General features: G+C 42.6%; 1 protein-coding gene across 1 annotated transcript; it reads right to left on the reverse strand.

The window, feature by feature from the left end:
• Window positions 1-7,969: 7,969 nt before the first annotated feature.
• Window positions 7,970-60,495, reverse strand: LOC120055364 (metal transporter CNNM4-like). Its single transcript, XM_039003235.1, has 7 exons — window positions 59,214-60,495; window positions 43,034-43,177; window positions 42,548-42,688; window positions 41,572-41,741; window positions 11,697-11,793; window positions 8,485-8,669; window positions 7,970-8,224 (listed from the first exon to the last, which is right to left on the reverse strand). The coding sequence occupies exons 1-7, from the start codon at window positions 60,487-60,489 to the stop codon at window positions 7,970-7,972; spliced, it is 2,268 nt and encodes a 755-aa protein (XP_038859163.1). The 5' UTR covers window positions 60,490-60,495.
• Between the last annotated feature and the right edge of the window lie 11,594 nt (window positions 60,496-72,089).

The following is a 72,089-nucleotide window of genomic DNA, read 5'->3' on the forward strand; positions in this document are numbered from 1 at the left end:
GATATTTGTTTGTGAAATCTGATCTTGTCTGATTCCCATGCTCCACTTCTTGATGCAAAATAACCTGTTATGTTTAGCTTAGTCTTGAGAACCTCCCATTGTGTATAAAAAAGGGGGCGTAGTACACATTTTTGGGAAAGGGGAGCCCTTTTGTGATAGTTAATTCATCAGGGAACCCCTTATAATTAGAAAACAACTTGATTGAGATTAAAAATTGCATACAAGGACATTTACTAGGACTTCGGCAGTGCATCGCCGGACGAACCATGTCTCGGCCCCTGAGAAGGAACATTTTAAAGGCCCGCCTCTTGGCATTGGAGAGAATTTTTCAGTATGAGTTCAATTCCTGCAATTCTACACATTTTGTCATGTGGCAGAGAACTTTGTTACAGTGCATTTGTTCCCAGAAATATTTTTGGGGATTACGAAAAGGAGTACTTTGGATACCATTATCCCTGTGAGGCTCCAAGGCCCATGTTGCCCAGGGTTAAGAACATATATTGTACATTAATAATATTACATTGTATTGTATTACACCCTCGAAAATTATTCCATGGATCCCTTGGCCAAAATTAGATTAATCTGTTAGTAATATTCATATTTTGGGGGGAAATTGCCATGCTGGAGAAGACGGTTAGGGGTTGGGGGCTAGCTGACGATGTCCCTCACTACCAGCCACAGGTGTAGAAGCACGGTGGCTAGGAAAAACTCCCTAGAAAGGCCAAAACCTAGGAAGAAACCTAGAGAGGAACTAGGCTATGAGGGGTGGCCAGTCCTCTTCTGGCTGTGCCGGGTGGAGATTATAACATAACATGGTCAAGATGTTCAAATGTTCATAAATGACCAGCATCAAATAATAATAATCACAGTAGTTGTCGAGGGTGCAGCAAGTCAGCACCTCAGGAGTAAATGTCAGTTGGCTTTTCATAGCCGATCATTAAGAGTATCTCTTAATGATAGCACGTCCGGTGAACAGGTCAGGGTTCCATAGCCGCAGGCAGAACAGTTGAAACTGGAGCAGCAGCACGGCCATGTGGACTGGGGACAGCATGGAGTCATCATGCCAGGTAGTCCTGAGGCATGGTCCTAAGGCTCAGGTCCTCCGAGAGAGAGAAAGAAAGAGAGAAAGAGAGAATTAGAGAGAGCATACTTAAATTCACACAGGACACCGGATAAGACAGCAGAAGTACTCCAGATATAACAAACTGACCCTATTCCCCTGACACATAAACTACTGCAGCATAAATACTGGAGGCTGAGACAGGAGGGGTCAGGAGACACTGTGGCCCCATCCGATGATACCCCCAGACAGGGCCAAATAGGAAGGATATAACCCCACCCACTTTGCCAAAGCACAGCCCCCACACCACTAGAGGGATATCTTCAACCAACAACTTACCATCCTGAGACAAGGCCGAGTATAGCCCACAAAGATCTCTGCCACGGCACAACCCAAGGGGGGGCGCCAACCCAGACAGGAAGATCACGTCAGTGACTCAACCCACTCAAGTGACGCACCCCTCCTAGGGACGGCATGAAAGAGCACCAGTAAGCCAGTGACTCAGCCCCTGTAATAGGGTTAGAGGCAGAGAATCCCAGTGGAGAGAGGGGAACCGGCCAGGCAGAGACAGCAAGGGCGGTTCGTTGCTCCAGAGCCTTTCCGTTCACCTTCACACTCCTGGGCCAGACTATATAGATTACTGCACCTGTACATAGCCCATCTATAATTCAGCCCAAACAACTACCTCTTTACCTACTGTATTTATTTATTTATTTTGCTCCTTTGCACCCCATTATTTCTATCTCTACTTTGCACTTTCTTCCACTGCAAACCAACCATTCCAGTGTTTTTTACTTGCTATATTGTATTTACTTCGCCACCATGGCCTTTTTTATATTTTTATTTATTTATATATATATTTTGTTTGCCTTCACCTCCCTTATCTCACCTCACTTGCTCACATTGTATATAGACTTATTTTTCACTGTATTATTGACTGTATGTTTGTTTTACTCCATGTGTAACTATGTGTTGTTGTATGTGTCGAACTGCTTTGCTTTATCTTGGCCAGGTCGCAATTGTAAATGAGAACGTGTTCTCAATTTGCCTACCTGGTTAAATAAAGGTGAAATAAAAATAAATAAATAAACACTCAATCATATGACCCACTGAAGAGATGAGTCTTCAGTAAAGACTTAAAAGTTGAGACATGGGTAGGCAGACCATTCCATAAAAATGGAGCTCTGCGTCTTGTGACCGTAGCGTACTTGTAGGTATGTACGGCAGGACCAAATCGTAAAGATAGGTAGGAGCAAGCCCATGTAATGCTTTGTAGGTTACCAGTAAAACCTTGAAATCAGCCCTTGCCTTAACAGGAAGCCAGTGTAGGGACTTGACATGGATTGTGTATGCATGCCATTCAGAGGGTGAATGGGTAAGACAAAAGATTGAAGTACCTTTCAACATGGGCTAGCATCTTTGTGGAACAGTTTAAAAAAAATTGTATGGTTGAGAGGGATGAGGCTAAAGGTATGGCAAATAAGTCTGGCAGCCCAACTGATTGGCAAATGTACTACAAATTAAGAAATCACTTGATTAAGCTAAATAAAAATAAACTACTACTATGAAAAAGATAAATTATATAAATAATGATAGTAAAAAGCTTTGGAGCACCTTAAATTACATTTTGGGGGGAAAAGCCAACTCAGCTCAATCATTCATTGAATCAGATAGCTCATTTATCACAAAACCCACTGATATTGCCAACTACTTTGACTTTTTCATTGGCAAGACAAACAAACTTAGGGATGATATGCCAGCAACAAACACTGACACTACACATCCAAGTATATCTGACCAAATTATGAAAGACAAGAATTGTACTTTTGAATTCTGTAAAGTCAGTGTGGAAGAGGAGAAAAAAATATTGTTGTCTATCAACAATGACAAGCCACTGGCGTCTGACAATCTGGATGGAAAATTACTGAGGATAATATCGGACGATATGTGACTCACCACCTGGATTTGGCTTTATGTTGCGAAATTGTGTTTTTTACATTGGATAAAAGTACAGACTCAGGGCTACAAAATTGTATATCATACACTGCATTTGAGGAATAATGGGAAAGTAATTCTGCTTTTGAGAAAATCGCCTTTGAATGTTTTGGTATCTAGTGAAGAGCTCTTATTTGTCAACACCCGTTCAGCATCGTTCAGCTTTACTTAAGCTTTAGCCCCACCCATCTCGTTTCGCTCTCAGAGCGCAGACTTCACGATCTGGCCGATGATTTGTTTACCTCTGGATAACATTAAAAACAGCCTAACCAGCTCTGCTGGCAACAATTTCATTACACTTTTTTGCAGACGTTTACTGACACCGGACATATTCAACGGGGGATGTACACACGTCACGTAATGTTAGCTAACGAGCCAGCCAGCTAATGTTAGCTTGTTAAACAACAATGAACAAAGTGCCAACACTGCCTAACATTAGGCTCTAACTAGAAAAGCAAACAGCTCTGGGAAATGAATAATAACGTCCGCTAGGGAGCCAGCCAGCTAACAGTATACTTTAGCTTAAGACATATAGCTAGCTATCTAGGTAAACAATGAACCTAGCTAGGTAAACAACGTTTAAGATCACACATGTCACATAGCGTTAGCTAATGAGCCAGCCAGCTAACGTTATGTAGCGACCCTCACAGACAGCGGTGTGTTATGTGGTAGGCTATTAGTGGGTTGTGTTGAACTTACCAGTGTTCGCGGGGTCCGACATGTCAATCAACCTGCTATCTGCCAATCACAGGGATGCCTGGAATGTTCTGATGCCGGGCATCCTGGTGTTTGGCGGAGTGGCGTGGAGGGGGGTTGGGCAGGGGGATGGAGCATTGGAAGTTAAGACCAGGTTTAGCCATTGTTCTCTCTCTTACGTCTGGGCTTCACAAGAGAAGGTCACGGTTGGCTTGTTTATTTTGTTTATTTGGCGTGGGCTACGGCCAAACAGTAGCCTGTGTAAAGATGGGTTAATAAACCATCAATTCGTAAACTCAACCCTCTGTCTGGACAATTGTTCCTTTATGATCTTGTCAGGTCATTACAGTTAGCTAGCTAAACAACAATAAGCAAAGTGGCAACATTGCCTCAGTAGGCTGGACACATGACATTCTGTTGTCATCAAAGGCCACTAAATACCTTCTGCCCTTGGAATGCTGAGCTCCCCCCATTGTTTGCCTATAGAGAAGCACGCTGGTATATTTTGCCAAATATCTCGCAATGTGTATATTTAGATTTTTTCAAGTCGGACACGTATTCCGTTGCCATCAAACACTAGAACAGAAATAGTCAGAAGTTGCCATTTTTTTCCTACTTTCTCATTATGCAGACATAAGCACACTTGGCATCATCGAGGTTCGGATGTTTACTTTCTACACAATTTATTTTTCAGTTTCGTCCTAAGAACAGATTGTAGTGGTCAAATAAAAAGGGCTACATTTTTTTGGTGCCATTTAGGCGAAATGTAATTCTAAGCGTCACTCCAGTCAAAACAGGCTCTGTGAATGTTCGATTCCATTAATTTTCTATGGGCTTGCACTAGTGTTCCAGCTTAACCAACGTTCTTTTGCCATTTTTCAGCCTTGGGTGAATTTTGACTCGTTCTATTGTTCAGCCTAGACACAGTGCTGGGAACTAACCAACCAGGTCCAATGTTAGCTAGCTAACATTAGACTAACTAGAAAAGCAAACGCTCTGGGAAACAAATAATGACCTCAGCTAGGGAGCCAGCCAGCTAACGTCAGCTAGCTAGCTAACAGTACACTTTAGCTTGAATTAAAACCACTTTCTGTCAAAATTAGAAATGTATAATATATGAAAATATGACGCTAAACTATCTTATTTTTACATTCAAACGGCTTTCCAATGAAGTCGTGACTTGCGACATATGCCTAGTTTCCTGTATCGGGTCAAGTATTGCCACTCCTATTTTCCACATCTTCAATTTAAGCCTACAAGAAAGTGTGTGCCCTCAGGCCTGGAGGGAAGCTAAAGTCATTCTGCTACCCAAGAATAGCAAAGCCCCCTTTACTGGCTTAAGTAGCCGACCAATCAGTCTCTTACCAACCCTTAGTAAACTTCTGGAAAAAATAGTGTTTGATCAGATACAATGCTATTTTACAGTAAACAAATTGACAACATACTTTTAGCATGCAAATAGGGAAGGACACTCAACAAGCACGGCACTTACACAAATGACTGATGATTGGCTGAAAGAAATTGATGATTGTGGGGGCTGTCTTGTTAGACTTCAGTGCAGCTTTTGACATTATCGATGATAGTCTGATGCTGGGCAAACTTGTGTTAGGGCTTTACACACCCTGCTAAAATGTGGATAAAGAGTTACTTGTCTAATAGAACACACAGGGTGTTCTTTAATGGAAGCCTCTCAAACATAATCCAGGTAAAAGCAGGAATTCCCCAGGGTAGCTGTTTAGGCCCCTTGCTTTTTTCAATCTTTACTAACGATATGCCACTGGCTTTGAGTAAGGCCAGTGTGTCTATGTATGCGGATGACTCAACACTATATACGTCAGATACTACAGCAACTGAAAAGACTGAAACACTTAACAAAAAGCTGCAGTTATTTTCGGCATGGCTAGCAGGGAATAAATCAGTCCTAAATATTTCTTAAACTAAAAGCATTCTATTTGGGACAAATCATTCACTAAACACTTAACCTCAACTACATCTCGTAATGAATAATGTGGAAATTGAGCAAGTTCAGGCGACTAAACTGCTTGGAGTTACCCTGTATTGTAAACTGTCATGGTCAAAACATATTGATACAACAGTAGCTAAAATGGGGAGAAGTCTGTCCATCATAAAGCACTGCTCTACCTTCTCAACAACACTATCAACAAGGCAGGTCCTACAGGCCCTGGTTTTGTCACACCTGGACTACTGTTCAGTCGTGTGGTCAGGTGCCACAAAGAGGGATTTCAGTTGGCTCAGAACAGGGCAGCACGGCTGGCCCTTAAAAGTGTACGGAGAGCTAACATTAATGACATGCATGTCAATCTCTCACAGCTTAAAGTGGAAGAGAGATTGACTTCCTCATTACTTGTTTTTGTAGGAGGTGTTGACAAGCTGAAGGTACCGAGCTATCTGTTTAAAATACTAGCACACAGCTCGGACACACATGCATACCCCACAAGACATGCCACCAGAGGTCTCTTCATAGTCCCCAAGTCCAGAACAGACTATGGGAGGCGCACAGTACTACATGGAACTCTATTCCACATAAGGTAACTGATGCAAGCAGTAGAATCAGATTTAAAAAGCAGGTAAAAATACACATTATGGAACAGCGGGGACTGTGAAGTAACACGAACATAGGCACAGATACATGCATACAAACACATGATAACATACGCACTATACAAACACGTACACATGGATTTTGCATTGTAGATATATGACAGTGGAGTATGGGCCTGAGGGCACACACTGAGTGTGTTGTGAATTCTATAATGAATGTATTTTTATACAAAATTGTATAACTGCCTTAATTTTGCCTTGGCAGCAGCTAATGGGGATCCATAATAAATACAAATACAAACACCTTGTAGAGTCCATGCCCTGACAAATTGAGGCTTTTCTGAGGTCAAAAGGGGGTGCAACTCAATATTAGGAAGGTGTTCCTAATGTTTGTACACTCAGTGTACATTATTACTTTGTGCATGGTCATTTATAGAGTGATTATGCAACATATCCTCACCTTTTGGTTCACGGCATGCCGATCGTTCTGCTATGCCACCATGTCTGTATCAATTATCAGTTAATCCAACTATACTTTTAACAGATCTGATATTTACTTTGAAGTGCAAAGTGTAGCAATACAGCTGAAATCAGTCATTGACACAGACATGGTGGTGCAGCAGGAAGCTCAGTATGCCTTGAACCAAGAGGTTGTGAGGACATGTTGAATAATAATTACTGTATAAATGATCATGTACTATGTGTACGTTGAAATTATTGAAATTATTGAATTATCATGTACTATGTGTACATGTACGTTGAAATTATTGAATGTCAAAAGCACTGTCTGTGTGTAACTAGTTCCACAACATTTTAAGTTGACTGAAAGTTCTCAAGTTGAAGCCAAGTTTGGTTCAACTAAAAATTGTAAGTTCAGGTAACACTTTGATCGAATAGTTGAGTAAACAAAAAAAGTGTGGAACCAGTTTCTTAATTATAATTAGTTGAAACAACTAAATTTTTTTCCAGTTAGGGTGTGTATATGTCTGTGTGTTTTTGCATATGTACATAAACGTAACTGCCAAAGTAAAGGAAACCCTAACAAAGTGGCTTAATAGGACGTTTGGTCACCACGAGCCAGAACCACTTAGAGTCTACATGTGTCTGGAACTCTGTTGGTGGGATGCGAGACCATTCTTCTACAAGAAATCCCATCAATTAGCATTGATGGTAGTGGAAAACGCAGTCTCAGGCATCGCTTCAGAATTTCCCAAAAGTGTTCAATTGGGTTAAGATCTGGTGACTGAGACGGCCATGGCATATGGTTTACATCGTTTTCATGCTAAGCAAATAATTCAGTGACAACTCGTGCCCTGTGGATGGGGGATTGTCATCTACCATAGCCATGGTAGACAAAATAATGGCCTGCCCAGCATTTTTATACATGACCCTAAGCTTGATGGGATTTTAATTGCTTATTTAACTCAGGATCTACACCTATATCTCCCATTTACTCAAGTGTTTCCATTACTGTTTCAGTTACCTGTACAGAATGTGTGTGGCCTGCTCTGTCTCTCTGGACCCTGCTGTTCAACATCAGGGTGTGTGTGTGCGTATGGATGTTCTCGCCCACACTCAGTCTCCTCAGTCCTTGGTTGTGTGTATACGCACATATATAGGTATGTGTACTGTTGTGTGTGTGTGTGTGTGTGTGTGTCATATGCTGCTCTCTGACAGGTTGTGGGGCAGACAGTCCTCTTCGTTGAGGAGTGAGGTGGTCTTGTCGGCCAAAAGGGAGGTGGTCTCCGGGGTGGGAGTTGGGTTGGGAGTGCAGGAGGATAGTTTGCCGGGAGTGGTGGTCAAAACGGGGTACGTGGTACCCTCCAGTCGAGTCTGGCCGAAGTCAGCTGACTGGGGGATGGAGTCCAGACGAGACGACATCACACCGTTCTGGTACTGGGCCTGCGAGATCTGAGAGGAAGGGAGGGAGAGATGGAGGGAGAAGGAAGGAGAAAGGGATGGAGAGAGAGAGAGAGAGAGAGAAAGAGAGAAAAGAGGAAGAGGAACAATGATCATTGTAGGTTATGGCTGGGAATGCTTTCAAATGTATTGTATTTCTAAAGCTTGGTGTTTGCTTTGATATAATTATGTAGAGAGATCAGTCTTAACTTTCTGCACCTTAGCTACCTTGTTGTGTTAGATTTCTCCAATGGACGGATGGTCCTCCTTACCTTGACAAATTGCAGGTCTGTGAGAGCTCGTACGTAAAAGTCGGGGGTGTATGTTGGTAAGGGGATAGTGAACTGAGTATTGAGCTGGCTATTGCTGCCGCTGACAGACAGAGACTCTGTACTATCTTCTGCGCTCAGAGATGCTGTCCTGTTCAAACCACTGATGTGTGACGGACAGCGGAACTCTGAAACACACACACATAAAGTGTAGTGTTAGAGTCAGCAAAAAAACACACACACTCACATGTGCAGACGCATGCACACAAGGATATGGCGATGGCACACAAAAAATGCATACACGCTCTAACACAGGTAAAATTGCAATGAACTGGTAGGCTAAATGTGAATAATGTGAATGCCACTGTCAAACCAGGCGAATGTGCATTCTAGAGACATAAAATACAGTTAATGCACGAGACATTACTTCTCAAAGCAAACACACACACATACAAACAAACACACACCCACTTTATGTTAAAAGTCAGAAGTGTTACACACACGCACACACACACACACACACACACACACACACACACACACACACACACACACACACACACACACACACACACACACACACACACACACACACACACACACACACACACACACACACCACACACACACACACACGTCACAAACTAGACATCTGTTAATTTCACACTGATACCACCAGATGTCGCAATTCGCAATGTTAGGCTACCATCGAATAACATACGATGCCAGTGCCTCTGAAGCGGAGCCACATGGATTTATAAAACATCTTAGCTGTCTGAACAGCCAGAAAGCACATGGAATCTGATATTTCAAGACACTCTAACTTGCTGTTTGGACAGTCAGAATTACGAAACTGATGTGTGAACAGCGTGTGCGTGTGAACAGTTTATGTCATGAACAGTGCTTGTGCCTATAGATATAGACGTGGTGTGTGCGCGCAGGGATGTTTCCCAATGCTGGAAGGGGGGCCTGGGTGAAAAAGTTTGGGAACCCCTGGAGTACAGTAGAGTATTTTATTTCAATGGAGTAGAGTATGGTACAGTAGAGTTTAATTCCGTAGAGTACAGTAGAGTTTGAGTCAGTAGAGAACAGTAGAGTGCATTAGAGTTGAATTCAGTAGAGTAGAGTACAGTTGAAATCAGTAGAGTAGAGTACATTAGAGTACAGTACAAAACAGTACACTATACTTTACTTTTCTTTGCTTTACCTGTACTCTAATGTGCTCTACTGTATTGTACATTACTATAATTTTCTTTACTGTATTGTACTGTAATGTACTGTACTCTGCTGTGCTTTGCTGTGCTATACTGTACTGTTCTTTCCAAACTTGTGAAAGATAGATTTGCATTTGCCAAGGCAGCAGCTTCTCTGCCTGGGGTCCAAACACATCAAGGCACTTACATTGCATATAAAACAAAAGATAAAATATAGATGTTGTTGGATGTCCAGACTGCACCAAAAAAGACTGTCGGTCCGGATAGGACCAAAAAAAGACGTCCTTAAGACGTTGCCTGACTATAAATGCTTAGTGGGATGCCTCTGTTGACTGGAAACGTTATTTTGCTGAAACCGAATTGTTTAGATTTGGTTTATCAAGGGCGCCAGGCTACGGAAGCTTCGGCAATGAGCCATCTGTCCGTAAACAACGGCTCGTGCGGGACGAAGTAAAATATAATTTGCTGAAGGAGCAATCACAAAGCACTCCTAACCAATAAATTGGAAAACTGTATGTGAGCCCTCCATGACAGTGCCATAATAATAACAAGTCCTAAACCAGGAGTTCACAAACTTTTGGCCTGTGACCCCATTTTGAGATCAAATTCTTTTCACGATCCGGCCAATGTTTACTTTGTAATTGACACTATGACAAAAATGTGTCAAAAATACTGTCAGACTGATTTGTAAGTATGGTTTGAAGTGAATGAAATGCATCAGAAAGGTATTGGGAAGTTTAGGAAAACATCAAGGAAGCTCATTCAGCAATAATTGTGTAAACGTGCTTATTTATATAATGAATATGAGTTTGGGGGGATAAAATAATTCAATATTACAGAATTAAACCTCTCACTAAAAGCATCAGTCATACGAAAGTTATACTTAAACCTCAACTGGAGAACCATTTCAGGTTTAAGTATAACTTTCATATGACTGATGCTTTTAGTGAGAGGTTTAGTTCTGTAATATTGAATTATTTTATCCCCCCAACCTCATCACTTGTTCAAAAATTGAATTTTTCCCTTTATCCAGATTACAACCTCTCACTTTCAGTTAATTGAAAATTGAACCTTTTTCAAAATATCTCCCTTTCAAAACACAAGCCATACACAAAGCTGGTTGCAATTCCAGTTCCATCCTCCAGAATAGACAGAATAAATAGTACGACAAAATATACAAATTGATTTAAAAAATATATTATGAAAAAAAAGGAATTCTCTTTGTTAATGATATTATGAATAGGAAAGGTGGAGTTATGGAACTATATATGGAAATGTTTGCTCTATCCTTTATGACATTCAACTGATTGCAGCATTACCACAAAAAATGGAGGAGGCAAGTGGAAGGGGTAGATGGTAGGAAAAGTGTTTGTTGGCCCTTTATTAAAGACCAAAATTGGTAACAACAAAAAATGTCATAAATAAAAACATATCAGTTTTACTATAGGACCAATTTGATCTTGTCCCATGTTTTCCTCAGATTACACAGACCCACATAGAATTTGAAAACAAATCCAATTTTGATAAACTCTCATATCTATTGGTTGAAATACCAGTGTGCTATCACAGCAGCAAGATTTGTGACCTGTTGCCACAAGAAAAGGGCAACAAGTGAAGAACAAACACCATTGTAAATACAACCCACATTTATGTTGATTTATTTCCCTTTTGTACTTATCTATTTGCACATCGTTACAACACTGTATATAGCCATAATATGCCATTTGAAATGTCTCTATTCCTTTGGAACCTTTGTGAGTGTAATGTTTACACATGATTGTTTATTTCACTTTTGTTTATTATCTAGTTCACTTGCTTTGGCAATGTAAACATATGTTTCCCATGACAATAAAGCCCCTTGAATTTAATTGAATTGAGAGGAGAGAGAGAAAGATCGAGAGAGAGAGAGAGAGGAAGCAGAGAGAAAAAGGTGTGCTTTGAGAGAGAGAGAGGGGAGAGAGAAACAGACAGAGCATATAATGGAAGAGAGAGAGGACTCGCCTAACGTGGGAGCACTGAGGGCCATGACACCGTAGAAGGAGAATGGTCCTGTCTCAAACTTCATGTTTTCGTTCCCGGCCTCCACTTCCACTCGCCCCTGAGAGACACAGAGAAACACAGACAATGGCTCAGGGAAAAGCAACAACAGAGATTGTCACTGTAATATTAAAATCTTGGGCGTTCCTGAGATGACAGAAAACAAAGACATGATACAGTCCCTATAGAGGAAATCCCCAATAAACTGGAATGCCAGTTTGAGAGGCCACTTGAGATACAGGCCCAACCAGAAGAGAGCAGAAAGAGGGAGGCCGGCCGCGGCCCATCAAATAAAATTTTATTGGTCACATACACATATTTAGCAGATGTTATTGCGGGTGTAGCAAAATGCTTGTGTTCGTAGCTCGAACAGTGCAGTAGTATCTAACAATTCACAACAATACATACATCTAAAAGTTAAATAATGGAATTAAGAAATTTATAAATATTAGGACGAGCAATGTCGTAGTGGCATTGACTAAAATACAGTAGAATAGCATACAGTATATACATATGAGATAAGAAAAGCAGTATGTAAACATTATTAAAGTGGCCAGTGATTCCATGTCTATGTATATAGGGCATCAGCCTCTAGGGTGTAGGGTTGAGTAGCCAGGTGGTAGCCGGCTAGTGATGGCTATTTAACAGTCTGATGGCCTTGAGATCTTTTTCAGTCTCTCGGTCTCAGCGTTGATGCACCTGTACTGACCTCGCCTTCTGGATGATAGCGGGGTGAACAGGCTGTGGCTTGGGTGGTTGATGTCCTTTGTGATCTTTTTGGCCTTCCTATGAAATCGGGTGCTGTAGGTGTCCTGGAGGGCAGGCAGAGTGCCCCCCGGTGATGCGTTGGGCAGACCGTACCACCCTCTGGAGAGCTCTGCGGTTGTGGGCAGTGCAGTTGCCGTACCAGGCGTTGATACAGACCGACAGGATGCTCTCAATTGTGCATCTGTAAAAGTTTCTGAGGGTCTTAGGGGCCAAGCCAAATTTCTTTGTTATTTCTACATTATCAGGTGAAGGAGGATATTCTCAGAGCAGCGAGAGAGAAGAGACAGGTGACATGGCAGGGATCTACAATTATGTTCTTCCCAGACTATTCTAAATGAGTTAACGACCGGAGGATGGCATTCAAACAGGTAAAAACTGAGATCAAACTCAATGAAGCAAAGCACAATTTTGACTCACCAGACGAAGCCTCAGCCTCATCCAGAGAAGATCTGCCAGAGAGGACCATTGAACCCAGAATTCTATTGGATGCAGGACTATCAAGATCTGTCTGATAAATGCCTTAGAAATTGCATTAATATAAATACACTCAGCCCTAGGGCTGGATTTGCCTGGACTGTTTCCTACCAGTAGGCTATTTTTATTTAATGTTTTTCTCAACAACAAAGAAATCTATATATTTTTAAGGGCCTTCAGATTAGCTCTATTTAAAGATTAAGTGTGAATTCAATGCAAAGCTATGATTTTCCAGTAAGTGGTGACAAAGAACTATAGCCACAGATATAACAATGAGACAGACATTTCACAGGATGTATAAAGGTGAAGCAATCGCTTCGCGTTTCCAGTCACTACCAAATACAGTGCATTCGGAAAGTATTCAGACCCCATGACCTTGATGAAGACCTGCTCCAGAGCACTCAGGACCTCAGACTGGGGCGAATGTTCACCTTCCAACAGGACAATGACCCTAAGTACACCGCCAAGACAACGCAGGAGTGGCTTCGGGACAAGTCTCTGAATGACCTTGAGTGGCCCAGCCAGAGCCCGGACTTGAACCCGATCGAACATGAAAATAGCTGTGCAGCGACGCTCCCCATCCAATCTGACAGAGCTTGAGAGGATCTGCAGAGAAGAATGGGAGATATTTGCCAAATACAGGTGTGCCAAGCTTGTAGCGTCATACCCAAGAAGACTCAAGGCTGTAATCGTTGCCAAAGGTGCTTTAACAAAGTACTGAGGAAAGGGTCTGAATACTTATGTAAATGTATATATTTCAGTATTTTTTTATATATATTTGAAAAATATATATATATATTTTTGCTTTGTCATTATTAGGTATTGTGTGTAAATTTATGAGGAAAATAATAAGGCTGTAACATAACTAAATGTGGAAGAACTGTACATACGCTTATTATGACTTCTTTATAACTCAATGACCAATATAGCTGAATTAAAATTTGCCAGCTGGAACCTTAAATGGATTAACCATATAATCAAGAAAAAGAAAACGTTAGCATATCTCACGTCTTCTAAGGTGGATGTAGCTTTTGTCCAGGAGACACATTTGAATAAAAAGGAATCAGAAAAACGAAAATGCTCTTGGGTGGGAAAGGCTTTCTCTGGCCCGGGTACAGGCAAATGCAGGGGAGTATCTATTCTCATACATAAGGAAGGCCGTGAACTTAACTGAAACTAAAGTGCTAATTGATTCAGATGGTCGTTATATAATAGTTTGCAGGCTCTGGATGGGAACTTCAGGTGTTCTTTGCAATATACTGAATATGCACCTAATGCAGACAGACACAATGTTTTTCATGTCTTATCTCAAACTCTCTTAGAACTGGGTGACATCCAAATATTGTTGGCGGGTGATTTTAACCAGATTCTCTACAAGGATCTTGACAGGTCTCAGCATAGAAACAGGGTGGAGAGTAAATCAGCAGCAGCAATAAGACTTCTAGCTAGGGATTTAGGTTTACTTTAGGATTGATTACTTCCTCATTTCACAGTTGCTATTTGATATATCTATCAGTGCTATTATAGGTAATACAGTAATTTCAGACCATGCTCCTGTGTTCATATGCCTTTCCAAGTTTTCACAGACTCCTAGGAGCCGCAGATTGTACTTGAACACGTCTCTGTTAAAATATAGTATATTCATCAAAATGATTAGTGATGAGATATCTATTTTTTTTAGCAAACTAGCAAGAGACAGAAAAGTACTCTGACGGTTTGGTGAGATACTCTTAAAGCATATTTGAGGAGGAGGATTATATTTTATGCTTCATTCAAGAAAATGACAGCCAATCTACTCTCCACCGAACTAGAATGTTAGCTTAAGGCACTTGACACCTTATACTCCCAAAACAGAGACAGAACTATGTTAAACAAGATAATCTCTACTATTGCTAATTATGAGTTTAATAAATAGATATCATAAAAAAGCTGAGTATGCACTGTTCCACCTTAACCAATCTTACTGGGAGATGGGTGAAAAACCTGCCCGCTTGCTGACATACAGACTAAAGCTGCAAAACAGTAGGAACCATATAGCTGGCATACGGTTGCAAGATTGTGCAATTTCTACCTCTTCAAAGCAGATAAATGAGGAGTTTAGAGGCTTCTACAACACCCTTTATACATCACAGGGTGTACTGGACAAACAAAAGTTGGATAGCTTTGTTGCACACCTGAATTTACCACAGCTCTCAGATAAGAATAGAGATTACTTAGATGCACCACTTAGGGTTGAAGAGATCTCTTAGGTTATCAAGAATATGCCTTCTAACAAGCCTCCCTTCTGACTTCTATAAAAAGTTTGGGACAATTATTACTCCAGTTTTGCTAGAGGTAAATAATGATGCATATAAAGTTGGATCTTTTCCCTCTTCCATGCATACAGCAATTATCTCTCTTATCCACTAAAAAGGGAAAGATCCACTTGATCCGATAGGATATCGGCCTATTTCTCTTATTAATAATGATGAAAAGATCTTAGCAAAAGTGCTTTCAAACAGATCGTCCTTCATTGGTAGCGTGATCAACCTGGATCAGACTGGCTTTATCCCCCACTTACACGATTTGGCATTTAAAACGTTGTATGACACTCCTTATGCCTGTGTTTTAACGAATGGTCTCATATCCAACCCTTTCCAGTTAAATAGAAATACAAGACAAGGATGGCCTTTAAGCTCCGGTCTATTTGTGCTAGCTTTGGAACCCCTGGCCCAGAAACTGAGAGGTCACCCGCTTATTCATGGAGTTATAGCGGGCAATATTCAGCATAAGCTTATGCTTTATGCAGAGGGCATGTTACTCTTCTTGTCTCAACATGAGATATCTGTCCCTACTTACTACAAACTGTTGACGGATTTACATTATTATCTGTTTATCATATTACCTGGCATAAATATGAGGCTCTTCCTTTATCTTTATCCACTCTCTTTAACATCGTTAGCATACTGGTTATTGTTCGGAATTTCGTATGACTCAGGTGCCCAAAGTAAACTGCATGTTACTCAGGCCCAGAAGCTAGGATATGCATATAATTGGTAGCATTGGATAGAAAACACTATCCAATGCTACAAATTGTGTCTGTGGGTATAACATAACTGATATGACAGGCATAAACCCGAGAAAAATCCACCTGGAATTTTCTTTTTTTGAGGTCACACGCCATTTCAATGTTAGCCTATGGGATATAAAAATAGATAGGACCCAGATTGCAGTTCCACTAGATGTCAACAATCTTTAGAAATGGGTTTCAGGCTTGTTTTTGAAAAATGAGCAAGTAGTTGTAGTTTTTCCAAGGTGTCTCTCATTAGAAAATTTGTCTTGTTGGCATGTGAATGAAGTGCGCGCTCTTCGTTATTTATCTTCCATATTGAACATACTATTCTCCATCTTAAATATTATCGTTTGAGATATTAGAGTACCTGAGGATTAATTAGAAACATTGTTTGACTTGTTTGGACGAACTTTACTGTTAACTTTTTGGATTCGTTTGTATGCATGTTGAACAAGTGGATCACTGAGATCATTGGCGCCAACTAAACTGCCTTTTTTGGATATAAAGAAGGACTTTATCGAACAAAACGACTATTCATTGTGTAGCTGGGACCCTTGGGATTGCAAACAGAGGAAGATCTTCAAAGGTAAGTGATTTATCTAATCGCTATTTGTGATTTTGTGACGCCTGTGCAGGTTGAAAAAGTATTTTGATGTGGGGCGCTGTTAAAAGATTTTATCAAGGTTTAAGATAAATGATTAAATAATTCTACCTGGAAACTTAACCATTAGGGATTAGAGGTTATGTAGCATGGACAAGGATTTATTAAAGCTGATAAACATAAGTCCAAGTCCAAAACAAAGAGGAGCCTTAACCTATGTTTTAACCGACCCGGCTATAACTCTGGGGAGATAAGATAGGATGGGGAGAGACCCTCCAGGTTTCCCTTATCTGGGGGGGACTGGAACTGTCAGCTGGGTAGTGATCAACTGTGGTGAGAATTGTAGAGACCAAGAAAGCTCTCCTAATGTTAGTGTGTATGTATGTGCGTATGTTAAGAGAATGTTATAAAGGGAACATCATTGTATATGCACAGGAGAGCTCTCGCAAATAAACTTGGATTTGATCAATTGTGAGCTAGGAATTCTGTCTGTTTCATTTAAAACCAGAACTTTACAACCTCTGGGTTGCAGACAGATTAAGATAATTGAAATTTATGAACATTGATTACAAAATTCTATAACAGGCGCTGCCCTCAGATAATTGCATGGTATGCTTTTGCCGTAAAGCCTTTTTGAAATCTGACAGCGCGTTTGGTTTAACAAGAAGTTAAGCTTTTAAATGATGTATGACACTTGTATTTTCATGAAAGTTTAATATTACGTTTTTGTATTTTGAATTTCGCGCTCTGCAGTTTCACCGGATGTTGTCGTAGGTGTCCCGCTAGCGGTTCATGCGCCCAAACATTAACCGATGGACATGGAGATGGTCCCGTAAGGGTATCAAATACCTTGGCATTCTAATACCACCCAGCCACAGGGATATTGTTGGAGAGAATATGAAACCCTTACTTCTAAAAAAGAACAAATAATTTTGCTAGAAGGTCAAAAATATATATTTCATTATGGGGTATAATGATGCTGGCACCTGTAATATATGATCTTTATATCCAGGAATCTTACTTTAAAGATATTTACAGGCTGTCACGATCGTCTTGAGGATAATGAGTGGACCAAGGAGCAGCGTGTGAAAAATACATCTTCTTTTATTTAGAGAAGACGAAACACGAAAAACGAACACTTTTACAAAACAAAACAACAAACGACCGTGAAGCTACAAACGTAAGTGCATACACAAGCTACAAACGTTAAACATAGCCAATCACCCACAAACGCATAATGCCTATGGCTGCCTTAAATATGTCTCCCAATCAGAGACAAATGAAAGACAGCTGTCTCTGATTGAGAACCACTCAGGCAACCATAGACATACCTAGACACATTTACTAAACCCAACACCCCCTTTACCATATAACCACCCAAGACAAGACAAAAACACAAACATTCCCCATGTCACACCCTGACCTAACTAAAATAATAAAGAAAACAAAGAATACTAAGGCCAGGGCGTGACACAGGCATGTCCTAGATTTTCTTTGGGGTAACTCTCAGCACCTTTTAGGTATAAAAAAAACTTCCATCTCCCCCCCCAAAAAGGTGGATTTGGTTTCCCTAGCTTCAGGTGTTACTACTGGGCTATCAATGTCAAACATACCAGTATTCGGTTGCCATGTTGGAAGGGAGGGTCTAAACCAGGCTGGTTCCAGATAGAGTCTGAGGCCTGTGGGGGAGTTTCGCCCTGGCTTGGAATGTTTGGCACAGTGAGACCACAACTGAAGGATCACCCCACTGTTACAAACACCAGAACCTTGTAGAGTAAGATACATAGAGCTGGACGCTCTGACCTTTATAAATCGCTTCACACCCCTCTGTGGCACAATAAGCGTATCCTAATTGGAGGTAAACAATGTTTTGGGTACAGTGGCAAAAAGTAGGAATCAATTATCTGTTGGATCTATTTGATGAGCAATCATTTTGCCCAAATTACCGAGAAGTATAAGCTGCCACAGAATCAATATTGGAGACACCTCGAGCTACGAAGTTCTTTGTCAAAATGATTGGGAAGCCCCTGTACCTGTCCCATAGCCAGCCCGATTAAATAAATACTATCCAAGCCATTAACCCATACAGGAGTGGCTCCAATAATTTATAATCTGCTATAGGAGCAATTGTCTGATCCTTTAAATTAGGTTAAAGAATAATGGGCAAAATAATTTCCTCGAGATATATCCCATGAGGAGTGGAAATCTTGCCTAATTTGAATACCATGTACAGTATAAAGAAATGGGAAATTAATTTATTCAGTTGAAAATAAAATATAGATGGCACTGGACTCCACAAAGGTTATATAAGCTTAAGTTCATACCAGACGACAGATGTTGGAGATGTAAAGGTGATGATGCTTCTATTACACATATACTCTGTTCATGTCCAGTGCTAAGAGATTGGTGGAATAATATCCAACAAGTTGTATTTGAGGTTATTGTAAAACTGTAAATGTTGGGCTCAACAACTGAACATGAGGACTAGGTTTACACTTCCTTTGAAAAGAGATGGCTTACATGCTTACCACACCGCTCTCGTCGTGTGCGTGAGCGCGAGCGTTGCAAAATAAATGTACATATGAATGTTATTCAATCACGGCACCCACACTGCCTCTCCCATCTCCTCATTTGTTTTTAGGAGCATATACCCACGTGGGTGATTGAAAGATGAACTGGGGTCCACACTCCAGTCCAGTTGGTAGTGGTAATGCACATTAAAGTTGGTTGTCAACTGCTACTGGTGTAAAGTACATAAGTAAAAATACTTGTAAGTACTATTTCTTTTTATTTAAACTTTATTTAACTAGGCAAGTCAGTTAAGAACAAATTCTTATTTACAATGACAGCCCAGGAACAGTGGGTTAACTGCCGTGTTCAGGGGCAGAATGACAGATTTATTTTTACTTTGTCAGCACAGGGATTCGATCTAGCAACCTTTTGGTTACTGGCCCAACACTCTAACCACTAGGCTACCTGCTGCTACTTAAGTAGTTTTTTGGGGTATCTGTACTTTACTCTACTATTAATATTTTTTACAACTTTTACTCCACTATATTCCTAAAGAAAATAATGTACTTTCTACTCCTTATATTTTCTCTGACACCCAAATGTACTCATTACATTTTGTATGCTTAGCAGGACAGGAAAATGGTCTAATTCACACACTTATCAAGAGAACATCCCTGGTCATCCCTGCTGCCTCTGATCTGGCAGACTCACTAAACACAAATGCTTCGTTTGTGAATTTTATATGAGTGTTGAACTGTGGCTCTGGCTATCCGTAAATTAAACAAAAACAAGAAAATCGTGTTGTCTGGTTTGCTTAATATAAGACATTTTAAATGATTTATACTTTTGATACTTAAGTACATCTAAAACCAAATACTTAAGATTTTTACTCAAGTAGTATTTTACTGGGTGACTCACTTTTACTTGAAACATTTTCTTTTAAGGTATTTTTACTATTACTCAAGTATAAAAATTGGGTACTTTTTCCACCACTGCCAACAGCCATATAAAGTCCAAAGAAGAAGAAGAAGCATGAAGGAGGAGAGATTACTAGAAACAAACTCGTTTTACCCTTTTATATGTGGATTCATTGTTGGAGTAGAGGACCTTGTGCATTTCAGGTAAAATAACAACCCAATGTTTGTTTCCCAGGACGAATTTGATAGCAACAGCAAGCTAGCTAGCTAGCCAAATTGCCATAAATGTTTAATGCTTTTCGACCTGTCTCCAAATTCATATAGTTGGTTCAGTGCTCGTTTTGATATTTCAACATGCGTGTGTCCTGATCGCGTCTGGTGTAGGTAGATGAAATCGACATGCGCGCGAAGGCACACGCAGATGTACGTGTACGAGCGGTCTCGTGTTTTCCTTGATGGCCAAAAAGCTAAATTTGTCTCATCTGACCAGAGTACCTTCTTCCATATGTTTGGGGAGTCTCCCACATGCCTTTTGGCGAACACCAAACGTGTTTGCTTATTTCTTACTTTAAGCAATGGCTTTTTTTCTGACTACTCTTCCGTAAAGTCCAGCTCTGTGGAGTGTACGGCTTAAAGTGGTCCTATGGACAGATACTCCAATCTCCGCTGTGGGTTATCTTCAGGGTTATCTTTGGTCTCTTTGTTGCCTCTCTGATTAATTCCCTCCTTGCCTGGTCCATGAGTTTTGGTGGGCGGCCCTCTCTTGGCAGGTTTGTTGTGATGCCATATTCTTTAAAATTTTTAATAATGGATTTAATGGTGCTCTGTGGGGTGTTCAAAGTTTCTGATATTTTTTTATAACCCAACCCTGATCTGTACTTCTCCACAACTTTGTCCCTGACCTGTTTGGAGAGCTCCTTGATCTTCATGGTGACGCTTGCTTGGTGGTGACGCTTGCTTAGTAGTATTGCAGACTCTGGGGCCTTTCAGAACAGGTGTATATATACTGAGATCATGTGACACTTAAATTGCACACAGGTGGACTTTATTTAACTACTTATGTCACTTCTGAAGGTAATTGGTTGCACCAGATCTTATTTAGAGGATTCATAGCAAAGGGGGTGAATACATATGCACGCACCAATTTTCAGTGAAAAAAAGAAAAAAAAAAACATTTCAACAAGTAATTTTTTTCATTTCACTTCACCAGTTTGGACTATTTTGTGTATGTCCATTACATGAAATCCAAATAAAAATCAATTTAAATTATAGGTTGTAATGCAACAAAATAGGAAAAATGGGGGAAGAATAGTAGGTGGATGGACAGACAGACAGACAGACAGACAGACAGACAGACAGACAGACAGACAGACAGACAGACAGACAGACAGACAGACAGACAGACAGACAGACAGACAGACAGACAGACAGACAGACAGACAGACAGACAGACAGACAGCGATAGATGGACAGACAGACAGACAGACAAAGATATAGTTAGGTGGACAGACAGACAGAGAGATAGATAGTGTCTTCAGAAAGTATTCACATCCCTTGACCTTTTACACATTTTGTTATGTTACAGCCTGTATTTAAAATTGATTCAATTGAGATGTTGTGTCACTGGCCTACACACAGTACTCCATAATGTCAAAGTGGAATTATGTTTGTAGAAATTTGTACAAATTAATAAAAAATGATAAGTGACATGTCTTGAGTCAATGGCAAGCCAAAACAAGTCACATAATAACTTGCATGGACTCACTCTGTATGCAATAATAGTGTTTAGTATGATTTTTGAATGACTACCTCATCTCTGTGCAGTACCTCACACTTACCATTATCTGTAAGGTCCCTCAGTCAAGCAGTGAATTTCAAACACAGATTCAACCAAAAGACCAGGGAGGTTTTTCAATGCCTCGTAAAGAAGGGCACCCATTGGTAGATGGGTAAAAAAAAAGACAGACATCGAATGTCCCTTTGAGCATGGTGAAGTTATTAATTAAACTTTGGTTGGTATATCAATACACCCAGTCACTACAAAAGATACAGGCGTTCTTCCTAACTCAGTTGATGGAAAGGAAGGAAACCGCTCAGGGACTTCACCATGAGGCCAATGGTGACTTTAAAACAGTTACACAGTTTAATGGCTGTGATAGGAGAAAACTGAGGATGGATCAACAACATTGTAGTTACTCCACAATACTAACCTAAATGACTGAGTGAAAAGAAGGAAGCCTGTACAGAATACACATATTCCAAAACATGCATTCTGTTTGCAGTAAGGCACTAAAGTAAAACTGCAAAACAAGAGGCAAAGAAATGGACTTTATGTCCTGAATACAAAGTTAAGTTTGAGGCAAATCCAACAAGACATCACTGAGTATCACTCTTCATATTTTCAAGCATGGTGGTGGCTGCATTATGTTATGGGTATGCGTGTCATTGGCAAGGACTAGGGAGTTTTTTAGGATAAAAATAAATGGAATATAGCTAAGCACAGGCAAAATTTAAAAAAAACTGCTTCCAACTGACACTGGGAGACAAATTTACCTTTCAGCAGGACAACAACCTAAAACACAAGGCCAACTATACACTGGACTTGCTTACCAAGATGACATTGAATGTTCCTGAGTGGCCTAGTTATAGTTTAGACTTAAATAGGTTTGGAAATCTATGGCAAGACTTGAAAATGGCTGTCTAGCAATGATCAACAACCAACTTGACAGAGTTTGGATTGTACAATGTGCAAATATTGTACAATCCAGGTGTGAATAGATCTTAGAGACTTACATATAAATGCCTGGATTATTTATATTTTGGTGAAAATATTAAACTGTCAAGAGGAGTAAAACAAGGTTGCCCACTATCAGCATATCTATTTATTATGGCCATCGAAATGTTAGCTATTCAAATCAGATCCAACAATAATATCAAGTGGCTAGAAACTCAGGGCTTAACTTCACTAGGGTAGGGGGCAGCAGTCTTTAGAAATAGTTTCAGGCTTGTATTCTGAAAAATGAGGGAATAAGAGCATTCGGAATGACTGGACGCTAAAGTGTCGCAGAGCTTTTTCATGTGCTCGACAGAGAGAGAGCAATTCTTGTTTACCTTTTAAATTGACAACGTTATTGTCCGGTTGAAATATTATCGATTATTTAGGCTAAAAACAACCTGAGGATTGAATATAAACATCGTTTGACATGTTTTTATGAACTTTACGGATACAATTTGGATTTTTTGGTCTTCCTGTTTTGACTGCGTTTGAGCCTGTGGATTACTGAAGAAAACGTGCGAACAAAACAGAGGTTTTTGTATATAAAGAGACTTTATCGAACAAAATAAACATTTATTGAGTAAATGAATGTCTGCTGAGTGCAACCATATGAATATCATCAAAGGTAAGGGATTCATTTTATCTCTATTTTTGACTCTGACTCTGTTCTACTTGGCTGGTTACTGTTTGTAATGAATTGTCTAGTGGGCTATGTTCTCAAATAATCGTAAGGTATGCTTTCGCCGTAAAGCATTTTTGAAATCTGACACCGTGGTTGGATTCACAAGACGTTCATCTTCATTTTGTTTTCTGAATTTTTATAATGAGTATTTCTGTATTTGAATTTGGCGCCCAGCAGTTTCACAGACTGTTGAAGAGGTGGGACGCTAACGTCCCACATACCCAAGAGAGGTTAAACAACCAAGGTGTCATTGTAAGCTGATGATACATGTTGTTTTCTTTTAAATCCACAATCTGGATACCTCCACAGCCTCATAGAGGATCTAGATAATTGTTCTAATATCTCTGGATTACAACTAAATTAGGATAAGTGTACTATATTACATTTTGGATCACAAAAAAATAAAACTTTTATATTACCGTGTAGTTTACCAATAAAATGTTCTGGCGGTGAAGTGGACATACTCAGTATTCATATCCCTCCCCCCAAAAAATTATCTCACTACAACGCATTTTAATAGAAAGTTAGCAGAAGTAGTTAAGAACTTGCTACCATGGAAAGGAAAATGTAAAAATCACCCTGATTAACTCTTTAGTCATATCCCAGTTTACCTGTTTTACTCAAAATTACAACTCTCTAATTGCAGCATTACTGCAAAAATGGAAGAGGCAAGTTGAAGGGGAAGAAAGTAAGGAACTCGTCTGTTGGCCCTGCATTAAAGACCAAAATCGATTAAAGAAAATAGTGATAAATTACAAATGATACCAGTTTAATTTAAGGACCAAAAAATTGACATTTACATGGAGCTAACTCCATAAATAGCACTGCTGGGTGATTTAAACAGTCATAGTCAATCGATCAATAATATAATAATACTCTTAGCAAAAAATGTTATCTTTAATTTACAATCGTTAGAAACTATGAGAATAGAAACTGTTTCCTGAAACATCACAGTACAGTTGAAAAATATATGGCAGATACAAATCAAAACTGGATGGTCTTCAGAGATAGATGGGAGGGGTTGAGGGTAGCTGAAGGATGGGACTAAAAATAAACAGAAGTAACAAACAAAAGTAACACAGTAAATCATACTGTGTCTGTAACATTTGTATAAACTCTGCAAAAAAAGAAACGTCCTCTCCCTGTCAACTGCGTTTATTTTCAGCAAACTTAACATGTATAAATATTTGCATGAACATAACAAGATTCAACAACTGAGACATAAACTGAACAAATTCCACAGACATGTGACTAACAGAAATGGAATAATGTGTCCCTGAACAAAGGGGGGGTCAAAATCAAAAGTAACAGTCAGTACCTGGTGTGGCCACCAGCTGCATTAAGTACTGCAGTGCAGTCTCCTCATGGACTGCACCAGATTTGCCAGTTCTTGCTGTGAGATGTTACCCCCCTTTTCCACCAAGGTACCTGCACGTTCCCAGACATTTCTGGGGTGAATGGCCCTAGCCCTCACCCTCCGATCAAACAGGTTCCAGACGTGCTCAATGGGATTGAGATCCGGGCTCTTCGCTGGCCATGGCAGAACACTGACATTCCTGTCTTGCAGGAAATCATGCACAGAATGAGAAGTATAGCTGGTGGCATTGTCATGCTGGAGGGTCATGTCAGGATGAGCCTGCAGGAAGGGTACCACATGAGGGAGGAGGATGTCTTCCCTGTAACGCACAGTGTTGAGATTGCCTGCAATGACAACAAGCTCAGTCCGATGACGCTGTGACACACCGTCCCAGACCATGACGGACCCTCCACCTCCAAATCGATCCTGCTCCAGAGTACAGGCCTCGGTGTAACGCTCATTCCTTCGACGATAAACCCGAATCCGACCATCACCCCTGGTGAGACAAAACCACGACTCGTCAGTGAAGAGCATTTTTTGCCAGTCCTGTCTGGTCCAGCGATTGTGGGTTTGTGCCCATAGGCGATGTTGTTGCCGGTGATGTTTGGTGAGGACCTGCCTTACAATAGGCCTACAAGCCCTCAGTCCAGCCTCTCTCAGCCTATTGCGAACAGTCTGAGCACCGATGGAGGGATTTTGCGTTCCTGGTGTAACTCGGGCAGTTGTTGTTGCCATCCTGTACAAGTTCCGCTCATGTGATGTTCGGATGTACTGAACCTGTGCAGGTGTTGTTACACGTGGTCTGCCACTGCGAGGACGATCAGCTGTCCCTCCTGTCTCCCTGTAGCGCTGTCTTAGGCGTCTCACAGTACGGACATTGCATTTCATTGCCCTGGCCACATCTGTTGTCCTCATGCCTTCTTGCAGCATGCCTAAGGCACTTTCACGCAGATAAGCAGGGACCCTGGGCATCTTTCTTTTGGTGTTTTTCAGAGTCAGTCAAAAGGCCTCTTTAGTGTCCTAAGTTTTCATAACTGTGACCTTCATTTTTTTCTCATTTTTTTTCACCTTTATTTAACCAGGTAGGCAAGTTGAGAACAAGTTCTCATTTACAATTGCGACCTGGCCAAGATGAAGCAAAGCAGTTCGACACATACAACAACACAGAGTTACACATGGAGTAAAACAAACATACAGTTAATAATACAGTAGAAAAATTAGTCTATATACAATGTGAGCAAGTGAGGTGAGATAAGGGAGGTGAAGGCAAAAAAAATGGCCATGGTGGCGAAGTAAATACAATATAGCAAGTAAAACACTGGAATGGTAGATTTGCAGTGGAGGAATGTGCAAAGTAGAGATATAAATAATGGGGTGCAAAGGAGCAAAATAAATAAATAAATACAGTAGGGAAAGAGGTAGTTGTTTGGGCTAAATTATAGATGGGCTATGTACAGGTGCAGTAATCTGTGAGCTGCTCTGACAGCTGGTGCTTAAAGCTAGTGAGGGAGATAAGTGTTTCCAGTTTCAGAGATTTTTGTAGTTCGTTCCAGTCATTGGCAGCAGAGAACTGGAAGGAGAGGCGGCCAAAGGAAGAATTGGTTTTGGGGGTGACCAGAGAGATATACCTGCTGGAGCGCGTGCTACAGGTGGGTGCTGCCATGGTCACCAGCGAGCTGAGATAAGGGGGGACTTTACCTAGCAGGGTCTTGTAGATGACCTGGAGCCAGTGGGTTTGGCGACGAGTATGAAGCGAGGGCCAGCCAACGAGAGCGTACAGGTCGCAGTGGTGGGTAGTATATGGGGCTTTGGTGACAAAACGGATAGCACTGTGATAGAGTGCATCCAATTTATTGAGTAGGGTATTGGAGGCTATTTTGTAAATGACATCATTGAAGTCGAGGATTGGTAGGAAGGTCAGTTTTACAAGGGTATGTTTGGCAGCATGAGTGAAGGATGCTTTGTTGGGGAATAGGACGCCAATTCTAGATTTAACTTTGGATTGGAGATGTTTGATGTGAGTCTGGAAGGAGAGTTTACAGTCTAACCAGACACCTAGGTATTTGTAGTTGTCCACATATTCTAAGTCAGAGCCGTCCAGAGTAGTGATGTTGGACAGGCGGGCAGGTGCAGGCAGCGATGATGGCAGCTGATTTGTAGGGGTCCAGATTTTGCAGCTCTTTCAGAACATCAGCTGACTGGATTTGGGAGAAGGAGAAATGGGAAAGGCTTGGGCGAGTAGCTGTGGGGGGTACAGTGCTGTTGACCGGGGTAGGGGTAGCCAGGTGGAAAGCATGGACAGCCGTAGAAAAATGCTTATTGAAATTCTCAATTATAGTGGATTTATCGGTGGTGACAGTGTTTCCTATCTTAAATGCAGTGGGCAGCTGGGAGGAGGTGTTCTTATTCTCCATGGACTTTACAGTGTCCCAGAACTTTTTTGAATTTGTGTTGCAGGAAGCAAATTTCTGCTTGAAAAAGCTAGCCTTGGCTTTTCTAACTGCCTGTGCATATTGGTTTCTAGCTTCCCTGAAAAGTTGCATATCACGGGGGCTGTTCGATGCTAATGCAGAATGCCATAGGATGTTTTTGTGTTGGTTAAGGGCAGTCAGGTCTGGAGAGAACCAAGGGCTATATCTGTTCCTGGTTCTAAATTTCTTGAATGGGGCATGCTTATTTAAGATGGTGTGGAAGGCATTCTTAAAAAATAACCAGGCATCCTCTAGTGACGGGATGAGATCAATATCCTTCCAGGATACCCCGGCCAGGTCGATTAGAAAGGCCTGCTCGCTGAAGTGTTTCAGGGAGCGTTTGACAGTGATGAGTGGAGGTCGTTTGACCGCTGACCCATTACGGATGCAGTCAATGAGGCAGTGATCGCTGAGATCTTGGTTGAAAACAGCAGAGGTGTATTTACAAGGGCAAGTTGGTTAGGATGATATCTATGAGGGTGCCCGTGTTTACGGCTTTGGGGTGGTACCTGGTAGGTTCATTGATAATTTGTGTGAGATTGAGGGCATCAAGCTTAGATTGTAGGATGGCTGTGGTGTTAAGCATGTTCCAGTTTAGGTCGCCTAGCAGCACGAGCTCTGAAGATAGATGGGGGGCAATCAGTTCACATATGGTGTCCAGAGCACAGCTGGGGGCAGAGGGTGGTCTATAGCAGGCGGCAACGGTGAGAGACTTGTTTTTAGAGAGGTGGATTTTTAAAAGTAGAAGTTCAAATTGTTTGGGTACAGACATGGATAGTAGGACAGAACTCCGCAGGCTATCTTTGCAGTAGATTGCAACACCGCCCCCTTTGGCCGTTCTATTTTGTCTGAAAATGTTGTAGTTAGGGATGAAAATTTCAGAATGTTTGGTGGTCTTCCTAAGCCAGGATTCAGACACGGCTAGAACATCCGGGTTGGCAGAGTGTGCTAAAGCAGTGAATTAAACAAACTTAGGGAGGAGGCTTCTAATGTTAACATGCATGAAACCAAGGCTATTACGGTTACAGAAGTCATCAAAAGAGAGCGCCTGGGGAATAGGAGTGGAGCTAGCACTGCAGGGCCCGGATTCACCTCTACATCACCAGAGGAACAGAGGAGGAGTAGGATAAGGGTACGGCTAAAAGCTATGAGAATTGGTCGTCTAGAACGTCTAGAACAGAGAGTAAAAGGAAGTTTCTGGGGGCGATAAAATAGTTTCAAGGTATAATATACAGACAAAGGTATGGTAGGATGTGAATACAGTGGAGGTAAACCTAGGTATTGAGTGATGATGAGAGAGATATTGTCTCTAGAAACATCATTGAAACCAGGTGATGTCATCGCATGTGTGGGTGGTGGAACTGAAAGGTTGGATAAGGTATAGTGAGCAGGGCTAGAGGATCTACAGTGAAATAAGCCAATAAACACTAACCAGTACAGCAATGGACAAGGCATATTGACATTAAGGAGAGGCATGCTTATTCGAGAGATCATAAGGGTCCAGTGAGTAGAGGTTGGTTGAGGACACGGCGATTCAGACAGCTAGCCGGGCCATCGGTAGCAAGCTAGCATAGGATGGAGGTCTGTTTTTAGCCACCTCATGCGTTTCCGTCGGTAGATTAGTGGGGTTCCGTGTGGTAGAGGGGATCAATCCAATTGGCAAAATAGATATACTTATAGTGACCCAAGAAAAAATTGTCCGATAGACTTATTCAGATAGCAGCCAATAAGACAGCTAACGATTAGCGGGCCGCAGATGGGCGTTCAGGTAACGTCGCGACGGAGGTGCCAGTTGGATAACTCCCTCGGGCAGATTACGTCGGTAGTCCAGTCGTGAAGGCCCGGTGGGGCTCCACATTGGCAGTAAAACGGGACCGGATAGGTGATTGTAGCCCAGGAGTGGCTGATGGAACTCTTCAGCTGGCTAGTCCGGAATAATTGATGATTGCTCCGGGATCGGCGTAAGCCAATAGACACACGGGTAGCAGCTAGCTAGCTGCGAAATACAGGTGTAAATGTCCAGAGCTTGCGGTTGAAATCCAGGGATATGGAGAAATGGAGAATGGAGAAAAATAGGTCCGGTATGTTCTGGTCTGAGTCGCGTTGTACAAAAGTGGTGATAGATTTTCGAGCTAAAGGAATAGCTGATGACCACAAACCGTGGTTAGCTGAAATACTAACGTTAGCCAGTAAACTGGCTAGCTTCTGGGTAGCTTCTGGCTAGCTTCTGGGTAGCTTCTGGTTAGCTTCTGGCTAGCTTCTATTGTGGATTTCAGATTTGAGGTAAATAATACTTCTTTTTTTTAAATTGGTGAGGCGGGTTGCAGGAAAGTGTTTTGAAGTTGAGTTTTTGGAAAATAAAATATATAAAAGATATGCGAAGAAAGGTGTAAATATATATATATACGGGACACGACAAGACGAGGACAAAAAGACGTCTGACTGCTATGCCATCTTGGACAATTGCCTACCGTCTGTAAGCTGTTAGTGTCTTAACGACCGTACCACAGGTGCGTGTTCATTAATTGTTTATGGTTCATTGAACAAGCATGGGAAACAGTGTTTAAACGCTTTACAATGAAGATCTGTGAAGTTATTTGGATTTTTACAAATTATCTTTGAAAGACAGGGTCCTGAAAAAGGGACATTTCTTTTTTTGCTGAGTTTAGTGTGTATAAACTGGAAGTGGAACCCTAAGTGTTGTTGTTCATTAGTTTACTCCAATTAAGGGAACAGTGGTAGGGTTATGGGAAAATAATGAAGTAAAATATATTGAAAAATATATATATATTATATATAAAGTACCAGTCAACATTTTGTACACACCTACTCATTCAAGGGTATTTCTTTATTTTCATTATTTTTTACATTGTAGAATAATAGTGAAGACATCAAAACTATGAAATAAAACATATGGAATCATGTAGTAACCAAAAATCAAAGTAGCCACCCTTTGCCTTGATGGCAGCTTTGCACACTCTTGGCACATTCTTTCAATCAGCTCCACTCTGCGGTCCAAATCATCCCAAACCACGTAACAAAATGTGGAAAAAGTAAAGGGGGCTAAATACTTTCCGAATGCGCTGTACATATAGTATATATACAGTACCAGTCAAACGTTTGGACACACATACTCATTCAAGGGTTTTCCTTTATTTTTACTATTTTCTACATTGTAGAATAATAGTGAAGACATCAAAACTATGAAATAACACATATGGAATCATGTAGTAACCAAAGAAGTGTTAAACAAATCAAAATATATTTTAGATTTTAGATTCTTCAAAGTAGCCACCCTTTGCCTTGATAACAGCTTTGCACACTCTTGGTATTCTCTCAACCAGCTTCACCTGGAATGCTTTTCCAACAGTCTGGAAGGAGTTCCCACATATGCTGAGCACTTATTGGCTGCTTTGCCTTCACTTTGCAGTCCAACTCATCCCAAACCATCTCAATTGGGTTGAGGTCGTATGATTGTGGAGGTCAGGTCATCTAATGCAGCACTCCATCACTCTCCTTCTTGGTCAAATGGCTCTTACACAGCCTGGAGGTGTGTTTTGGGTCATTGTCCTGTTGAAAAACAAATGATAGTCCCACTAAGCGCAAACCAGATGGGATGGCGTATCGCTGCAGGATGCTGTGGTAGCCATGCTGGTTAAGTGTGCCTTGAATTCTAAATAAATCACAGACAGTGTCACCAGCAAAGCACCCCACACACCAGCACACCTCCTCCCCCATGCTTCATTGTGGGAACCACACATTCTGAGATCAGGATGCTCTCGATTGTGCATCTGTAGAAGTTTGTGAGTGCTTTTGGTGACAAGCCGAATTTCTTCAGCCTCCTGAGGTTGAAGAGGCGCTAACTGACCCCTATGTATCTTGCATTTGATGCTTCCTCTTTTCAAGCAATGTGAACAGAAACCAGGAGATTGAGATCTTGAGACCATGATTCCTTTATTATTTGTGAGATAGTGCTCAGCTTTTTCATATTGTCGGCTCAGGGATTCAAATTAGCAACCTTTTTGTTACTGGCCAAACGCTGTAACCTGCTAGGCTGACTGCCACCCCTGATTGGAGAGAGTTTCCGAGGTGTGTGTGTGCTAAGCCCTTGTAGGGGTCAGAGCTCTCCGTCAGCCAGTTATGACCCCTTCACTGGGGGGTCAGGAGCATGCATGTGCGTGTGTGTTTTGCTCTCCCCTCTCCAATCAGTTTTCAATTGCCACACAGGCACCTCAGACCTAGCAAAAATACATTTCTTGGGAAACATTAAGTAGCCATTTTGAGTCAACATCAATGTCAGATTCACCTCTGGGGGGTCCTGAGTGTGTGTGTGACCGCAGCCTGCGGCACGGTCTGACACACACACACTGCTGAGAAACCATGCAGAGAGATCATCAATAACAACACACACACACACTCGCAGGCAGGCAGGGAGGCAGGGAGGCACAGACGAAAGCACACACATGCTTTATTACTTCATTTGGATCCAAAATGTACCATTGTGAGTAAGCTTGAGTAAGCTTCAGTAAGCTTGTGTGAGACTAGTTAACATAGGCTACACACACACAAACAGAAAAACAAATAACCAGAAATGTTTATAGACATACGTAATGGTTAGTACCAGGCTAGATGCACACACACACACACACACACACACACACACACACACACACACACACACACACACACACACACACACACACACACACACACACACACACACACACACACACACACACACACACACACACACACACACACACACACACACAGCACTGACTCACTGACCATGCCTGCAGGACTGTCGTTCCTCTTTGCTATGGTTTGAGAACAGAAATACTGCTGGTTGTTGTTACTGCATATCATTGGATATCCTGCAATAATTGGCTGTTGAGACTAGCGGTCGAATGAAGATTGGGGCTCCCATGCATATTCTCTTTCATAAACAAATGCAGCCCACACACACACACACACACACACACACACACACACACACACACACACACACACACACACACACACACACACACACACACACACACACACACACACACACACACACACACACACACACACACACACTGTACATTTCCGAGAACAACCAATTCATTAATTCGTGACCACACAGGTCACAATACTACAAACACAGTTACTATAGGCACCTCATGATGTGTACAAACATATGATTACACAAAATTAACCAAATATCTCCTCTTTCCATCTCCTCTCTGTTCCCCTCTTTCTTTTACAGGCAGTCCAATCCCCCTGTAGGAGTATAACATTATTTGCAAGAGCAACAATAAACAATGAGTGGAAATTCCCATCTCCTAACATTCTATTGTTGGCATTATGGCTTTGCATGTTGACAGTGTTGCTCTCCCACCCTTAAACATAGCTCTATGGATTATTCCACCTGTGGGGTCTACTATGTCCCCCACTGGGTGTATACCATCATCATAAGTGAGGGGTGGGGAGGCGAACAAGTTGCTTAACGATAACTGGATTACTGGCCCTGGATAATGACTATTTGGGGACCATAATGCCATAAATGACTTATGTGAAAAACTATGGGGTGGGGGGTTGGGTGTGTGTTTCTAGTGTGTGTACACAAAGTGGGGCAGAGGCTGGCTGGGGGGTTAGAGGGGGGTTGGTATTTTTTGCCTTAGCACAGCTCTACAAGACCCGGCCCATCACAGCACAGCTCAACTAGACCCCGGTCCATCACAGCACAGCTAAACCAGACCCGGCCCATCACAGCACAGCTCAACCAGACCCGACACATCACAGCACAGTTCTACCAGATCAGGCCCACCTCAACTCAACCCAGCTCTACACAGCACCGACCACTACCCTAGGGTCTATCAAAACACTGTCGAGGGTAGTGCACCACATGATGCAGCCCACACCATGTATCATTCACATCATCAGCCCTCATATGCTGAGAGTTTGGAGCGTCTGCAGCCACACTGCCCTCCACACCACCCTCCTCCTCATTCCCCCCACAACCGCCCTCCCAGGCTAGTTTTGGTTAACTTCCTTACTCTCATCCCCAGGACAGGCCCAAGTGGTGGGGATAGGCAACAACACATTCCACACGCTGACCCTCAACACAGGGGTCCCTCATGGGTGCGTGCTTAGTCCCCTCCTGTACTCCCTGTTCACCCACGACTATGTGGCCAAGCACGACTCCAACACCACCATTAAGTTTGCCAATGACAGACGGTGGTAGGCCCGATCACCGAGGATGATGGGACAGCATGTAGGGAGGTGGTCAGAAACCTGGCAGTGTGGTGTCAAGACAACAACCTTTCCCTCAACGTGAGCAAGACAAAGGAGCAGATCGTGGACTACAGAAAAAAGAGGGGCTGTAATGAAGCTGGTTACTTCATCACAATCCCGGATCCGGGAGCACCCCCATCAGTAAAAAAGCTGACTAGCATAGCCTAGCATAGCGTCACAAGTAAATACTAGCATCTAAATATCATTAAATCACAAGTCCAAGACACCAGATGAAAGATACACATCTTGTGAATCCAGGCATCATTTCTGATTTTTAAAATATTTTACAGGGAAGACACAATATGTAAATCTATTAGCTAACCACGATAGCAAAAGACACAACTTTTTTTCCCCACCATTTTTTTCCTGCATAGGTAGCTATCACAATTTCGACCAAATAAAGATATAAATAGCCACTAACCAAGAAACAACTTCATCAGATGACAGTCTGATAACATATTTATTGTATAGCATATGTTTTGTTAGAAAAATTTGCATATTTCAGGTATAAATCATAGTTTACCATTGCAGCCACCATCACAACTCTCACCAAAGCAACTAGAATAACTACAGAGACCATCGTGTATTACCTAAATACTCATCATAAAACATTTCTGAAAAATACACAGCGTACAGCAAATGAAAGACAAAGATCTTGTGAATCCAGCCAATATTTCAGATTTTTTAAGTGTTTTACAGCGAAAACACAATATAGCATTATATTAGCCTACTACAATAGCCAACCACACAACAGCATTGATTCAGGCCAACAATAGCGATAACGAATAAACCAGCAAAAGATATTAATTTTTTCACTAACCTTCTCAAACTTCTTCAGATGACAGTCCTATACATCATATTACACAATACATATAGAGTTTGTTCGAAAATGTGCATATTTAGCGGCACAAATCGTGGTTATACAATGAGAAAAGTAGCCAAGCTGCCAACAATATGTCGGGAGAAATCTTGGGAGAGGCACCTAATCTAATCAGTAACTAATCCTAAACTTGACTAAAAAATACGGGTTGGACAGCAAATGAAAGATACATTAGTTCTTAATGCAATCGCTGTGTTAGATTTTTAAAATTAACGTTACTACGACATACAGCGTGCGTTAAAGCGAGACCGCACCGAAATTAATGGCGGAATATGAGTTTAACATTTTTCAACAGAACAACGAATTAACATCATAAATAGTTCTTACTTTTTGATGAGCTCCCATCAGAATCTTGGGCAAGTTGTCCTTTTTCCAAAAGAATCGTTGCTCGGTTGTAGATTGTCGCCTTCAACGTTGGAATTAGCAGTAAACATTAGCCATGTGGCGAAGACGTGTCCAACTCACTATAACGCAGCACTAAGAAATATCCGAAAATCGCAATATACTGATATAAACTGATATAACTCGGTTTAAAATAACAACATTATGATGTCTTTAACACCTATATCGAATAAAAACAGAGCCGGATATATCTAAGGGCTATAACGGGAGCTTTCTAGAACGACATCCTGAGGTCCTTTTTGCGTCATGGCGAAGAGAAGAAAGGAAGGACCCGACGTTGCCAAGCCATTTATAAGCTCTCAGATCTGCCTAGCAACTCCATTTCAATTCTCACTATTCGCTGACATCCAGGGGAAGGCGTATGCAGTGCATCTCAACCAATAGAAGACAGGCAAATTAATAAACGGACCTCAGAACAGCCTGCAGATTTCAGCATTCTCACATCCTCATAGGAAAATTGCTCCAACTCCAGTTCTGTTTTACTCACAGATATAATTCAAACGGTTTTAGAAACTAGAGAGTGTTTTCTATCCAATAGTAATAATAATATGCATATTGTACGAGCAAGAATTGAGTACGAGGCAGTTTAATTTGGGAACGAAATTATTACAAAGTGCAAACAGCACCCCCTATTGAGAAAAGGTTAAGAGCTTCAAATTGGTGTCCACATCACTAAGGACCTATCATTGTCCAAACACACCAAAGCAGTCATGAAGAGGGCACGACAACGCCTTTTCAGGAGGCTGAAAAGATTTGGCATGGGACCTCAGAGCCTCAAAAAGTTCTAAAGCTGCATTATCAAAAGCATCCTGACTGGTTGCATCACAGTTTGGTATGGCAACTGCTCGGCATCCATCCTCAATGTGCTACAGAGGGTAGTGTGTATGGCCCAGTACATCACTGGGGCCAAGCTTTCTGCCATCCAGGACAGAGGAAGGCCCTAAAAATTGTCAAAGACTCCGGCCACCCAAGTCCAAGATGGTTCTTTCTGCTACCGCATGGCAAACGGTACTGGAGCACCAAGTCTGGGAAAAAAACCTCAACAGCTTAACAGCTTCTTCAAATTCCTTGGTGTCCACATCACTAAGGACCTATCATGGGCCATAAGACTGCTGAACCGTTAAAACTTCTTCGGGATCGGTGGAAACGGGACGGTTGAGCTAATGTAGGTTATGCGATTAACATGAGGTTGTAAGTAACAAGAACATTTCCCAGGACATAGACATATCTGATATTGGCAGAAAGCTTATATTCTTGTTAATCTAAATGCACTGTCCAATTTACAGTAGCTATTACAGTGAAAGAATACCATGCTATTGTTTGAGGAGAGTGCACAATTTTGAACATGAATAGTTATTAATAAACAAATGAGGCACATTTGGGCAGTCTTGATACAAAAATTTGAACAGAAATGCAATGGTTCATTGGATCAGTCTAAAACATTGCACATACACTGTTGCCATCTAGTGGCCAAAATCTAATTTGCACCTGGGCTGGAATACTACATTAGGGCATTTCAAAAATTGTATAAATGTTTTTTTCTTTGTATTATCTTTTACCAGATCTATTGTGTTATATTATCCTACTTACTTACACTGTATTCGGAAAGAATTCATACACCTTCCCTTTTCCACATTTTGTTACGTTACAGCCTTATTATGAAATGGATTTGAAAAATATTCTCAATAAACACACAATACCCCATAATGACAAAGCGATAACAGGTTTGATATTTTTTGCTAATTTGTAAAAAATGCAAAACAGAAATACCTTATTTACATTTACAAGTATTCAGACTCTTTGCTATGAGACTCGAATTTGAGGTGCATCCTGTTTCCATTGATCATCCTTGAGATGTTTCTACAACTTGATTGGAGTCCACCTGTGGTAAATTCATTTGAATGGACATGATTTGGAAAGGCACCCACCTGCCAATTTAAGGTCCCTCAGTTGACGGTGCATGTCAGAGCAAAACCAAGCCATGAGGTCGAAGGAATTGTCCACAGAGCTCTGAGACAGGATTGTGTCGAGGTACAGATCTGGGGAAAGGTCAACAAAAAAAATTGTAGCATTGAAGGTCCCCAAGAACACATTCTTAAATGGACAAAGTTTGAACCTTCAATGCTGGACCTGAAAATAGCTGTGCAGCGACAGTCCCCATCCAACCTGACAGAGCTTGAGAGGATCTGCAGAGAAGAAAGGGAGAAACTTCCCAAATACAGGTGTGTCAAGCTTGTAAAGTCATACCCAAGAAGACTCAAGTCTAAAATCGCTGCCAAAGGTGCTTCAACAAAGAACTGGGTAAAGGGTCTGAATACTTACTGTATGTAAATGTGATATTTCAGTTTTTTCTTTTTAATACATTTACAAACATTTCTAAAAACCTGTTTTGGCTTGGTCATTATGGGGTATTGTGTGTAGATTGGTGAGGGAAAAAAATATTTCATACATTTTACAATAAGGCTGTAATGTAACAAAATGTGGAAAAAGTCAAGGGGGCTAAATACTTTCCAAATGCGCTGTACATATAGTATATATACAGTATCAGTCAAAAGTTTGGACACACCTACTCATTCAAGGGTTTTCCTTTATTTTTACTATTTTCTACATTGTAGAATAATTGTGAAGACATCAAAACTATGAAATAACACATATGGAATCATGTAGTAACCAAAGAAGTGTTAAACAAATCAAAATATATTTTAGATTTTAGATTCTTCAAAGTAGCCAGACAGCTTTGCACACTCTTGGTATTCTCTCAACCAGCTTCACCTGGAATGCTTTTCCAACAGTCTGGAAGGAGTTCTCACATATGCTGAGCACTTGTTGGCTGCTTTGTCTTCACTCTGCAGTCCAACTCATCCCAAACCATCTCAATTGGGTTGAGGTCGTATGATTGTGGAGGCCAGGTCATCTGATGCAGCACTCTATCACTCTCCTTCTTGGTCAAATAGCCCATACACAGCCTGGAGGTGTGTTGGGTCATTGTCCTGCTGAAAAACAAATGATAGTCCCACTAAGCTCAAACCAGATGGGATGGCGTATCGCTGCAGAATGCTGTGGTAGCCATGCTGGTTAAGTGTGCCTTGAATTCTAAATAAATCACTGACAGTGTCACCAGCAAAGCACCCCCACACCATCACACCTCCTCCTCCATGCTTCATGGTGGGAACTACACATGCAGAGATAATCCATTCACCTACTCTGTGTCTCACAAAGACACAGTGGTTGGAACCAAAAATCTCACATTTGGACTCATCAAAACAAAGGACAGATTTCCGCTGTTCTAATGTCCATTGCTCGTGTTTTTTGGCCTAAGCAAGTCTCTTCTTATTATTGGTGTCCTTTAGTAGTGGTTTCTTTGCAGCAATTCAATCATGAAGGCCTGATTCACGCAGTCTGCTTTGAACAGTTGATTTTGAGATGTGTCTGTTACCTGAACTCTGTGAAGCTTTTATTTGGCCTCTTCAGCAGAGGAAACTCAGGATCGTCCTTTCTTGTGGCGGTCCTTATGAGAGCCAGTTTCATCATAGCGCTTGATGGTTTTTGCGACTGCACTTGAAGAAACTTTAAAAGTTTTGTAATGTTCTGGATTGACTGTGTGGTGGAATTATTGTAATCAAAAGGAGAGACTTTGTAACGGTTTTCCTCCTCCTCTTCGTCCGAAGAGGAGGAGTAGGGATTTGACCAAAACGCAGCGTTGTGATACGACATGAATATTTATTTAAACAAGACGAAAACTAAACAAACTTGAGAATTTACAAAATAACAAAACCGATGTAGACAGACCTGAACATGGAACTTACATAACACGAAGAACGCATGAACTGGTACAGACGACACAAACGAACGAACAAACGAAACAGTCCCGTGTGGTGCACAGACACAGACACGGAAGACAATCACCCACAAACAAACAGTGTGAACAGCCAACCTATATATGGTTCTCAATCAGAGGAAACGTCAAACACCTGTCCCTGATTGAGAACCATATAAGGCTAATTACAAGTGACCTAAACATAGAAACACAAAACATAGAATGCCCACCCCAACTCACGCCCTGACCAACTAAACACATACAAAAATAACATAAAACAGGTCAGGAACGTGACAGACTTTTAGATTTCTTGAAAACAATCAAACTTTATTATTTAACTACTGCAGTAATGGAGCTTGTCGGTAATCACCCCTGGAGGTGATCAATGAGAACTCAACGAGCTGGTTTGAGCCACAGCATTTTATAGCAAAGTCCATCCTCCTTCAATCTACATGACAAACAACAGATGTATGGAATGGGTCACAAGGTTAAAATGTCTATGAAATATACTTATAATTCACATCAGATAGTATCTGCTGTAAAAACTGTCCTCGTTGTGTAGAGACCAGCGTCTGGCCTCACAACTCCATACTGGAGCCATCTCCCCGTGGTACCCTGTACAGAAACATTAACTCATGCTCTGGAATGCGGTATCACCCAAAGACATCGTAAATCTCCGGTCAGTGTTAAATCTCCCCCTTTCAGTTCACACAGACACAATAGAGTTATAAGAACCTTTAACCCATAATCTTGCAATTTTTCTCTCACAACTGACCTTCATGTCTTAAAGTAATGACGGACTGTTGTTTCTTTTTGCTTATTTGAGCTGTTCTTTCTATAGTATGGACTTGGTATTTTACAAAATAGGGCTATCTTCTGTATACCACCCCTACTGTGACGTTGGTATGAAGAGATTCGGGAGACAGGCGCAGGAATGCGTAATAGTTGTTTTTATTAAGCCCAAATTATGGCGTGCCGTGTAAAGGTACGGGGACGAAGACCAAACAAGAACGCAACAAAACACAGGGTAGAAACCCAAAACAAAAGAGCGAGGAGTACCTCGAATAAATAACACACGCGCACAATGTGGTAAACGGAACGAGACCCGTAATCATCTGCGCAATCCACAATGGCACGAAAGCCAAAACACACAGCACAGGTACTCACACGCACCAACGGACATTGCAACAATAATCGACAGCACCATGGTGAACAAAGGGCACGTACATACAAATACAATCAGTGGAAATAGGGGCCAGGTGTGCGCAATGAAAGTTCCAGAGGGATCCATGACACATACCTTGTCACAACACAACTGATTGGCTCTAGTGCATTATGAAGGAAAGAAATTCCACAAATTAACTTTTAACAAGGCACACCTGTTAATTGAAATGCATTCCAGGTGACTACCTCATGAAGCTGGTTGAGAGAATGCCAAGAGTGTGCAAGGCTGTCATCAAGGCAAAGGGTGGCTAAAACTTTTTGGGTTACTGCATGATTCCATATGTGTTATTTCATAGTGTTGATGTCTTCGCTATTATTCTACAATGTAGAAAATAGTCAAAATATAGAAAAACCCTTGAATGAGTAGGTGTGTCCAACCTATATATATTTTTATATATATTACGTGTGTATTTTCTGTAATTTATGTAATTCAGGGCTCATCCGTAAAAGAGACCTTGGTCTCAGTATGACTCCCTGATTAAATCAAGTTAAAACATAAATAAAAAAAATAAAAATAAATGTGTTTTGATACACAGATAACTGACAGCATGGTGTCTTCTCCCCCCCCCCCCATTTCCATCTCCGTTTCTCCCTTACATAAGAGGGATCAATTACTGAAGGCCAGGCCCCTCTGGACCCAAATATGTCTTTCTCTTTCTCCCCCCATCCCTTCCTTCCTCTGCACTTACACTCTCTCGCTCCACCCTCCCCTCTCTCGCCCACTGTTCACCACACACCATGCCCTCTCCAGGAGCCCCCAGTACCTTCCGCTCCCTCCCTTGCAGCCTCTAACCTCCTGCTGCAGTACCAGCTGCACTAACGCTACCCCCTGACTATACCCCCTGCCCTGCCCAGCATCTCAATAGTCTAAAGTGGCCTCCTCGTCTCTTCTCCTCTGCTTTATCTGCACGGAGATGAATATACAGGCTTGGGAGCGCAATATGTCGAAGAGAGTGTAGGTGTGAGTCCAAAGCCGGCATTCTCAACAGTCCTTAAATAGGATGGTTAATCTGGCTGTGTGGTTGATTGATTATTTTTAACCTTTTATTTAACTAGGCAAATTCTTATTTACAATGACGGCCTAGGAACAATAGGTTAACTGCAATGTTCAGGTGGCAGAATGACAGATTTTTACCTTGTCAGCTCAGGGATCTGATCGAGCAACCGTTCGGTTACTGGCCCAACGCTCTAACCACTAGGCTACCTGCCGCCCCAAAATGTATAGGCTCCCTCTGGGTTAGTGTTGTTACACAAAAAGCTTCCCTCCATCAACCCAGTTCATTGTTGAATAAGGGTTGGGATTAAAAATGCTTTGTGGACCCTTTTGTGACCCCCGTCAAGACAGGACGGGGAGCTGCCATTTGTGACATGTAGCAGGGATGTTAGAGCGTGTTGCTCAGGCCTATATAGTCCAGTATGAATAGAGTAAGCAATGACTAGTGAACTAACAAAGGAGGAACCTTTCATGTGGGAATTTGATGTAGCATGTGATTCGGTTGGTGCACAGAAACCATTTTGGAACAGAATTAACCTGTTAGTTGTTTGTTATACTCGTTTGTAGAGGTTATAAAAGAGTTGAGGAAGAAAAAGAGAGACAGAAAGAACAATCGACCATTGAGATGCCTTACCTGCAATATGAGTATGAAGAAGTCAACTGCCTTCCCTCTCTGGTAGACATAGTGTTGAGGACAGAGTTTGTCACTGTCATTAAACTTGATCTCCTGGATCACGTCTGGGTGTCTTAGAATCCTCAACAGAACCTTGTCTGAGATCTGGGACGGGCTGAACAACGTCCCCTCTGGATGAGGCAGGGAGATAAATATATTGTACATACAACATGTAAGATACGTATATGCATGTATGAGATCTGGTATGGGCTAATTAACCTCTGGATGGGAGAGAGACATGCAGTATATTAGACATATATTATAGACACAGACATATATAAGGCTGTGGTTTATCACAGCTATATATTGAATTGAAATGATCCAATGATAAAGTAGTCCAACAATATGCTGCGTGTCTTTAGTGGTGATGACATGATGTCAGCAACATCACAGAGACATAAAGACAGAGAGAGAGAAGCGACAGAAAGAGAGGAGACAGGAGGATGACAGCATCAGAGAGTGGTGAGATAGACTGATATAGACACTGAAACAATCCCAGTAGTGACAAAAAGAAAAGACAACGAGACTTGTAGAGGCAGACACAGACAGGCATGCTGTAACACTGCTCTGTCTGTTATTTTAGAGAAAGAGGTAACTGCAACGGCATTCTCGCTCTAGCTGACAGCATGCTACAACAGACCACATGACTAGTGGTGCTGGTAACACTTTGTGTTACATAGATTACTACAAGTGAATCATTTATGTAATTACATTCAAACAGGTTTGAGAATGTTTCATTTTTACAATGAATGTTTAATACCTGCAGGAATTGAAACTATGACCTTGAGTTGTAACCGTATCTTACCAACTGAGAATCACATACTATATGGTGATTCTATAGTGCATGTGAGTGTTTTGCTTTGTATGGTGTGGTTGGGAGGTTGATTGCCCCAACATGTCATTATTTTGGTTGGTGGGCAGGGTCACATGTTCTAACCTGTAGTCAGGAAGCGGTGAGCGGCCAATAGCAGTTGAGGGGAGATCTTGACTTTGGATTCGCTCTCGCTCTGTTTGAAGGCAGAGAAGTTCCTCTTGTTCTTATTGGGTGCCACCTTTTTCCTGTTTCTGCTGTTGTCAGCTGGGAGGGAGAGAGACAACATAAAGGACAGGTCAGAATCAGAGATACATCCTTATGTCTTATTTAAAACCAATAACAGTCTTTTCTAATACCCTTTTCACACTATCCATCCTGAACCTTACTGAACCATACTGTGGTGACAATTCACATTGTCCATTCCAGCATGGTGGATGCATAAGCAGGTGAGCAAAGTACAGCTCAGCTTTGTTTGGCTCAGTAGTGTGAAAAGGGTATAGCTTGTATCTATTATTTCAGTGCAAGTAATACATGTGTTACAGGCTCACATGACATAAAAGCGAAGATGTAACAAACGTGTTATGAGTGTGTTACATTTTATAGACTCACTGTAGAGGTCAGACTCATCCAAGATCTCTGATTTGATGATCTCCTCGATGACGTCTTCCAGGGTGACCAATCCCAGCACCTCGTAGAACGGATCCCCCTCCCCCTCGTCATTCACCTTCTGAACAATGGCCAGGTGGGACTTACCTGGAGAGAGAGAGAGAGAGAGAGAGAGAGAGAGAGAGAGAGAGAGAGAGGGATAGGAGTTGATCAATATTACAGGCCAAAGTTAATGTCCATGGAATGTTAGAGCCATACATGACGTTGTCACTGCCTCCAGTACAGACTTCTAGTCACCAATATCCTTATTAAAATATAATTGTTAGCCTACGTTAATGCTAAGTTAATGCTAAAGGGCCAGTATGACTGCATAAAACAACTACCCGCCCAAGCCCAATTTTACCATACACTCCTCTGCTTGCCCTGCTTTGATCGCTGACAAGATGTTGATGTGTATCCGTATCTGTCATTAAGACTGTCTGTAGCTGGACTTTGGCCACGGTCACTCTGTTACAGTACAGCAAACACATCCTAACACAGTGGTATTCAAAGTCGGGGTCCCGACAGCTAGTGGGGTCGCAGGGGTCACCAAAATGTTTTAGGAACAAAAAATGTACAGTACAGATTATTGTATGGGTAAAAAAAGACAGACATTTTGGAGAAAGATCATTTGAAAGATACAATTTCATTGAGTAAATGTATTTATTGGTATCTTTTCATTTTGATACATACATTTCCATTAAAATGGGCAAAAATTGCTTTTTTAGCAAAAAACTACTTCTCAAGCAATAATTTTGTTAGGACTGTCTGGGAATTCATCCCAAAGGTGTCCGAACTGGAGGGGAAAACTGAAACTGAGCTTTATTGGCAGAGAGGTTCGTCACTCTCTTTGTTATTGGTCTATTAGCTAATGTACCACATGGTGATGTCACCATGGAAAACATGCAAACCGGCCCATGCAAACCTGATAATTAGAAGGTCCTGTGTAGATTGTATTTTCAACCAGCAACTACACTACATGACCAAAAGTATGTGGACACTTGCTCGTCGAACATCTCATTCCAAAATCAATGGCATTAATATGGAGTTGGTCCCCCTTTTGTTGCTATAATAGCCTTTACTCTTCTGGGAAGGCTTTCCATGAGATGTTGGAACATTGCAGAGACTTCCTTCCATTCAGTCACAAGAGCATTAGTGAGGTCGGGCACTGATGTTGGGCGATTAGGCCTGGCTCACAGTCGGAGTTTAAATTCATCCCAAAGGTGTTCGATGGGGTTGAGGTCAAGGCACTGTGCAGGCCAGTCAAGTTCTTCCACACTGATCTCGAAAAAACAATTTCTGAATGGACCTCACTTTGTGCACAGGGACATTGTCATTCTACAACAGGAAAGACCTTCCCCAAACTATTGCCACAAAGTTGGAAGCACAGAGTCATCTAGAATGTCATTGTATGCTGTAGCGTTAAGATTTCCCTTCACTGGAACTAAGGGGCCTAGCCTGAACCATGAAAAACAGCCCCAGACCATTATTCCTCCTCCATCAAACGTTACAGTTGGCACTATGCAATGGGGGCAGGTAGCGTTCTCCTGGCTTCCGCCAAACCCAGATTTGTCCGTCGGACTGCCTGATGGTGAAGCGTGGTTCATCATGCCAGGGAACGCGTTTCCACTGCTCCAGAGTCCAATGGCGACGAGCTTTACACCACTCCAGCCAACGCTTGGCATTGTGCATGGTGATCTTAGGCTTGTTTGCGGGTGCTCGGCTATGGAAACCCATTTAATGAAGCTCCCAACAAACAGTTATTGTGCTGACGTTGCTTCCAGAGGCAGTTTGGAACATGGAAGTGAGTGTTGCAACCGAGGACAGACGATTTTTAAGCGCTACGGGCTTCAGCACTCGGCGGTCCCGTTCTGTGAGCATGTGTGGCCTACCACTTTGCGGCTGAGCCGTTGTTGCTCCTAGACATTTCCACTTCACAATAACAGCACTTACAGTTTACCGGGGCAGCTCTAGCAGGGCAGAAATTTGACAAACTGACTTGTTGGAAAGGTGGCATCCTATGACAGTGCCAAGTCCACATACATTTGTCACTGAGCTCTTCAGTAAGGACATTCTACTGCCAATGTTTGTCTATGCATGGTTGTGTGCTCGATTTTATACACCTGCCAGCAACACGTGTGGCTGAAATTGCCAAATCCACTCATTTGAAGGGGTGTCCACATACTTTTGTATATATAGTGTTTCAGGGAATAACACTGACCATATTTTGTCACACTTTTACAGTGTTAATTTAATCAGCTGGTGTACAATATGATTAAAAAAACACAGGAAAAACATAATTCTGACTGCACTTGGCCTTTAACTCATCAATATGATTCTTAAAAGACAGCTTATCGTCTATCCAAAGGCCCAGATATTTGTAAGCAGGGACATGATTAATTTGGCCACACACAAGACAGAATACAAAAAACATCTCTCTCTCTCTCTCTCTCTCTCTCTCTCTCTCTCTCTCTCTCTCTCTCTCTCTCTCTCTCTCTCTCTCTCTCTCTCTCTCTCTCTCTCTCTCTCTCTCTCTCTCTCTCTCTCTCTCTCTCTCTCTCTCTCTCACTCTCTCACTCACTCTCTCACTCTCTCACTCTCTCACTCACTCACTCACCACGTATTCTTCAGATATACTACATATTCTATCCACATACAGTCCATAATGTCTACATCCCATCCTATCACACACACACACACACACACACACACACACACACACAAACACACACATATATATATATATATTGTCACACCCTGATCTGTTTCACCCCTCCAGGTGTCGCCCATCTTCCCCGTTATCCCCAGTCTATTTATACCTGTGTTCTCTGTTTGTCTGTTGCGTTTTTCCCCTTGATCCTGTCTTTTTCTAGTTCCTGTTTTCTAGTTTTCCCGGTTGTGACCATTCTGCCTGCCCTGACCCCGAGCCTGCCTGCCGTCCTGTACCTGCCTGACTCTGACCTGATCACGAACCTCTGCCTGCCCTGACCACGAGACTGCCTGCCGTCCTGTACCTGCCTGACTCTGACCTGATCACGAACCTCTGCCTGCCCTCGACCTGCCCTTTGCCTGTCCCGTGTTTCGAATAAATTATCTAAGAACTGTACCATCCGCCTCCCGTGTCTGCATCTGGGTTAAATCTTGAGTCATTGAGTCATTCTAAAATGGATTAAATTTAAAAAATCCTCAACAATCTACACACAATACTCCATAATGACAAAGTGAAGACAGGTTATTAGACATTTTTACAAAACTGAAATACCTTATTTACACAAGTATTCAAACCCTTTGCTATTATACTCGAAATTGAGCTCAGGTACATCCTGTTTCCATGGATCATCCTTGAAATGATTCTACAACTTGATTAGAGTCCACCTGTGATAAATTCAATTGATTGGACATGATTTGGAAAGGCACACACCTGTCTATATGGTCCGACAGTTGATAGGGCATGTCAGAGCAAAAACAGGCCATGAGGTCAAAGGAATTTTCCGTAGAGTTCCGAGACAGGATTGTGTCGCGGCCCAGATCTAGGGAACGGTACCAAAACATTTTTGCAGCATTGAAGGTCCCCATGAACATATTGGCCTCCATCATTCTTAAATGGAAGAAGTTTGGATCAACCAAGACTCTTCCTAGACCTGGCCGCCCGGCCAAACTGAGCAATCGGGGGAGAAGGGCTTTGGTCAAGGAGGTAACCAAGAACACCATAGTCACTCTGATAGAGCTCTAGAGTTCCTTTGTGGAGATGGGAGAACCTTCCAGAAGGACAACCATCTCTGCAGCACTTCACCAATCAGGCCTTAATGGTAGAGTGGCCAGACGGAAGCCACTCCTCTGTAAAAGGCACATGACAGCCCACTAGGAGTTTGCCAAAAGGCACCTAAAGACTCTCAGACCATGAGAAACAAGATTTTCTGGTCTGATGAAACCAAGATTGAACTTTGGCCTGAATGCCAAGCGTCATGTCTGGACTGAACCTAGCACCATCCCTACAGTGAATCATGGGGGTGGCAGCATCATGCTGGGATGTTTTCAGCAGCAGGGACTGAAAGACTAGTCAGGATGGAGGCGAAGATGAACGGAGCAAAGTACAGAGAGATCCTTGATGAAAACCTGCTCCAGAGCACTCAGAACCTCAGACTGGGGCGAAGGTTCACCTTCCAACAGGACAACGACCCTAAGCACACAGCCAAGACAACGCAGGAGTGGCTTTGGGACAAGTCTCTGAATGTCCTTGAGTGGCCCAGCCAGAGCCCAGACTTGAACCCGATCGACCATGTCTGGAGAGACCTGAATATAGCTATACAGCAACGTTCCCCTCTAACCTGACAGAGCTTGAGAGGATCTGCAGAGAAGAATGGGAGAAACTCTCCAAATACAGGTGTGCCAAGCTTGTTGCGTCATACCCAAGAAGATTTGAGGATGAAATTGCTGTCAAAGGTACTTCATTATGTAAAAGGATTTTACTTTTTTTTTAATCCACTTTAGAATAAGGCTGTGACAAATTGTGGAAACAGTCAAGGGGTCTGATTATTTTCCAAAGGCACTGTATATATAGAAACACACACACACATACATACTCTGGACTCTGACGTTGCTCGTCCTAATATTTCTATATTTCTTAATTCCATTCTCGTACTTTTAGATTTGTGTGTATTGCTGTGTATTGTTAGATATTACTGCGCTGTTGGAGCTAGGAACATAAGTATTTCGCTACACCCGCAATAACATCTACGAAATATGTGTATGCGACCACTAAAAATGTATTTGATTTGAAAACAGTAGAGGAGAGACCCTGTGTTAATTCTCCTAAAGTGGCTGTTGATATGTGCAGTTACAAGAGACAGAGGAGCATTTAAGGACAAGCTCTTTTTTTCTTAATTTCTCCATTGAATTCTAACTAGGCTATATGCAACTTTTCTACTTGTATAGCCACTTTAACCTGTTAGTGTCTTTTTAATGACTCTTTCTGCAATGAAAAGCAGAAGAAAATATATACAGTGTACTATTAGTATGATCAAGAATTAGGACAGAATGACAGGCTTCTCTATTTCTCTATCAGCCTATTTAATTCCCAGAAATAAAAGTGTATACAATATGTACAGGGCATTCAGAAAGTATTCACACCCCTTGACTTTTTACACATGTGTTATGTTACAAGGTGGGATTAAAATTGATTTAAATTATACAATTTATATATTTTTTATGAAAAATGGAACACTAAAATATCTTTACTTCATCCACTTGAGTCGACACATATTAGAATCACCTTTGGCATCAATTACAGCTGTGAGTGATTTTGGGGTAAGTCTCTAAGAGCTTTGCATACCTGGATTGTACAATATTTGCCCATTATTCTTTAATACATTATTATTTTCAAGACGTTTTAAGTCAAAACTATAACTAGGCCACTCAGGAACATTCAATGTCGTATACAAGGCCTTGGCCTTGTGTTTCAGGTTATATTTTCTGAATAGCTTTTTAGTGAATTTCCATGAATAAAAAAAACCTGCAAAAGTCTCAACAGCCAATTATTGCAGGATATCCAATGATATGCAGTAACAACAACCACCAGTATTTCTGTTCTCAAACCATAGCAAAGAGGAACGACAGTCCTGCAGGCATGGTCAGTGAGTCAGTGCTGTGTGTGTGTGTGTGTGTGTGTGTGTGTGTGTGTGTGTGTGTGTGTGTGTGTGTGTGTGTGTGTGTGTGTGTGTGTGTGTGTGTGTGTGTGTGTGTGTGTGTGTGTGTGTGTGTGTGTGTGTGTGTGTGTGTGTGTGTGTGTGTGTGTGTATGTGTGTGTGTGTGTGGTTGTGGTTGTAACAGACAACCTTACACAATTCACCCCTTCTCACCCAATATGAGCAAACGGTGTGGTTGAGGAAGTGGTCTAGGTTTAGGGTCAAGACTTCTGGGGTGTATTCATTAGTCGAATTCCTTTGCAGAATGTTCAGTCTGTTGCAAAACGTTTTGCAACGGTTACCGTTTACCTTTTATGATAGAAACCAAACTGAAGCAAAAGGGGAGGGACCTACCTGAATTTGTCCAATAGAAACTCTTGTTTTCGTTGCAAAACTTTTTCCGCTTGGAGTAAACGGATGCCTAATGCCTATGCTGACGTTGTCACCCTGTGTGGTATTTCAAGACAAAGACTTTGCCGTTTTACCCAAAACAATAGATGTTCTGAGGCTGAGAGAGAGAATGAGGGATATTAAGATGGCCACTAAATTCCTAATTTGTCACTTTCATGATGCCATAACGGAGTATTGGACACTTTGTTGCCCTGTTTATGCTTTTAGCAAAATCAGATATTGAGGTAAAATTGATTAAACTGACAGTTCAATAGGCCTGGATAGATTTTGTGTGAAAGCTGCAATGAATTTGTACTTCAGGAAGGCTATGTTCATATCACATTTCTCAGGTTGTGTTTCTCAATCTCTGACCTAATTAAATCATATGCCCACAGAGCCTCAATGTATTGGTAAAGTGTTGGTAAATTCTTAGGCTTGACCTGTGCTGTGTGTGTATGTGTGTGTGTGCACGAGATATTTAAAGACTCCCTCAGTGACTCGGCAGCAGAACACCTGGGGGTCAGTCTTGTTAAAATAGAACACATCACACTGGCCTCACACGTGCTTCACACCGACCAATGAAAACCTCAGCAGCAGCCAGTAGCTACAGTGAGGAGCGAGGAGAGGAAGCAACACCTAGGCCTAAGTCCTCTTTCCAGCTGTTTGATCGAGGGAAAGAGAGTGAGAGCGATAGAGAGAGAAACAGAAAGGGAAACACCTTCGCCTGGCGTTGTCTAACACACAAAGGAGGAGTAGACAGAGAATCACTCATGTCTGACTGTCTCGTGACGGGTCTTGTCAGCACGAGGATTAGGCAACATCTGACAGTAGTCATAAAGGTGTGTGTGTGTGTGTTTATGTGTGTGTACGTATGTGTGGTGTGTGTGCATCACTTGTTCACCTGAAGTAGTATGAAGTTGCTTAGATACTGATCTAAGGTCATACTCCTGTTCCTAGATATATGTGCCAAAGGTCAATTTACAGTCTTCCACCCCAGAGCGGTGTGTCCCGAGCTCAGCCCTATGTGTCGGAGGGAGTGCCTTGTACAGGTGGAGAATGTTGCTGGGTACAAGGTTCAGAGGGCGATGATTGACTATGAAGAAATATGAAACAATGAGCCAACTGTTTAAGATAAGAGATGAGGAAGAGAGAGGGAAGGGAAGAGAATGAGAGAGAGAGAGGAGAAAGAGAGAAGGAAAGAGATAGAGTGAGGGGTAAGATAAAAGAGAGAATGGAAGGAAGAGAAATAGTGAAAAGGAAGGAAATAAAGAGAGAGGCTCTGAGAAAGGAGATGAGTCACACCCACGCAACAACTTCCTTAAACCATAGGCTTAACAGTCAACAGATTTCTTCACAACAACCTCCACAGCTTTCCAACGATGTGACATCACCAGGTGGTACATTAGTTAATAGACCAATAAGAAAGAGCATAAATGATAAACATGCTGTTTTCCATGCCATTACAACAGAGCAGGACAGGAAGTTAGCCTATAACCTGGATATTGACCACTGACCAGACTTTTTCAGTGATTCATGTAGGCCTACACTCTTTAGAAAAAAGGGTTCTGGATAGCACCTTTTTTTCTAACAAATAGTTTTCAGTTTTCCACTCACCACTCAGACCACTCCTAGACAGTCCGGGCAAAATGATTGCTTAAGAAAAGCTATTTTCTAAGAAGTTATTTTTGTTTATTTTTGACTATTTTAATTGGAAACAATTACAGTAAGGTACTTACTTGTTACCCTGAAATTATTTGATATTGAGATAAAAAAAACAGCTGCATTGGACCTTTAAACAGAAGGATTTTAACGGGCATTTTGTATTATGCTAATTAGATGTTTGCACAGGCATGGACATCGACTCAAGGACCAGACATAATGTCTAAAGGGTAAGGCTAAATTTCATAGACAATGAAAAACATTGGGCTGAGTTATCATGGAGCAATTTCATTGAACTATCATGCATGCACGCATATACACAGTCCTTAACAACTGCCCAAGCACAGGGTAGGGTGGGCATATATCTGCCAGCACAGATAGACAAGGCCCAGGAACACAATGACAATCTATAGACAGTTGACAACTGGCGTGGAGACACAGCAGCTGTGGGAAGAGACAAGGGATATATTTAATGATGTAATGAAGCTACAGGTAGCCTAGTGGTTAAGAATGTTTGGCCAGTAACTGAAAGATCACAGGTTCTAATCCCTGAACTGACTAGGTGAAAGATCTGTTGATGTGCCATTGAGCAAGGCACTTAACCTTATTTACTCTTGTAAATTGTTCTGGATAAGAGTGTCTGCTAAATGACTAAAATGTAAATGTATATTAATCAGTGACTGATACATTGAGGAATAATAGAGACTTTAGCCATATATGTATTATTATTTTTTACTTTATTTAACTAGGCAAGTCAGTTAAGAACAAATTCTTATTTACAATGACAGTCTACGCCGGCTAAACCCGGACGACACTGTCACGTTCCTGACCTGTTTTCCTTTGTTATGTATTTGTTTTAGTTGGTCAGGGCGTGAATTGGGTGGGTTGATCTAGGTTTCTATTTCTATGTGGGGTTTTGTGTTCGGCCTGGTGTGATTCTCAATCAGAGACAGGTGTGTATCGTTTGTCTCTGATTGAGAGTCATACTAAGGCAGCCAGGGTTTCACTGGTGGTTTGTGGGTGTTTGTTCCTGTGTCAGCGTTTGGGCCACACAGGACTGTTGCAGGTTAGTCACGTTTGTTGTTTTTGTTAATTTGTAGTGTTTGTTGGTTTGCCATTAAAACATGAATTCCTACTACTCCGCATCTTGGTCCGATCCATGCTCCTCCTCGTCTGAGGAGGAGAACGACATTGACAGCCGTTACAGAAACACCCACCATACCAGGACCAAGCGGATTGGAGAAGGACGGCAAGAACAACAGCAATGGGGAAAAGAGGAATGGACTTGGGAGGAGATCCTAGACGGTAAAGGACCCTGGGCAGAGCCAGTGGAGTGTCGCCGCCCCAAAGCGGAGCTGGAGGCAGCGAAAGCGGAGAGGAGGTTGTATGAGGTTAAAGCAAGGCAGAGCGGCTGGAAGCCCGAGAGGCTCACCCAAAAATTTCTTGGGGGGGGGGCTAAAGGGGAGTGTGGCGAAGCCGGGTTGGTTACCTGAGCCAACTCCCCGGGCTTACCGTGGAGTGAGAGGGCGTCGTACTGGTCAGACACCGTGTTATGCGGTAAAGCGCACGGTGTCCCCAGTACGCGTGCTTAGCCCAGTGCGGGCTATTCCACCTTGCCGCACTGGGAGGGCTAGGTTGGGCATCGAGCCGGATGTCATGAAGCCGGCCCAACGTATCTGGCCTCCAGTACGTCTCCTCGGGCCGGCGTACATGGCACCAGCCTTACAGGTGGTGTCCCCGGTTCGCCTGCATAGCCCAGTGCGGGCTATTCCACCTCGCCGCACTGGCAGGGCTACGGGGACCATTCAACCTGGTAGGGTTGGGCAGGCTCGGTGCTCAAGAGCACGTGTCCTCCTTCACGGTCCGGTATACCCGGTGCCACCTCCAAGTACCAGTCCACCGGTGGCAGCCCCCCGCACCAGGCTGTCTCTCCGGGTTCTCTCTCCAGCTGCTCCCACCTGTCCAGCGCTGTCAGAGCTTTCCTCCTCTCCAGCGCAGCCAGTGCCTATACCACGCACCAGGCTGTCTCTCCGTCTCCTCCCTACAGGTCTGCCAGTCTGCCCAGAACTGCCCGTCGGGACTGAGCCATCCGTCTGCCCAGCGCCGTCTGAGCCATCCGTCTGCCCAGCGCCGTCTGAGCCATCCGTCTGCCCAGCGCCGTCTGAGCCATCCGTCTGCCCAGCGCCGTCTGAGCCATCCGTCTGCCCAGCGCCGTCTGAGCCATCCGTCTGCCCAGCGCCATCTGAGCCATCCGTCTGCCCAGCGCCATCTGAGCCATCCGTCTGCCACGAGCCTTCAGAGCCGCCAGTCAGGAGCTGCCAGAGACGCCAGCCAGTCAGGAGCTGCCAGAACTGCCCTTCAGTCATGAGCTGCCCTCCAGTCATGAGCTGCCCTCCAGTCATGAGCTGCCCTCCAGTCATGAGCTGCCCTCCAGTCATGAGCTGCCACTCAGTCCGGAGCTGCCCCTTATCCTGGTGCTGCCCCTTATCCTGGTGCTGCCCCTTATCCTGGTGCTGCCCCTTATCCTGGTGCTGCCCCTCAGTCAACTGCTACCCCTCAGTCTGTTACTGCCTTTTGGAATAGCGGGATTGACATGGAGGGTGAATATTGGGAGGAGGCCACGGAAGCGGGGGTTGACTATGGTGGGGTGGGGACCACGACCAGCGCCAGAGCCGCCACCGTGGACAGACGCCCACCCAGACCCTCCCCTAGACTTTGTGCTGGTGCGCCCGGAGTTCGCACCTTAAGGGGGGGGTTCTGTCACGTTCCTGACCTGTTTTCCTTTGTTATGTATTTGTTTTAGTTGGTCAGGGCGTGAATTGGGTGGGTTGATCTAGGTTTCTATTTCTATGTGGGGTTTTGTGTTCGGCCTGGTGTGATTCTCAATCAGAGACAGGTGTGTATCGTTTGTCTCTGATTGAGAGTCATACTAAGGCAGCCAGGGTTTCACTGGTGGTTTGTGGGTGTTTGTTCCTGTGTCAGCGTTTGGGCCACACAGGACTGTTGCAGGTTAGTCACGTTTGTTGTTTTTGTTAATTTGTAGTGTTTGTTGGTTTGCCATTAAAACATGAATTCCTACTACTCCGCATCTTGGTCCGATCCATGCTCCTCCTCGTCTGAGGAGGAGAACGACATTGACAGCCGTTACAGACACTGCGCGCCGCGCTATAGGACTCCCAATCACAATCATGTGATGCAGCCTGGATAAATAAAAGGTTTATGTTATTATCCCTCTATGATGAGGAAATGATGATGATGCATACACACCATGGAGTATCCTTTAGGATGAGGAATACACACACTTCATGAGAAATCGGTGAGTAATGTTGTACTGCATTACAGAGCACAAATGATAAACATGTTTTTTCATGCCATTACAACAGGAAGCTAGTCTATAACCTGGACATTGACCACTGACCAGACTTTTTCAGTGATTCATGTAGGCCTACACTCTTAGAAAAAAATAGTTCTAGATAGCATCTTTTTTTTCTAAGTAAGTATTTTACCCAGGACCATCTACTGTACATCATGGGTTCCCAAACTATTTTGGTCCGCGACCCCATTTTGAAATCCATTTTTTTTGCGACGCCACCATATAAAAACCGGATGTAATCAACGGCCAATGTAGACTTTTTTAATTGGGGTTATGACAAGTGACTGAAATGCATCAGGAAGGTATTGGGAAGTTCAGAAGATCATCAGGCAATAATTTTGTAAGAACTTCATCACTAAACAGGTTTCCATCCAACCCTTTAATGCGAGTAAAGTGGGATCGGATAAAAAATGTCATGACAGGCCTGATGGAAACAGAAAATGTTTCCGGTAAACTTTCCAAATGTCTACAAATCAAATACACTAGACCAGGTGGGATTATTTTGTGTCAGTAAAATGAAATATGCGAGAAATGTCAGTGGAAACGCTTATATACGCACAATAACCATCATATCGAAGTAAACTTGGAGTCACGCGATGACATGCTGTGTGGTCTTCCCACTAAAACTCCTTGGGAAAGCGTGCAGTTTTTTAGGCTACAGATGATATAAGTTATGATGAACTTCACAGGATGGTGAAATTGCAAGGTGATGAGATGAGGCTCCTTTCCAATAAATATCTAGAGTCTTATTTTTGTGAAATGATCATCGACGCTTGGCTGCTGTTTGACAAATAAAAATTCTTTTGTATTTTTGTCCATAATAATCTCTTCATGTATGCTATACTTGAGCTCTAGCCAACAACGTATATGTTGTTGGCGCACATGCCAATACCAGAGTGGGCACATGCAACATAACGCAACATTTTTGGTGAGAAACCCATCAGTAAAATGCAATGGAAACCCATTTACCTTAAAATGTTTATTCGGTACATGGGAATTTAACTGCAAAAGGTATTTTATATACAGTATGTCATCATGCACAGCCTTTTATCTCCATCAATTTGATGGAAACATCTCTGGTGGGAAAATGCTCATATTGTTTTTATGCAGATTTTAGAATATTTGCATGAAAATCTGTAGGCAATTGGATGGAAACCTAGCTATTGATGATGAGTGCCTGGTCCACTCTGTTCTAATGAGACTTGCGGTCATTGTAAATGGAAAGAGTCGTGTCTTTCAGTGATGGGGTCATAATATTTTATAGCTTAAACCTTTCAAAAGATAGAGCAACATTTGTAGGACGAAAACAGAAACAGCTGTGTTTATTACAACTGCATCTAGTGGCTACCGGAAGTTACTGACATGTCACACCCTGATCTGTTTCACCTGTCTTTGTGCTTGTCTCCACCCCCCTCCAGGTGTCTCGGTGTCGGCCAATTGTCGAACCACATCGCATTTTGCAGCGTACAGTAGGTTATACCTCTAGTTTACAAGTCCATTCGCACATTGTTCATGCCTATGACATGTGGTAATGATCAATAATGGTGCAATAGCCTACAGTTTTCTTGATATTTTGTTTTAATTATTATACCGCCTTACTTTCATCCCTGATTATGTTGTGTATTGTTGATTAAATCAATATTTTTAAACCAAAGAGTAGTGTCTGCGAGGGTGAGTGTGTCTAAAGTCGAGGGATCATGCAGTGAAAGAATGGCTCCGAAGGAGATGGCTGTCATTTTACGATCCCGTAACCAATTGTGCTATTGTGTATGTTTTTTCGCATTATTTGTAACTTATTTTGAATATAATGTTTCTGCCACTGTGTCTTATGACCGTCACTGGCTTCATCAATAAGTGCATCGATGATGTCGCCCCCACAGTGACCGTATGTACATACCCCAACCAGAAGCCATGGATTACAGGCAACATTCGTACTGAGCTAAAGGGTAGAGCTGCCGCTTTCAAGGAGTGGGACTCTAACCCGGAAGCTTATAAGAAATCCTGCTATGCACTTCGACGAACCATCCAACAGGCAAAGCGTCAATACAGGACTAAGATTGAATCGTACTACACCGACTCCGATTCTTGTCTGATGTGGCAGGGCTTGCAAACTATTACAGACTACAAAGGGAAGCAAAGCCGAAAGCTGCCCAGTGACACGAGCCTACCAGATGAGCTAAATTACTTCTATGCTTGCTTCGAGGCAAGTAACACTGAAGCATACATGAGAGCATCAGCTGTGTGATCACTCTCTCCATAGCCGATGTGTGTAAGACCTTTAAACAGGTCAACATTCACAAGGCCGCAGGGCCAGACAGATTACCAGGACGTGCACTCCGAGCATGCACTCCGAGCATGACCAACTGGCAAGAGTCTTCACTGACATTTTCAACATGTCCCTGACTGAGTCTGTAATACCAGCATGTTTCAAGCAGACCACCATTGTCCCTGTGCCTTAGAACATGAAGGTAATCTGCCTAAATGACTACAGATCCATAGCACTCACGCCTGTAGCCATGAGGTGCTTTGAAAGGCTGATCATGGCTCACATCAACACCATTATCCCAGAAACCCTAGACCCACTCCAATCTGCATACCGCCCCAAAAGATCCACTGATGATGCAATATCTATTGCACTCAACACTACCCTTTCCCACCTGGACAAAAGGAACACCTATGTGAGAATGCTATTCATTGACTACAGCTCAGCGTTCAACACCTGTCACACCCTGACCATAGAGAGCCTTGTTATTCTCTATTTTGGTTAGGTCGGGGTGTGACTAGGGAGGGTGTTCCTATCTAGGTTTATTATTTCTATGTTGGCTTGGTATGGTTCCCAATCAGAGGCAGCTGTTTATCGTTGTCTCTGATTGGGGATCATATTTAGGCAGCCATTTCCCCACTGGTTTTTGTAGGATCTTGTTTCTGTGTAGTTGCCTGTGAGCACTGCTTGAGCTTCACGTATCGTTTGTTCCTCTTTGTTGTTTTTGTGAGTTTCATGTGATTAATCATGTGGAACTCTACGTACGCTGCGCCTTGGTCCGTTATTTCATTAGACGATCGTGACAACACCATAGTGTCCTCAAAGTTCATCATTAAGCTAAGGACCCTGGGACGAAACACCTCCCTCTACAACTGGATCCTGGACTTCCTGACCGGCCGCCCCCAGGTGGTAAGAGTAGGTAACAACACGTCCGCCACGCTGATCCTCAACACGGGGGCCCCTCAGGGGTACGTGCTCAGAGCACTCCTGTACTCCCTGTTCACTCATGACTGCATGGCCATGCACAACTCCAACACCATCATTAAGTTTGCCGATGACACAATAGTCGTAGGTATGATCACCATCAATGATGAGACAGCCTCTAGGGAGGAGGTCAGAGACCTGGCCGTGTGGTGCCAGGACAACAACCTCTCCTTCAACGTGATCAAGACAAAGGAGATGATTGTGAACTACAGGAAAAGAGGACCGAGCACACCCCCATTCTCATTGACGGGGCTGCAGTGGAGCAGGTTGAGAGCTTCAAGTTCCTTGGTGTCCACATCACCAACAAACTATCATTGTCCAAACACACTAAGATAGTCATGAAGACTGCACGGCAAAGCCTATTCCCCCTCAGGAGACTGAAAAGATTTGGCATGGGTCCTCAGATCCTCAAAAGGTTATACAGCTGCACCACCGAAAGCATCCTGACTGGTTGCATCACTGCCTGGTATGGCAACTGCTCGGCCTCCAACCGCAAGGCACAACAGAGGGTAGTGCATATAGCCCAGTACATCACTGGGGCCAAGCTTCCTGCCATCCAGGACCTCCTTACCAGGCGGTGTCAGAGGAAGGCCCTAAAAATTGTCAAAGTCTCCAGCCACCCTCGACTGTTCTCTCTGCTACTGCATGGCAAGCGCTACCGGAGCGCCAAGTCTATGTCCAAAAGGCTTCTTAACAGCTTCTACCCCCAGCCATAAGAGTCCTGAACAGCTTATCAAAAGGCTACCCAGACCCCTCTTTTAAGCTGCTGCTACTCTCTGTTTATTATCTATGCATAGTCACTTTAACTCTATCTACATGTACATATTACCTCAGTTACCTTTACTAACCAGTGCCCCCGCACATTGACTCTGTACCGGTACCCCCTGTATATAGCCTCGCTGTTGTTATTTTACTGCTGCTGTTTAATTATTTGTTACTTTTATTTTCTATTTTTTACTTAAACGTTTTTTTCTTAAAAACTTTTAAAGCATTGTTGGTTAAGGGCTTGTAAGTAAGCATTTCACTGTAAGGTTACCTGTTGTATTCGACACATGTGACAAATAACATTTGATTTTATTTGAATCTGCCAGCCCTTGTTGTTCAAGGTTGAACTATGTTGTTCAAGGTTGAGTGATATGATGAGAGTAGAATGAGCATTACAAGGCTGCTGGGGTTCTAATTCTAAATGAATGGAAACATAAACATAGATAAGGTATATGATACGTTTAGACAGTGTGAGAGATCGGATGGGGTAAACCAGGAACATAACAGGAAGCATACTCCAGACAAGAGATACTGAAAACATAAAACAAGCCCACAGAAAGAATCAATAACTACAGCTGCTCTCCAACAACCACTTTAACGTGGCTGAAACTGAGTGAGAGAAAACATGTTTGTATTTGTGCACAAGTGTCTCTGTCTTTTGTCAAGTGATCATTTGTCAGATGATCATTTGTCAGGTGAGGGTGAGGTGTGCCACAGTGACATGTCTCTCTCTCTCTTGCTCTCTCTCTCTCACACACACACAGAGAGTAGTTGAATCCTATCACCTCACCTCACACACACACTTCCATGGTAAGAGCCCCCATCAGCATGTTGTAAATAACTTGTTTACTGACAAGGTAAACAAACAAATCAATGTGAACAAAACCACCTTCATCATATCACCCTCACTACTTTCCCTCCCTGTGACCCTGACTGTGTCCCAAATGAGCCCTATGGGCCCTGGTCAAAAGTAGTGCATAGGGAATAGGGTGCCATTTGGAATTCAGACCCCGTATCCAAACAAACCTTTCTTGAACTCCTCCAACATGGAATCCAGCTTGGTGTCATGGAACACGAAGTGGACCGTGTGGTTGTAGAACTTGGTGATAGTCTTCAGCGTCGTACAGTCATCCGGGTCAACGAAAGCCAGGTCCTTGACAAACATGATATCCACAATGTTTGACCGCTCGTGCTCGAACACCGGTATGCGCGTGTACCCGCTCTCCATGATCTCTGACATGGTGTTGAAGTCTAGCACAGCGTCGCTGTGGATCATGAAGGAGTTAATGATCGGTGTCATGACATCTTGAACGGTTTTGGTCCTGAGCTCGAGCGCACCTTGGATCATGTTTAGCTCCTCTTTGACCAGGTCATTGTATGGTTCCGTCACTCTCAACATCTCCACTAGCTTCTCCCGGTTGTACACAGTACCAATCTCCTGGCCCAGGACACAGTCCAGGAGTTTACTGATGGGCCATGACAGGGGGAAGGTGACCAACATGAAGAACTTGGTCACCATGATAGTGTTGGCTCCTACAGCCAAACCGTGGCGAGAGCACAGAGCCTGGGGCACAATCTCCCCGAATATGACAATACTTATAGTGGAGGCGACCACAGCACCCAGGCCTGACCCTATCAAGTCATCCAGAAGGATAGTGAGCGTTGTGTTGACAAGCACATTACCCAGAAGCAACGAGCATAGCAGATAGTTCCCTTTCCTCCGAATGGGATCGATCTTGCTGGCGTACCTCTTCTCCTTCTCGGTACCGCAGCTCTGCACTATCCGGAGCTCCATAGGATCCAGGGCCATGAGTCCCAGGTTAAGCCCGCTGAACATACCTGACAGTACCAGCAGGCAGCAGATGAGGATGCACTGGAACCACATAGGAAGCATGGACTTCTTCTCCTCCACCACCCGCAGCCTCCCGTCATCCTCACCCAACAGGTACCACTTGCCATCCTGGCTTTCCTGGACGCACAGCCCATACTCCTTCTGGGGCTCGCTCTTCCGGAGAGGCTTGATTTTCAAACTCAGAACCCCCCAGGTTCGGAGGTGGCTCACGTTCATGCCACCCCTGATAACGATATCTTTGCTATAGTCTGCACAAGTCCTGTTAAAAGGAGCATTGTTGCTGGTAACATCACCTTCCTTATGTTCATGGTCGGTGAATCTGATCTGTGATGAAGTGTCAGGAAGAATCTGTAGCCCGTAGAACCTCAGGAAGATGTTGCTCTCTTCTGTTACCTGAATCACCCCGTCATTGGTGGTCGTGGCCGGCTTGTCACTCCTCTCGAGCCGCATGCCGAAGATCCGGGTGGGACTACCAGTCTCGGGGACCCTCGTCTCGGCTCCTGTGCCTGCCGTCCACCATAGGCAAACTATTAAAGTTAGTGTATATCCCTGCCAGACACTCCAGTCTGTCGCCATGTTTATTTCCCTTTGTGCTAACTGGGAGCTGACATCACCTACTCATTCTGCACAGCCCGCCCATCATTAACATAATGCTACTGTGCATCCAATCCACATCAGAGACATCACATAATGAATATGAGCGAGCACCTCTGCTCTTGTTTTTTTTAGCGACAATCAGCAGTTGAAACAATAACAAAGAGTTTTCCCCGCCCCTGTTTCAGTAAAAAGCTGAGGGATGGGGCTGTAGAAGCATACCCACTTTCAAATTCATAGACAGAGATATGGATGCAAGGACTGACCATCCATGATATCAAAATGATAGCTTAAACCATATTTTGAGGCTATAAAGTTTGTTAGTTTACATTTACTTTGTTTGCAAACATTTGAGTAAAACAAGTTTATATTTGGGGTTCTGATGGGGTACAACAGTTGAACTAAGCTCATAAGGCATTAATAAGTTATATTCTTCAAGAGTCATTGGGTACATATCATTAATTTATAAGTCTAAAAATGAATGCAGCACTGGACACGCACTGGTTGAATCAATGTTGTTTCCACATCATTTCAATGAAATTACCAATGTGGAAATTTAACCAACGTGGAATAGACGTCTGTGCCCAGAGGGGCAGACAGCCCCTTCATGGTGGGATGCAATCATTTATTTTTAATTTTTAAATGGACTACAGCGTATCAAAAACATTTTTGGCATGGTTTGTTTGTTGTTTTATTATCACACACTGTATACTTTTAGTCTGCACATGCTCCTATACAGCCCACGGCACCCCCACCTGGTTGGTAAACAGTACAGTACACCGTTACAAAAAGACCCCCCTCTGATTGGACAGCGATGAGAGAATTTCAGTATTGTGGTATAAAATGTATTTCAAACTGAGTGCGCCCTAACCTGCAATATAGTTTCAAACATTTGAAAATAGGCTTGTTTTTACCGACATGTGGGGGCTCATATTGATAGGACAGCTAGTACCTGTACTACATTGTCAATGCAGATACCCATCTTGTTATGAGGGACTGGCAGCAGGGCATTGTATGGCCTAGTATATGCCTGGTGCTTCTGGCATCTGCCACTGTTACCTAGATCATGACCTGCTTTGGTGGCCAACACTACACAAATGGGATTTCTTGGAAATTAGCTTTCATGGAGTCTTCAGCCAGCTGCCATAATGCAAGAGTCAGGACAAAATAGATGCTAGAAGAGATCCTGGTCCCTGTATGCGTTAGAGGAAAATAATTAGAGTGGGTTCTACTCAATTTTAACCTTTTACAACTCCCCTATTTCCATCCTGTGTGTGAAGTATTGTGGCTCATGTCTCAGTGTTAGTTCGCCCCCTTGTGTACAAACCACAGAAAGACACCACAGGTTCTCTTGGCCAGAGATGTGGTCCATTCCTGTATTGTCAGTTGTATGTAATTTCTCCATAGGAGTGCTATTTTATTCTGAATGGACTAGTTTCTTTTATTTTGAACATTCACACCAATACCAAATGAAAAAATACAGACAGTGTAAGCCTTGAGTTGTTACAGCAGATAAATATGTGCAGGTGATGACCATACTATATGTATGTATGTTCACTGTATTGGAAAACAAACAGTTTTTTAAAACTTTCCGTGACCAAACATTTGCTTAATTAATTTATAGTCTGTAAATATTAGGATATCTTAACACCTGTAAGGGATGAATTCTGTCTTGACAAACCACCCACCGGTCATAGACTTTCCGTTCAAAGCCTAGTTTTGATTTACATTTGGTTGAGTTGTGAACTAATGTGAACTCAACGTGAAATCAACAACAAAAGTCACCATGTCATTGGATTTAGAATAAAAATTACGAAATGCCCTTATGTTGATGACTTTGAAAATGTTGATGTTGTTTCAACGTCTTCACATAGATTTTTCTGGTTGAAATTACATTTTTCTGGTTGTGACATGTGCCGAATACAACAGGTGTAGACTTGAAATACTTACTAACGAGCCCTTTCCCAACAATACAGAGTTAAAAAGTAAGATCCTAAAGCACATCGTTGCCTTGTTTTGTATCACATTTCAATTATAGAACTTGGGGGGGGGGATGCTATTTCAGAATGTGTGGGGGACATCCACAGTTTTTATGTGAATAAAGTCATACCGTATATTTAAAAAATCACGACAGCTGTAACGGAAACCAGAAGTTTCGGTACAATTTTATAAATGCCAAATGTTGATAAAATAACCATCATATCTAAGTAAACTTGGAGTCACTGTCACTCCCTGACCATAGAGAGCTGTGTATTCTCTGTTTTGGTTAGGGCGTGACAGTGACTAGAGTGGGTTATCTAGGTGATTAATTATCTATGTTGGCCTGGTATGGTTCCCAATCAGAGGCAGCTGTTTATCGTTGTCTCTGATTACGGATCATATTTAGGCAGACATTTCCACATTGTGCTTTGTGGGATCTTGTCTAGGTATAGTTGCCTGCGAGCACTACATTTGAGCTTCACTCTTCGTTTTACACTTTATTGTTTTTTCTTTGAGTTTCTCTTCCAAATAAAGAGGATGGAAACATACCACACTGCATCTTGGTCCACTCATTATAACGAACGTGACAGAAGATCTCACCACAAACGGACCAAGCAGCGTGGCCAGGAGGAGCAGACATCCTGGACATGGGAGGATATCTTGGACGGTAAGGGATCCTCGACGTGGGAGGAGATCCTGTCCGGAAAGGATCGCATTCCATGGGGGCAGACGGAGGCAGCGAGGGAACAACAACGACGACACCGGGGTTCGCGGCCACGACGGAAGCCCGAGAGGCAGCCTCAAAAAAATAATTGGGGGGGGGGAACCAGAGCCAACTCCCCGTACTCACCGTGGGGAGCGTGTGACCGGTCAGGCACCATGTTTTGCGGTGATATGCACTTTGTCTCCAGTGCGCATCCACAGCCCAGTGCGTTCTGTGCCCACTCCTCGCACTAGTCTGGCTAAAGTGGGTATCTGTCCAGGACGGGTTTTGCCGGCTCAGCGCTCCTGGTCTCCAGTACGCCTTCAGGGTCCAATACATCCTGCGCCGGCTCTACGCACTGTGTCCCCAGTGCGCCTTCACAGCCCAGTGCGTCCTGTGCCAGCTTCCCGCACTTGCCGTGTGAAGGTGGTCATTTATCCAGGACGCGTTGTGCCAGCTCTACGCTCCAGACCTCCAGTGCGCCTTCACAGTCCAGTACGTCCTGTGCCTCCTCCCCGCACTCGCCCTGAGGTGCGTGTCACCAGCCCGGTGCCACCTGTACCGGACCCACGCATCAGGCCTCCAGTGCGCCTACCCAGTCCAGTACGTCCTGTGCCTGCTCCTCGCGCTCGCCCTGACTGTGCGTGTCACCAGCCCGGTACCACCAGTGCCGGCCCCACGCACCAGGCTTCCAGCGACAGTTCCCAGTCCACAGCTTCCGGCGACAGTTCCCAGTCCACAGCTTCCGGCGACAGTTCCCAGTCCACAGCTTCCGGCGACAGTTCCCAGTCCACAGCTTCCGGCGACAGTTCCCAGTCCACAGCTTCCGGCGACAGTTCCCAGTCCAGAGCTTCCGGCCACGTTTCACAGTCCGCAACCTCCGGCGACGTTTCACGGTCCAGAACCTCCAACGACGGTCCACGGTCCGGAACCTCCGGCGACGGTCCACGGTCCGGAACCTCCTGAGACGGTCCACGGTCCGGAACCTCCAGTGACGGTCTGCGGTCCAGAGCCTCCTGTGAGGGTTCCCAGTCCGGAGCCTCCGGCGACGATCCACGGTCCGGAGCCCCCGGCGACGATCCACGGTCTGGTTCCTCCGGCGACGATCCACGGTCCGGAGCCTCCGGCGACGATCCACGGTTCGGTTCCTCTGGCGACGATTCACGGTCTGGAGTCCCAGGTGACAATCTACGGTTCAGTTCCTCCGGCGACGATCCACGGTCCGGTTCCTCCGGCGACAATCCACGGTCCGGAGCCCCCGGCGACGATCCACGGTCTGTTTCCTACGGCGACGACCCACGGTCCGGTTCCTCTGGTGACGACCCACAGTCCGGATCCTCCGGCGACGAGCCACGGTCCGGTTCCTCCGGCGAGGATCCACGGTCCGGAGCTTCCGGCGACGATCCCCGCACCAAAGCCGCCATGGAAGATGACGTATCTGCGAGCGGAGTGGGTACTTCGCCCCGCACCGGAGCCGCCCCCGAAGGTAGATGCCCACCCGGACCCTCCCCTATTGAGTCAGGTTTTGCGGTCGGAGTCCGCACCTTTGGGGGGGAGGGGGGGTACTGTCACTCCCTGACCATAGAGAGCTGTTTATTCTCTGTGTTGGTTAGGGCGTGACAGTGACTAGGGTGGGTTATCTAGGTGATTAATTATCTATGTTGGCCTGGTATGGTTCCCAATCAGAGGCAGCTGTTTATCGTTGTCTCTGATTGGGAATCATATTTAGGCAGCCATTTCCATTTGTGCTTTGTGGGATCTTGTCTAGGTATAGTTGCCTGCGAGCACTACATTTGAGCTTCACGTTTCGTTTTACGCTTTACTGTTTTTCTTTGAGTTTCTCTTCCAAATAAAGAGGATGGAAACATACCACGCTGCATCTTGGTCCACTCATTATAATGAACGTGACAGTCACGTGGTGTGTGGTCCTCCCAGTATGACTTGGGAAACCATGCAGTTTATGCTAAATATGAAATAAATTATGATGGATGTCACAGGGTGGTGAAAGTGCACGGTATGAGCTTGATGATCCTTTCCAATAAATGTTGAGGGTCTTATTCTGGTGACATGATGATCGATTGACGTTTGACAAATAAAAATATTCCTAGCTGTTATCCATAATAATCTCATCACGTAGACTAACCTGCCCTCAGAGCCCACACTGTATCTGCGAGCTGTTGGCTAAAGCGCATGTGCCAAGACTAGACTAGGCACATTTACTATTTCACGCATTAAGTTCAAAATTCAATGGAAACGCATTAAAAAGTACATTTTGTGTGCACTATGTCACCACACATGGATTTTTATCTACAACAAGTCAGTTTGGTGGAAACACCACTGGTGGGAAAATGCATTTTTTCTTCATGCAGATTTTAGAATATTTGCATGAAAATTTGTCGCCAATTGGATGGAAATCTAGTTATGGACTGACCAGGTGAAAGCTATGATTCCTTATTGATGCCACTTGTTAAATCCACTTCAATTATTGTAGATGAAGGGGAGGAGACAGGTTAAAGAAGGATTTTTAAGACAATTGAGACATGGATTGTGTATGTGTGCCATTCAGAGGGTGAATGGGAAAGACAAAAGATTTAAGTGCCTTTGAATGGGGTAAGGTAGTAGGTGCCAGGCACACCGGTTTGAGTGAGTCAAGAACTGCAATGCCGCTGGTTTTTTCACGCTCAACAGTTTCCCGTGTGTATCAAGAATGGTCAACCACCCAAAGGACATCCAGCCAACTTGACACAACTGTGGGAAGCATTAGAGTCAACATGGGCCAGCATGTTGACTTGACACCTTGTAGAGTCCATGCCCCCACGAATTGAGGCTGTTCTGAGGTCAAAAGGGGGTGCAACTGAATTTTAGGTTTTGTACACTCAGTGTATAGTACTGTACAAATATGGTGTAGATGTGCCAGACTGTTTTTAGTTTATAGATCCCTTTTATCTCTTTCTGGTCAGGTTTCTCCATGCCTGTCTGAGAGTCTACTCAAGTGCATAGGGTGCTTCTTAACTGGTATGTTTTCTTCTAAACTGCCTGATTTCAATTGTGTTTCTGTGTTGACAGTGTGGACCATCTACGCCCTAGCTGCTCTCCTGACTCTGACAGTCATAGCCATGGTGGCTAAACTACTACTGCATATTACAGTGAAGTAAGTATTACATGTTACGTTGTTTGATGTGAATTATGGACATTGTATTGTACTAATGCCTCAAAAGTGTAACAAAGTGTAGTTTATTGCATGTAATGTATTTTTAACACTGTGAGAGCCCCACTGCCCTACCAAGCAAAAAGACAGTAACTGCTCATGATGTGGAACTGAGAAAAATGGCTTTTATTTACCTTGGTTTCACAGTAACTTTATGCAGTTATTGCTAACATGACCCCCGTTTTCTCCAAAACACAATACAATAGAGGCAAGATATTCGTACACATGATTAAGCATGTATTTAATTTAGCAAAAATGACATTCGTTCATTTTCGACAAAATTAGCAGTTACTGCTTGGTAGTGCAGCCAGTGGAATATATAACCTAATGTTACTATTCTCTCTTGCCATAGCTAGCACAGGTGGTTACCTCTTTTATTCCTTCTGTTTTCCATAAAGAAGTGATGTAACATGGAGATATGGCCGTGTGGGAACACAAACCCTGACCAGCCAGGACACCTGTGAGATGCAAGTCAGTATTTAACATCCATCCATTTCTGACGTCAGGAGATGATGTGGAAAACGTCCACTAGGGGTAAATGAGCGCTGTTACCTTCAAGTAGGTTTCAGTTTTGCTCAAGCGTCGTGAACAGGGATGGCGGATGGCGTAAGCGACTGCCTCTGATTCCAAAGGTTGTAAATTCAAATCCAGCGATAGAAAGTTGTTTTTGAGATGAAAAAAATGAAGCCTATCCCAAACCGTAAGCATCTGCCTCTGATTCCAAAAGTAATTTAGAATCCAGTGATGGAAAGTCGTCTTTGATATATATTTTTTAAGCCTATCCCTAAACTTAACTCTTACCTTAACCATTCGGAGGTAATGCCTAAACTTAACCTTAAACACTCGAAATTTGACGTTTGAGAAACATGAATGAATGTCTAAGTCTGATGTGAGACTGTGAGCTAGTTGCCCTATCAAGGTGTGTATCAATTTAACCTTGTTTTTAAATTATTATTATTTCTAACTGATATGAAAGATACGGTCCTGATTCTTCCAAAACCATACCGCAAACGATCGGGGATCTAACAAAACTCCACCATACAGAAGACGTCTTCGTCCAATGACTCTTATGTGTAATGTAATGGAACTGAGAGTCATTATCAAGGGCTAGATGCTGTCATGATGGAATAAGTCCCCTAGCTCCAGTGCCTTCAGAAAGTCTTCACACCCCTTGACTTTTTCCACAGCCTGTTACAGCCTGAAGTTAAAATCGATTACACTTACATTTTTGGTCACTAGCCTACCCCCATAATGTCAAAGTGGAATTATGTTTTTCAAAATGTTTACAAATTAATAAAAAATGAAAAGCTGAAATATTTTGAGTAAATAAGTATTCAACCCCTTTGTTACGACAAGCCTAAATAAGTTCACGAGTAAAAATGTGCTACACAAGTCACATAATAAGTTGCATGGACTAATAATAGTGTTTTATTTAATGGCTACTTAATCTCTGTACTCCACACATACAATTGGCTGTACGGTCACTCGGTCGAGCAGTGAACTTCAAACACAGATTCAACCACAAAGACCAGGGTGGTTTTCCAATGCCTCGCAAAGAAGGGCACTTATTGGTAGATGGTTAAAAAAAGCAGACATTGAATATACCTTTGAGCATGGTGAAGTTATTAATTACACTTTGGATGGTGTAGCAACACACCCAATCACTGCAAAGATACAGGCATCCTTCCTAACTCCAGAGAGTTAGGAAAATCTATGGAAAGACCTGAAAATGGTTGTCTACCATTGATCAGCAACCATTGCAAATGTTGCACAATCCAGGTGTGGAAAGCTCTTAGAAACATTTCCAAAATACTCAATGGTCAATGGTGATTCTAACATGTATTGACTCAGGGGGTTGAATACTTATCGAATCAAGATATATTAGTGTTTTAATTTATCATGAATATTTTACAAATGACATTAGAGTATTTTGTGTACATCATTGACAAAACAAATGACAATTAAATCAATTTGAATCTCACATTGCAATACAACAAAATGTGGAAAAAGTGAAGGGGGTGTGAATCTTTTCTGAAGGAACTAAGCTAGACAAAAAATTTTTTTTTAGCCACAATAGTGGAATTTGCTATTCGCCTTAGCAATTGTTAGTGAGATGAGATGTGGGGCCATAATATAAATAACAGTTTAGCTAGCTATAAATGTATATGGATACCATGTAATTTGTCGTAGCCATACTTTTAATCAACTCTATTGTTGTCATTTACAGACATGAATGTGATGTAGACAAACTGATACATGAATCCTAAATACAGGCACCATTTGTCTTTAATCTTTACATTGCATGATACTAGGCAGTAGGCCTGAACCAGTGGGAGGTCAGGGGTAAGGGCTCGCTCTCTTTCACACTCACTACCTCTATCCGTCTCTCACCAGGTGCTACAGAGACAGAATTGTCCAAGGACCTCCAGAGCCTTCTGACTAAATACCTGCGATGTCTCCAGAGCACAGAGAAGTAAGCTACACTCATAATAGTATACTTGAAGCATCATTTAAACCTCCTTCACTATGGCAGTCTGCCTGTGTGACAACATAGCATATTATCCAGGGCCACTAGTGGGATTGGATTTATTGTACTCACTCCAAAACTCATGCTCTCTCCTCCCTGTAAAAGTCTCCCAGACTTTCATCAAAACTAAGATGTGTCCATCCCTCCATCACCTGATGAGTCTGCTGGGCTGTGGAACTCTAGAGTAGCACATTAAAAAAATCTGCCACCCTTTTGTCAGCTATCTGCAGACAGTTCCCTGCGTAAGGATGTAAAAATCAAGGCTTTCAAAGGCCACATTTTGGGAATGACCAAATGCAATAAAGTTTTGTATAAACAACAAAAAAAATGTATTGTTAAGATTACAAAACAATAACTTTTTCATAGCATGTTGGTCTTCACACTAACTTTTACTAACTTCTGCGGTAACTTAAACATCAAGACAACACTTAGACACTTAGTAAATGCAAGTTTCATGTCCAGGGTGAATACATTTTTAATCATGTACATCACGCATCATACTGGTGTGTCATCTAAAATATACACTGAGTATACCAAACATTAGGAACACCTTCCTAATATTGAGTTGCACCCCCCCCCCCCCCCCCCCCCCCTCTTTTGCCCTCAGAAGAGACACAATTAATTTGGTCATGGACTCTACAAGGGGTCGAAAGTGTTCCACAGGGATGCTGGCCCATGTGTACTTCAATGCTGAGTGTGAAAAACCCAGCAGCGTTGCAGTTCTTCCAACCGGTGAGCCTGGCACATACTACCATACCCCATTCAAAGGCACTTTTGTCTTGCCCATTCATCCTCTGAATGGCACCAATACACAATCCATGTCTCAATTTTCTCATGGCTTAAAAATCCTTCTTTAACCAGTCTCCACCCCTTTATCTGGGGCAGCAGGGTAGCCTAGTGGTTAGAGCGTTGGGCTAGTAACAGAAAGGTTGCAAGTTTGAATCCCTGAGCTGACAAGGTACAAATCTGTTGTTCTGCCCCTGAACAAGGCAGTTAACCTACTAGGCTATCATTGAAAATTAGAATTTGTTCTTAATCCACCTATCGTGTCAGATTTTGAAAATATGCTTTACAGCGAAAGCAATCCAAGCTTTTGTGAGTGTATTAATCAATGCTAGAACAGCTAGCCCCAAATTAGCATGGTCACGAAAGTCAGAAAAGCAATAAAATGAATCGCTTACCTTTGATAATCTTCGGATGTTTGCACTCACGAGACTCCCAGTTACACAAGAAATGTTATTTTTGTTCGATAAATATTACTTATAACAAAAAAACGCCATTTGGGTTGCGCGTTATGTTCAGAAAACTACAGCCTCGTTCCGTCCGACGAAAATTCCAAAAAGTATTCGTAATGTTCGTAGAAACATGTCAAATGTTTTTTGTAATCAATCCTCAGGTTGTTTTTAACATACATAATCGATAATATTTCAACCGGACCGTAACCTATTCAATAAAAGAGAGAAAGAAAATGGAGAGCTACCCCTCTCGCGTCCAGGAACTAATCAAAGGACACCTGACTAGTTTTGAAAAATCTCGCTCATTTTTCAAAATAAAAGCCTGAAACTATGCATAAAGCCTGGTTACAGCCTGAGGAAGCCATTGGAAAAGGATTCTGGTTGATACCCCTTTAAATGGAAGAAAGACTGGAAATGAAACACAGATTTTCAAATGGACCTGAGAAATAGTCCGTTTACCTTGGGAACGTTATTTTAAAAGAAAAAAAATCTGACCCCTAGCGTTTTTTAAATAACGTTCCCAAGGTAAGCGGACTATTTCTCAGGTCCAGATCGTAGAATATGCATATAATTTACAGATTAGGATAGAAAACACTCCAAAGTTTCCAAAACTGTCAAAATATTGTCTGTGAGTATAACAGTTATATAACCAGGGTCTGTTTTGTCTTCTTGTCCCATTCTGAAATCTTGATGGGATATACACTGAGTATACAAAACATTAAGAACACCTCCCTAGTGCGCAGCGGTCTAAGGCACTGCATCTCAGAGCTAGAGGCGTCACTACAGACCCTGGTTATAAAACTGTTATACTCACAGACAATATTTTGACAGTTTTGGAAACTTTGGAGTGTTTTCTATCCTAATCTGTACATTATATGCATATTATACACATGGAATTATAGATATACCTCTCCTTAATGCAACCGCTGTGTCAGATTTTAAAAAAACTTTACGGAAAAATAAACCATGCAATAATCTGAGACGGAGCTCAGATGAATAGCCAAATTAGCCGCCATGTTGGACTCAACAGAAACCAGAAAATACATGATAAATGTTTCCTTATCTTTGATGAATTCATCAGAATGCAGTCCTAGGAATCCCAGGTCCACAATAAATGCTTGATTTGTTCGTTAATGTCCGTTATTTATGTCAAATTAGCTACTTTCGAATTGTTTACCAAACACCCTAACCAAAGTCTCAAAGCGCGACCACTATAACGTGACGAAATGTCCAAACGTTCCGTTACAGTCAGTAGAAACATGTCAAACGATGTACTGAATCAATCTTTAGAATGTTGTTAACATACATCTTGAATAACGTTCCAACCGGAGAATTACATCGACTTCAATTGAGAGATGTAACGGAGCTCACTCTCACGTGAACGCGCCAGTTCAATGCGTCGGCACCTCATGGCAGTGATTACTAATTTCTGTCTCCTTCGACCCCCCTTCACATTAGAGTAATCAGACTTAGTTCTATTGACTGTTGACATCTAGTAGAAGCCGTAGGAAGTGAAAACCCATCCATATCTCTCTGTATTTTCAATGAGAGCTTGGTTGAAAATATGGCACCCCCAGAAAAGATCCAAACAGGAAGTGGAACTTCTCAGGTTTTTGCCTGCCATATGAGTTCTGTTAATCTCACAGACATAATTCAAACAGTTTTAGAAACTTTAGAGTGTTTTCTATCCAATACTAATAATAATATGCATATATTAGTAACTGGGACTGAGGAGCAGGCCGTTTACTCTGGGCACCTTTCATCCACGCTACTCAATACTGCCCCTGCAGCCATAAGAAGTTA

Source organism: Salvelinus namaycush, chromosome 1 (assembly GCF_016432855.1).
Source record: "Salvelinus namaycush isolate Seneca chromosome 1, SaNama_1.0, whole genome shotgun sequence".
NCBI lineage: Eukaryota > Metazoa > Chordata > Actinopteri > Salmoniformes > Salmonidae > Salvelinus > Salvelinus namaycush.

Excerpts from the sequence above, each read along its gene's own strand:
- LOC120055364 (XM_039003235.1), bottom strand. The coding sequence starts at position 60,489 with ATGCGGCTCGAGAGGAGTGACAAGCCGGCCACGACCACCAATGACGGG. Across the intron at positions 43,178-59,213 it reads GTTGGAGGAGTTCAAGAAAG|GTAAGTCCCACCTGGCCATT; the intron begins GTTTGTTTGGAT and ends CTCTCTCTCCAG. Across the intron at positions 42,689-43,033 it reads GGATGAGTCTGACCTCTACA|CTGACAACAGCAGAAACAGG; the intron begins GTGAGTCTATAA and ends TCTCCCTCCCAG.